At 37.0% G+C, this 60692-nt stretch overlaps 5 protein-coding genes across 5 annotated transcripts; 3 read left to right on the top strand and 2 right to left on the bottom strand.

The window, feature by feature from the left end:
* Nucleotides 1–2987: 2987 nt before the first annotated feature.
* Nucleotides 2988–9867, bottom strand: LOC111616140. The gene is made up of 6 exons (XM_023357568.1): nt 9553–9867; nt 9312–9473; nt 6770–6935; nt 5398–5885; nt 5266–5320; nt 2988–4468 (listed from the first exon to the last, which is right to left on the bottom strand). Exons 2-6 carry the CDS (start codon nt 9468–9470, stop codon nt 4410–4412), a joined length of 927 nt encoding a protein of 308 aa, XP_023213336.1. The 5' UTR covers nt 9471–9473; nt 9553–9867; the 3' UTR covers nt 2988–4409.
* A 2435-nt stretch (nt 9868–12302) lies between these two features.
* LOC111616129 lies at nt 12303–16971 on the bottom strand. Its single transcript, XM_023357557.1, has 6 exons — nt 16538–16971; nt 16297–16458; nt 14707–14872; nt 13333–13820; nt 13201–13255; nt 12303–12403 (listed from the first exon to the last, which is right to left on the bottom strand). Exons 2-6 carry the CDS (start codon nt 16453–16455, stop codon nt 12345–12347), a joined length of 927 nt encoding a protein of 308 aa, XP_023213325.1. The 5' UTR covers nt 16456–16458; nt 16538–16971; the 3' UTR covers nt 12303–12344.
* Nucleotides 16972–28758: 11787 nt separating this feature from the next.
* Nucleotides 28759–35034, top strand: LOC111616118. Its single transcript, XM_023357548.1, has 6 exons — nt 28759–29026; nt 29106–29267; nt 31643–31808; nt 32693–33171; nt 33249–33303; nt 33443–35034. Exons 2-6 carry the CDS (start codon nt 29109–29111, stop codon nt 33499–33501), a joined length of 918 nt encoding a protein of 305 aa, XP_023213316.1. The 5' UTR covers nt 28759–29026; nt 29106–29108; the 3' UTR covers nt 33502–35034.
* Nucleotides 35035–40264: 5230 nt separating this feature from the next.
* On the top strand, nt 40265–47063 carry LOC111616108. Its single transcript, XM_023357536.1, has 6 exons — nt 40265–40518; nt 40598–40759; nt 43136–43301; nt 44186–44673; nt 44751–44805; nt 45603–47063. The coding sequence occupies exons 2-6, from the start codon at nt 40601–40603 to the stop codon at nt 45659–45661; spliced, it is 927 nt and encodes a 308-aa protein (XP_023213304.1). The 5' UTR covers nt 40265–40518; nt 40598–40600; the 3' UTR covers nt 45662–47063.
* Nucleotides 47064–53088: 6025 nt separating this feature from the next.
* LOC111616099 lies at nt 53089–56861 on the top strand. Its single transcript, XM_023357533.1, has 4 exons — nt 53089–53266; nt 54517–55004; nt 55082–55136; nt 55276–56861. Coding segments are annotated over exons 1-4 (603 nt in total). The 5' UTR covers nt 53089–53265; the 3' UTR covers nt 55335–56861.
* The last annotated feature ends 3831 nt before the right edge of the window (nt 56862–60692 follow it).

Below are 60692 nucleotides of genomic sequence, written 5' to 3'. Positions count from 1 at the left end.
TTATTAGTTCTTTTGTTCCTTTCTTACGATTAAATATCTATTCCAGATGCACAATGCTTTTCAAGACATCCGACAATTCGTTCAAAGTAATTTAGAGTTACCACAGAAGCTGAAAGTGAGTCTTGATCTCAGTTAAAATTCTAGAAATATAAAACTATAATAATGAATACGTTTTCTTTCTAGATTCTTAATTTCATGAAAAGATTTGGTAAAGTCCCATTGGGTCTGACTATAGGAGGTTTCTTTCCAGTCGATAAAAAAATTCCCTTAAAGGTACTGTTTTCTTGAATAAGAGCCAATAGGGAGGGTTATACAGTAAATTTTAGTTCTTTGGAAAATTATTAACTTTAGAGGATATTAATGACCCGCCAGTGGTCAAGTGGATAAAACTACTGAACTATGGTGGTCCAGCCACACCAACAGGAGCAACGTAGAGTTTTCTAGGTGTAATGTCTAAACGAGAGCCATTTTCCTATAGAAAGTCCTGTCGGGGAGCATCCCTCTTAGCAGTTCGCCCACATGTTGTGTTGTCACATCCCATCGATCCGAAGCAAACCAGAAATTTTAATCAATGATTCCATAAAAAGCGAAATGAAATTATTCTTGAAGAGTGGATTGTATTGATGAGATTAGGCATAGAAACTTCACCAAAAAAGGCCTCCCGGGAGGTCTTTCTACGGAAAAAGGTCCCTCTTTAGGTGTTAGACGCGTGAAGAAAACCAGAAAATTCCACGACGCCGAACCCAATCCACGACCCAATATCAGTGTTTAGTGGTTTTATCCACTCGGTCACTGGTGCGAACCGTTTAAGAATGAGTTTTCTTTATTTTTCTCCTTCGTTTTAATTATTATACCTTTAAATTTCTTCAAATAATCAATAAATATTGAAGAAAATTTTTTAAATTTCAGATGGCGAGTACTTTGCATACGATGTTTTCTACCCTTTTGAAATTAAAAAACGTTTTGTAAAATGTGAAGCCATTTTTTAGTTGTTATTAAAGACTTTTGTTGATTTTGATGAACCGACCAATTGTTTATAAGCTGCATAGAAAATTAAAACTGAAATACAGTAGTTGATTGTTGGTCAGATGCACAAACTCGGCCCAAATCTCATATTCTATGGTGGACAAAAGGAATGGGTACATCGTTCCCCTTTGTTTAATCCGTGTAGTGATCCCAAGTCAGGCCTGATCTGTAACGGGGTAAACCCAGAAAACCTTAAAAGTACTGCAGAGAAGAGCCTTAAAGACGAGGCATTGGAAGGTATTACTTAACTATATTAATCAGCAAAGATCAAGTAATATTGGAATTGTTCATTAGCTTCGAACTATGACGTGTGAAAGCTATGGCACGGTGAAAGTATGGATTCCAGTTGTAACAAGTGTAAAATTTCTACCACTCGACCATCACGTGTACTAAAAATTATGGCATCCAACAGGCACGCGGTACTTTATAAACTTTATACAGTAAAGTCGTCCGCACACTGTCTGTTACTCGAGTCCGATACTCCACACACTTTGTAACATCATTAATAATAGTTAACGAATTATACAATTCACAGAAAGCGAGTACAACAAAAGGAAACTTAACAACTTAACAAACCAAATGTGCACACTAGACAGTAGATTGTACCGTACAACTCTGGGGTCATGTAAGTAACGTATCGCCATCTGTTGTTTGAAATATATACTAGGTTGGCTGGATGTTTTCTCATCTTCTCTCTTGTAATATCTTCAGTGGTGGGTAGTGCGAAGCACATCTGCCTAAATGACTTATTTTGATACAAAATACGCACCTTTTACTCCGAATTTATTTCGATTTTAAATTAATAATTGCCCGTTAAATGTGTGGCAACAAGCTTCTGGGGTGTGGCGACACCGCTAGAAGCTTCTTGCGCCATTCTGGGATCTTCCGAAAGCCTTTGATATGTTTACAACAAAACTAAAACTGTGAATATTTACTATACACCTTTATCCCGGGCGAAAACCTTCCATTAATAAATAATGAACGGAACTTAAATTATCACAAAATGTCAAGGTCGTGTGACGCAAGTACAGTACCTCCACTCGCCGTAAATTGTAATTGATACTCACGAATAATACGCCATACACTTTTATTTGGGTTTCACCTCTCTAAGTCTGTGAAATTCCACCTCGAAACCTCGGTTTTTAGGGGTAGGGATCACTCGTCTGGCCACAAAGAGTTTCCAAGACGGGAGAAGAGGTCAAATTTCCAAAATATTAAGCTACTTGGTTCATTAAGTTTCCTTTTGTTGTACTTGGTTTCTACCAATTGTATAATTTATTAACTATTATTAATGGTGTTACAAAGTGTGTGGAGTATTGGTAAGACGTTGCGATGCCTTTCCAACCGCGGGTGACAAGCGAGATGTAAATTGTGTTTGTTGACGGGGGCTTGAATTAGAACGTGCAAAACCTACAATAATTAACATCCGTACATTCAAAAAAACGTAAACTTTTTTTTGCATTTACCAAAGTATAGACGTTTCAAGGTCTCCGGAGTCCAAAAAATGTAAAATTTTCTTGACCGATCTCCATACTTTCCCTCCGTTATAGGAACTTTCACCGCAACACTTTTACTTTCTCTGGAAAGTAGAAGTGCAGCAGTGAAAGTTTCCGCAATCACTAAATCGGCAATACAAGTAAATAATCATAGAAAATAGACGAATAACAAGCGTATATGATGACTGGAACCAAAAAAAATATAGGGGAAATAATTACTACTTTCAGTAATTTCTAATAATTTTCCCATCTTCTGTACACGAGACTGGGAAATAATTACTAGATTCAATGTAAAATTACCCGAAATAATGGAAATACAGTGTAAGATTAAGAAAATGTAAAATAAATATGTATACAAAGAGTAAACACACTGACAAGATCCGTTAGTTTCCGTAGAAAATTTCTACACGCAATCTATTAGGCCGATATGTTTGTCTTTTTATGTCATACTCTTATACAAAAAACCAAATTTCAGTAACATTTTATTGGCTTTTTATAAGCATACAAAACAGAATCGTTGGTAAAATTATTAATTGATTAAAACTTCCATTGCAATTTTAATCATTTAGTAATTTTATAGCAATTTACGTACCATTTTCACACGTTTAACAATTAACATCATTTACATATTTAACATTTATTCGCTCAATTAATTAACATTTCGCACGAACATAATTATGGAACATTTTTCATATATTTTGAATATATATCATAATTTAAAAATACACAAATTTTAGATTAGAATTTCACGAAATTTTGTCAGTGAACTCCGTCGGAATGCGAGGATGAATCATTTGAGTGGAGATATTTATCACTTACTTTTCAGAACGAGTAACATAAAGCACAAAACACGATAACAGGCTTGTTGAATACTACATTATATCATTAAGGCATTTATCTACTGAAGAGCAACGGATAAAATCCCACTCAAATATCATCTTTGCATTCCGAAACAATTCATTAACAACGGTTTCGGGAAATTCTAACTATAAAGTAAAATTACACCAATTTTTGCCTTATTCGGCCACGAAACCGCCGACATTCCTTATTACTTTTGAACAAACTCGGCTCTAAACGATCCACGCAACGGTTACCGAGGATCTGCGGACGTTGCTCCGCAAAGGGGAATATCGGCGATTACGTGCGCCGAGAAAGAAGAAATTGGTGTTATTATACTTTATAATTCAATTACATTTCATAATTAAAATAATTTGTAAACACCGAGTGAGCGGTCGAAAACAGAACCGCACTCGTCTAAACGCCCCATGCCACATCCGAGGCGTTTAGGCCATTCCGTGTAGCCGAGCGTTGCTGGCTCTTAAGAGTCCACTAACTCTTGTGTTATAGGCACTTAGCACTCTCGTCAATTCTGTTTTCATTTGATCACTCTGTATACCAGCAAAGTGGAATAAAATTATAAACGTTTCGCACACTTAAATCTTGTAAAGTTGAGAAGTAATGGCGTAACCTGTGCCAGGATTTGGAAAATAAGGCAAATTTCTTTATACAGTTTGTAAAGATTGATAAAGGAATTTCTTATTTTCCAAACGTCATTCGTCCAATTTTTAGTTTTGTTTCTCTGAATCTGTATTTGATAAAGATGAATTTTGGGATTTGTCACTATCAAATACAGATTCGGAATTCAAAATAACATATATAATTTTTTAAAAATATTCCAAACTTAAAAGACTTTCTAACGAAATTATTGCCAAATCTTAAAAGAATTTAACTCATTTTTAACAGGTAACGAGTCGTAATAACCTACCATTCAATAATTATAGTTCTATACCCAAATTGAAACGGCATAAATTGTCTTTTGAATAATTAATTTTCTTTTAACTGTTCTGTGAAGTTCTCAACTGTTTCTCTCGGGTGGGAATGTCTCCTTCATTCTCTCGCATCCCGTGTTAGTTCTTCAAATAATTGCAATGTACTGAGGTCGGGACCTATTTAAAATAAAATAAAATTAATTCCATTTAATATAAAAGTAAACTATAACTAATTATTAAGAAATCTTAAATAATTTTAATTATATTGATTCCACTATTCGGCGCATCGCGTAAACACCATCGATACACCTTAGAAGAATTTCTGCCAACTTTATCGAGGAGACTAAAATGAAATTTTAACCCACGACCCAAAATATATTTACACTTTTAGGCTTGGAAAAACCTTGAAATGTGGAGAAGTTCAAAATAAATTCCTGGTTTTCTCTATGTATGAAAGTTAATGCGTGTGGATGGGTGAATTTAAACCTTAATAACTTCTGTTCCTCTTATCAAAAATATTTCAAAACTTACATAAAGATAAAAACCTTTCTGTAAGTTTTGAAATATTTTTTAAGTATTAAAGGAATTCATGCTATTAAGTTTTGGTGGTTAAAGGTCGGAGCGGTGGTCGGATAGATGAAGTCACGTATGGTATTTCGAGTGTGGTTTTACCATTATTACCATTATAATAGCTTTTATTAAAAAAAAACCCTTGTCTCTATTTTCGGAATTAACCTTCTTGTCATTTTATAATAATTAACAATATAAGAAGGTTTTAAAACAAAATCTCGTAACAGATGGCGACACACGCAATTTTTACTTTCTTGCCGGAAAAGTTACACAACTCGTTGCTACATTTTTGACATAAAATGTAACTTATATTTTATATTATTTTATAAATATAACATCTACGCGTTGTTAGAAGAAAATTAGCACGGGAAATTATTAAATTTTGCTAATGAAATGTAACTTACTGTCAAATTCCAGAAAGATGTTTACTTCATTTTCCCCTGACTGATTTTCCGGTCTCTGTATTAAGAAATAAACAATGAAATACACTGCGACAAACTCAAAGTTTATGGTAAAACTTAAATATTACCACTTACATTATCAGAGGTGATGCCATTTTCATAAAATGAACCAATATTGCCTGGATTATTCTCAGAAAGAAGAGGATCGTGCAATAATATATTATCATCTGTCAAGAGATCCGTCCGAAGATTATCTAAATCTTGCTCGCTTCCCGAACTCGTATCTGTTGAAAAATTCAACTGCTCTTCAATAAACTGCATTAAATCTAAATACATTTCCGAGTCTGAAGGCAGAGGAGATAAGCCATATTGCGTGTCGTTTGACGATGGCGAATTCAACAAATCTTCATTTTCGGACAATACAGACGAGCTTTCTGAACTACTAACTGAATTTACTGAATGGTCTGACCATTCATTTAGCTCATGAAATAAACTTCTTTCGTCCGGTTCGGGAAGTTGCTCGTATTCTCCCGTCGGAACGATTGATATTTCTTCTCCAGTCTGCAAGGAACTTTGTTGGTTTACACTTCTCTGCAGTTCTGCCAGTTCTTCCGTTTCAGTCACTAAAGTAAATAAATAATAATACGTAAACATTTGATCGTAATACATAAAATCAATTATAAAATTTTAAAAGTTAAACGTAAGAAATGATCTTGGACAAAATATCATCGATAAGTCTGATTTATTTGGAGATACCTGGACGATCCGCCGAAGGCAGATTCCTCCCGGGAGGACTTTTATGGGAAACTGTCTCCTAATTATTATAAATACGAAAATACTCAGAAAACTCCGCGTAGTCGGACCGTCGGACGGGCGCAAACCCGCGACCAACTACCAAGTGTTGGGTGGTTTTATCCACTGGGTCGGTGGTGGTCGTGTCATCCATACATTCAAGAAGTTCCTTTCAGTAAACTCTATTATATCGGCCTAAGCGTGGTCAGGTTTTACGAGATGGTAACGCAACCGGACTCTCTACATAAACTGCCCCTATTTAGATGTTAATTGTAATTTATATTATTATTTATTTTAAGTATTAACGTCAGTAATAATAATTATTTAATGTTTAATTTTAGATTAATATTATTATTTTATAATTCAATACGTCCGTCGCGGGTTGCAACGGACGTATTAAATACGACCATCCGGCCGACGATCTTACCCGCGGCTTATTTTAGGGATGGACCTTATATTACGAGAATCCCGAAAAATCGTGCTAGGGTTGAGTTCATAGATTAATTAATCGTACGGTAACACTCGTCCTATCGTTTCTAATCTAATTGTTATTCGACACTTTCAAAAAGCCCAAACGAAGAAATGCAATGGCATGAAAAGAAGACGTGACCGTGACACGATAACCAGCGCAGTTTTTGTTTTTATAAAATTACGGCCGAAACTATTCTTTTGCAGACATAAAATGATGTTAATAAACAGCCGATGAACAACTTACTTTCGTAATTTATCAGTTGATAAAGTCTATACTTCTTTTTCAACGGAGAGGGGATCTGTTTCACTTTTTCTTTTAATCTGTTCAACGCATTAATGAATCTTCCTCTGGAATTTGTATAGAAATTTCTCTCCGTTTTATCTTCCCGTTTGTTTAGTCTATCCCATTCCTGCAATTAAAGAAAAATGCATAAATATAATCCTTTTAAAATCGATGAATAAATATTCCTCTTTCTGGAAATTATAACCGAATGTCTTACGCGGCTCGCACTATCCATTTGAAGCGGAGGAATAGCCGAGCCTCTTCTATGAGGCTTATAGAATTGCGTTGTTCTCAAAATCAGTTCGATCGATTTTGATCGAACGTTGCCATTTTCCATTAATTACGACGAGAAATCCAAAAATGTACCGAGAGTCGACTTAAATGTAAAAAATAGGGATTGGTGGGTTTTCGAAAGACACGGGAGTTAAATTGACAATGTCCTTGCTTTCTGATGCCACTGAGCGAGCCTAATGGAATTTGGGCCTAGGGATCGGAATTAAACATAGTATCGCGTGCGCCTAAACGAAGGTAGGCGCAAAAAACGTCCAAAACACGAGAAGGAAACAATTAACGAGGATTACTTTGTTCTTCCGCGCTCAACGAGTGCGGGGATAGCTTCTTTCTTTCCGGCTTCACCTCAATTCTATCGCCACGTCCTAGTTGTTACGATTAATCATATATTAATTTAACCAGGTCCAAAGTAACGAATTTCATTTTGTAGAGGGTGGCTGGTACGTCAAATCTTTGTGTTTTAAACATTTTTATACTGTACTAATTATCATTATTCCTAAAATTACGTAGCTTAAATAAATAACCTTTATATCCTCGTTATATGTTTTGTTTTCGATTTTTATCAGTTTCCATGACATTTCTGTTTTTTCGTACGATTGTCAACAAAGTGGGCGACGTCGCGTGTCTTTTGTAAGTACGGTTTATGCATATTATTGATGCGTGTATACTAAATTACTCAGTTATGTATCGCGCGACCTTAAGAGTTCCTTCCGATTAAAAACGTTTCCCCTCCTCTACACTGTATAAAAAAATAATGGCAAGACCTACAATATTCGCTACATCCAATCCGCTGCAATAATCGATAAAACGTTTGTTTACGACTTTCGTAGAACTTTCGGCACGGGTTTTTTTTTCTTAGTGCAGGTTATTGAAATCTTCTTTAAAATTGTGTGACAATTATTCGGACCGAAATAAAATGTGTCATTGAAATTTACACCTCTGCTCCCACAGTTTCGTCCTTAAGGGGTCAAATTGATACATCTCTTAGAAGAGAAGTCGACACCGTCACACGTTGGCCACGTTGATAAAATACGCCGAGGAAGTAAATCTGTTGTGCCATCTACCGTTATAAAGTCGCATACTTTAAAAGCGAAATAATTACCAGGTATTACTGTAAATTACACGTGCGAGAATACGGGCGAAGGGAATGAGCCCTTTTTGTCTTTGGGATGGTTTTTTTTCTAGTGGCGAAAGGGTTGGGAAAGTCGACGGGTGTCCGTGTTTTGGAGTGACGGGAGACAAGTTTTTAACAGACAATAAGACTTTATTATATAACTAAACCTAAGATTAGATGCGGTTTAAATGAGGTTACATATACACTCCTACGGACTGGATTGACAAAAGTTTCTAATCAGCCGGTACACTGACCTAATGACCTTGCTCCGTCGCTACTTCCGCTCAGAGTTTACAATAATCTATAGATAACTCAATATTCGTTGGTCAAATTATTCGATAGATGACGTTCGTTCCATGGGGGAGAGAAGAATTCGAAGAGGACTGGCGATTGTATGGCGGGTCTTCTTATAGTTGACTCGCACGGGACAGTCCGTTGGCGGAGGTCCGCCGAACTTGGCACCTAGTCGTCGATTACTCCGGGCACTAATTAATCTATTCGTCTTCCTTCGAACTTCGTACGGGACGACCTTCCGGAACTTCGGTGTCTTCACCTTTTACGCTCGATGCTTGGGAAAATGATCGCGCGATCGACTATTGACAGGTCGAAGGTTCATTCCCAGGTGCGGGCATAGGTTTCTTCCGATGACGTTTAATAGCAGCAGTCCCTCTTTCACAATAATGTTTTCCTTTTGCCACCTTGTTGTCAAAATTCCTCTCCGTTTGTTTAGAGAGAACGTCATCCGATCCCTTCTATAGCGATGTTGCTTTTCCTAACAATCGCGTTAAGAAATTAAATTACATAGTCGTAATTTTGCGCGAAATTCGCTCATTCCTACGCTCGGGCCCGTTGATAGGCCCGCGGGCTCACACACGTATGTATAAGTCCATATGAAAACATATAAATAACCAAAAAACGTGCAGTATTTTATAGAAACTTATCATGGCTTTTAGCGCTGGATCGAATGTCCAATTGGGTGCCAAAAGCGCACGAGATGGATATATCGCTTTTCATTTCTACACTGTTTAGTTGCGCGGAAACGGATAAACAACGGTTAAATAACCCGTTAGTTTTAAAGTAAACACCAGAAACACTTACCACAAACACCCGACAGTCTTCCTCCGACCATTCGCCGCTACGTTTATGACAGACGGAAACTTTAAATATTCTGTTTTTTTCGTCGTCCCACTTGAGAAGTTTCCCAAATCTTCCACTTTGTAGCGACGGTATAATAAAATCTTCTATTAGATACACCATCTCCTACCAATGCATTAAATTTCTGTTACACATCTCCGGGTAAAAAAATTAATTATTTTCGAAGAAATGAGCAAAAACTTACGTTTTTCTTCGCTTAAATCGAGCAAAATCGCCTCCGAATAGCGTTATAAATGCCGTTACAAACACGGGGCCGACGACGGTTCTACTTTTTATACCTCTACCGGGAAAATCCCGTCGCGCTTGCGTATAGACGTCTTCCTCTCTGTGACATCATAATATATCGTCCCGCGCTTGCGCTTCGATGGTATTTTTAATCCGGGGAGTCCCCCGATAGAAATGTTAGAAAGCGTATATATTTTTTTAAAGAAAATAAACCGATATTAAACGCTTAACAATGCACCTTCCCTATTAAATGCGTATAAATTATTGTGGAAATAATCAATTTATTGTTTGTTTTAATATAATAATTTATTACAGACGAATTAATTCCTAAGTATATAGAAGCTTACGCGGTGTTTAATGTAATTTCTAACGAGTATACTATGATTAGTGTTGTTTAACGCGGGTCGCACTGCCGAGTTAAACGCTTTGCAATAGAGATAATAGGCAAAAGGCTATGTTACAAAATGTGTGAAGATCAATAAACGTGTGAAGATCATTTGGCAGGCAACATGAGTTTTTCTAATTTTTTTTTTAAATTTTAACTACGAAAGTAATCGTAAGAAAGAGGCGTTAGTGGGGTGTTTTTAATCGTACCCATCACGAATTACGCCAGGCCTGGCAATAAAGCCTGGTACTCACATACCGTCGTCCGTTTCCCTCGTCTTTCCGTGTCGTGTGTACTCAGATGCGAAAGTTACCCTATAATTGAAACTCGCCATCTGCCAGCAGTAAATATAAACAAACTACAACAGTAGGTAGGCCACGTGCCAGTAGTCGAAAACGATGTCTACCCAGATTGCTTCGTTATTGTTATATTGTTAGAGGGCCGGGTGGTGAGGGAGGGGTTCTGTAAATTCGGGACTAGACTCGCCGGACATTCTTTATTTTAGCATTTATTGAAACGAGAAAGGACGCACTTTGTCTTTCGTATTCGCTTCTCGGGTCTGCCCTTTATGGTGGCTGCAGTAAACTTTCGCACGGGCCTATCCTTATTTATAAATATAGGCTATATCCTCACCCTGCCGATCCTATTGCGGATGGTCGAACCTACGATGGGCACGAGTAAATATATACACAGTATAGATCTTTATTACTTTCTGAAAGCACAAATTTCCTACATATTAGATAATGTATTTATTATATTCGAAAGTGTAGAAATGTCTTATATTATATTAAATTAGACAATTTATGAAATAAGTTAGTGTAATACGGAAGCGAAGGTCGTACTGTACAATACAGGGAATCTAGAAACAACGGACATTAGTAAAAAAACAAAAACAACAAAAAAATGACCGTTGGATTGGACCGATGGAACAAGTGATGCCACCCGAGAAAACTTTTTTTTTTGGCAAACTGACCCCTATTAAGGTGTCGTAGACCCGACGAAGAGCGAATCCGTGACCAAACTGTTGCGTGGTTTTATTCAGTCGGTCACTGACGAGACAGAATGGCCGTTGTTTGCAGCTTTATTGTAGATTTTTTTTAAAATTCTTATAATAAATAATTTTCTATCCTGTATATTCTTTTTACGGAATAAAACCCGAGTTACACGAAACAATAGAAATTTATTACACCCGTTAAAAATAAAAGCGTGAGAAAAAAGAAAAAATCATTTACTTTACTGGACATTTAACCCCCGTTCTGCAAAATCTGACGTAATATAATACGAATTAAACTTTTTACTNTTCAGAACGAGTAACATAAAGCACAAAACACGATAACAGGCTTGTTGAATACTACATTATATCATTAAGGCATTTATCTACTGAAGAGCAACGGATAAAATCCCACTCAAATATCATCTTTGCATTCCGAAACAATTCATTAACAACGGTTTCGGGAAATTCTAACTATAAAGTAAAATTACACCAATTTTTGCCTTATTCGACCACGAAACCGCCGACATTCCTAATTACTTTTGAACAAACTCGGCTCTAAACGATCCACGCAACGGTTACCGAGGATCTGCGGACGTTGCTCCGCAAAGGGGAATATCGGCGATTACGTGCGCCGAGAAAGAAGAAATTGGTGTTATTATACTTTATAATTCAATTACATTTCATAATTAAAATAATTTGTAAACACCGAGTGAGCGGTCGAAAACAGAACCGCACTCGTCTAAACGCCCCATGCCACATCCGAGGCGTTTAGGCCATTCCGTGTAGCCGAGCGTTGCTGGCTCTTAAGAGTCCACTAACTCTTGTGTTATAGGCACTTAGCACTCTCGTCAATTCTGTTTTCATTTGATCACTCTGTATACCAGCAAAGTGGAATAAAATTATAAACGTTTCGCACACTTAAATCTTGTAAAGTTGAGAAGTAATGGCGTAACCTGTGCCAGGATTTGGAAAATAAGGCAAATTTCTTTATACAGTTTGTAAAGATTGATAAAGGAATTTCTTATTTTCCAAACGTCATTCGTCCAATTTTTAGTTTTGTTTCTCTGAATCTGTATTTGATAAAGATGAATTTTGGGATTTGTCACTATCAAATACAGATTCGGAATTCAAAATAACATATATAATTTTTTAAAAATATTCCAAACTTAAAAGACTTTCTAACGAAATTATTGCCAAATCTTAAAAGAATTTAACTCATTTTTAACAGGTAACGAGTCGTAATAACCTACCATTCAATAATTATAGTTCTATACCCAAATTGAAACGGCATAAATTGTCTTTTGAATAATTAATTTTCTTTTAACTGTTCTGTGAAGTTCTCAACTGTTTCTCTCGGGTGGGAATGTCTCCTTCATTCTCTCGCATCCCGTGTTAGTTCTTCAAATAATTGCAATGTACTGAGGTCGGGACCTATTTAAAATAAAATAAAATTAATTCCATTTAATATAAAAGTAAACTATAACTAATTATTAAGAAATCTTAAATAATTTTAATTATATTGATTCCACTATTCGGCGCATCGCGTAAACACCATCGATACACCTTAGAAGAATTTCTGCCAACTTTATCGAGGAGACTAAAATGAAATTTTAACCCACGACCCAAAATATATTTACACTTTTAGGCTTGGAAAAACCTTGAAATGTGGAGAAGTTCAAAATAAATTCCTGGTTTTCTCTATGTATGAAAGTTAATGCGTGTGGATGGGTGAATTTAAACCTTAATAACTTCTGTTCCTCTTATCAAAAATATTTCAAAACTTACATAAAGATAAAAACCTTTCTGTAAGTTTTGAAATATTTTTTAAGTATTAAAGGAATTCATGCTATTAAGTTTTGGTGGTTAAAGGTCGGAGCGGTGGTCGGATAGATGAAGTCACGTATGGTATTTCGAGTGTGGTTTTACCATTATTACCATTATAATAGCTTTTATTAAAAAAAAACCCTTGTCTCTATTTTCGGAATTAACCTTCTTGTCATTTTATAATAATTAACAATATAAGAAGGTTTTAAAACAAAATCTCGTAACAGATGGCGACACACGCAATTTTTACTTTCTTGCCGGAAAAGTTACACAACTCGTTGCTACATTTTTGACATAAAATGTAACTTATATTTTATATTATTTTATAAATATAACATCTACGCGTTGTTAGAAGAAAATTAGCACGGGAAATTATTAAATTTTGCTAATGAAATGTAACTTACTGTCAAATTCCAGAAAGATGTTTACTTCATTTTCCCCTGACTGATTTTCCGGTCTCTGTATTAAGAAATAAACAATGAAATACACTGCGACAAACTCAAAGTTTATGGTAAAACTTAAATATTACCACTTACATTATCAGAGGTGATGCCATTTTCATAAAATGAACCAATATTGCCTGGATTATTCTCAGAAAGAAGAGGATCGTGCAATAATATATTATCATCTGTCAAGAGATCCGTCCGAAGATTATCTAAATCTTGCTCGCTTCCCGAACTCGTATCTGTTGAAAAATTCAACTGCTCTTCAATAAACTGCATTAAATCTAAATACATTTCCGAGTCTGAAGGCAGAGGAGATAAGCCATATTGCGTGTCGTTTGACGATGGCGAATTCAACAAATCTTCATTTTCGGACAATACAGACGAGCTTTCTGAACTACTAACTGAATTTACTGAATGGTCTGACCATTCATTTAGCTCATGAAATAAACTTCTTTCGTCCGGTTCGGGAAGTTGCTCGTATTCTCCCGTCGGAACGATTGATATTTCTTCTCCAGTCTGCAAGGAACTTTGTTGGTTTACACTTCTCTGCAGTTCTGCCAGTTCTTCCGTTTCAGTCACTAAAGTAAATAAATAATAATACGTAAACATTTGATCGTAATACATAAAATCAATTATAAAATTTTAAAAGTTAAACGTAAGAAATGATCTTGGACAAAATATCATCGATAAGTCTGATTTATTTGGAGATACCTGGACGATCCGCCGAAGGCAGATTCCTCCCGGGAGGACTTTTATGGGAAACTGTCTCCTAATTATTATAAATACGAAAATACTCAGAAAACTCCGCGTAGTCGGACCGTCGGACGGGCGCAAACCCGCGACCAACTACCAAGTGTTGGGTGGTTTTATCCACTGGGTCGGTGGTGGTCGTGTCATCCATACATTCAAGAAGTTCCTTTCAGTAAACTCTATTATATCGGCCTAAGCGTGGTCAGGTTTTACGAGATGGTAACGCAACCGGACTCTCTACATAAAGTGCCCCTATTTAGATGTTAATTGTAATTTATATTATTATTTATTTTAAGTATTAATGTCAGTAATAATAATTATTTAATGTTTAATTATATATTAATATTATTACTTTATAATTGAATACGTCCGTCGTGAGTCGCAACGGACGTATTAAATACGACCATCCGGCCGACGATCTTACCCGCGGCTTATTTTAGGGGTGGACCTTATATTACGAGAATCCCGAAAAATCACTCTAGGGTTGAGTTCATAGGTTAATTAATCGTACGGTAACACTCGTCATGTCGTTTCTAATCTAATGGATATTCGACACTTTCAAAAAGCCCAAAAGAAGAAATGCAATGACATCGAAGAAAGAGTTAACCGTGACACGATAACCAGCGCAGTTTTTCAGTTTTTACAAAATTACGGCCGAAACTATTCTTTTGCAGACATAAAAGAACGTTAATAAATAGCCGATGAACAACTTACTTTCGTAATTTATCAGTTGATAAAGTCTGTACTTCTTCTTCAATGGAGACGGCATCTGTTTCACTTTTTCCTTTAATCTGTTCAATGCATTGATGAATCTTCCTCTGGAATTTGTATAAAAATTTTTTTCCGTTTTGTCTTCCCTTTTGTTTAGTCTATCCCACTCCTGCAATTAAAGAAAAATACATAAATATAATCCTCTATATCCTTATAATCCATAAATAACCTTTATATCCTCGTTGTATCTTTTCGATTTTTATCAGTTTCCGTGACATTTCTGTTTTCCCGTCCGATTGTCAACAAATGGCGACGTCGCGTGTCTTTTGTAAGTACGGTTTATGCATATTATCGATGCGTGTACACTAAATTACTCACTTATGTATCGCGCGACCTTGAGATTTCCTTCCGATTAAAAATGTTTCCCTTCCTCTACACTGTATAAAAAAATAATGGCAAGAACTACAATATTCACTACATCGAATCCGCTGCATTAATCGATAAAACGTTTGTTTACGACTTTCGTAGAAAATCAAACTTGGCGCGGGTTTTTCTTACTACAGGTTATTGAGATCTTTAAAAATATACTGACAATTACCCGGACCAGAATAAAATATGTCATTGAAATTTACATCTCTGCTCCCACAGTTTCAATTTGATTTAAATAAATTATCCATATCTATATCTATGTCTATATCTATACTACTATATAAAGATACAACGTATTTTTCGTTTGTGACCACTAATGGTGCAAACTACCGTACCGATCGTTACTAAATTTTAACCGTAGCATCTTAACCATCCCCGGAATGTTTACCACTAATCAAACCTACGGATTTTTTATTAATTAAATAAAACTGCAACGGATTTTTGTCTGTCTATTTATCTCCCCCTTCGCTAGATGGCGACACGCGAATTAGTATTTTCTTCTATAAAGGTACGCGTACCCCCGGTCGAGAACCGCCGGTCTATAAGAAAAGTCTATTATCGAAGTTTACTATTACGTTTGAAGAACCGACATTAAATTATAATTAGTTAATTAGCAAAATCTTCGAGGAATTAAAAAAGTGACGTCGTCAGGCTAGATGCCAGTACGCGTACTTACGGAGGATTTCGAACGGTAATAATGCCGAGAGCCGCGAGAGAACGAATAGGAAGAAAAAGTTCTAGAGCCGTTATCGTTCATAATCGTAGACGATATAAAGTAGTATTTAATACATTAATCTCCTAGAAGCGGACACCGTCACACGTTAGCCACGTTGATAAACTACGCCAAATAAATACTTCCGTTGTGCCATCTACCGTTATAAAATCGCATACTTTGGAAGCGAAATAATTACCAGATTACGCATCTGTACTAACTTACGCGTATCTATAAGTCTATACGAAAATATATAAATAACCACGAAGCGTGCAGTATTTTATAGAAACTTATCATGGCTTTTAAGCGCTGGATCGAATGTCCAATTGGGTGGCAAAAGCGCACGAGATGGATATATCGCTTTTCATTTCTGCACTGTTTAGTTGAGCGGAAACGGATAAATAACGGTTAAATAACCCGTTAGTTTTAAAGTAAACACCAGAAACACTTACCACAAACACCCGACAGTCCTCCTCCGACCATTCGCCGCTACGTTTATGACAGACGGAAACTTTAAATATTCTGTTTTTTTCGTCGTCCCACTTGAGAAGTTTCCCAAATCTTCCACTTTGTAGCGACGGTATAATAAAATCTTCTATTAGATACACCATCTCCTACCAATGCATTAAATTTCTGTTACGCATCTCCGGGAAAGAAAATTAATTAATTTCGAAGAAGTGAGCAAAAACTTACGTTTTTCTTTGCTTAAATCGAGTAAAATCACCTCCGAATAGTGTTATAAAACACCGTACCGACGACGGTTCTGCTTTTTATACCTCTACTGGGAAAATCCCGACGCGCTTGCGTATAGACGTCTTCCTCTCTGTGACATCATAATATATCGTCCCGCGCTTGCGCTTCGATGGTATTTTTAATCCGGGGAGTCCCCCGATAGAAATGTTAGAAAGCGTATATATTTTTTTAAAGAAAATAAACCGATATTAAACGCTTAACAATGCACCTTCCCTATTAAATGTGTATAGATTATTGTGGAAATAATCAATTTATTGTTTGTTTTAATTTAATAATTTATTACAGATGAATTAATTCCTAAGTATATAGAAGCTTACGCGGTGTTTAATGTAATTTCTAACGAGTATACTATGATTAGTGTTGTTTAACGCGGGTCGCACTGCCGAGTTAAACGCTTTGCAATAGAGATAATAGGCAAAAGGCTATGTTACAAAATGTGTGAAGATCAATAAACGTGTGAAGATCATTTGGCAGGCAACATGAGTTTTTCTAATTTTTTTTTTAAATTTTAACTACGAAAGTAATCGTAAGAAAGAGGCGTTAGTGGGGTGTTTTTAATCGTACCCATCACGAATTACGCCAGGCCTGGCAATAAAGCCTGGTACTCACATACCGTCGTCCGTTTCCCTCGTCTTTCCGTGTCGTGTGTACTCAGATGCGAAAGTTACCCTATAATTGAAACTCGCCATCTGCCAGCAGTAAATATAAACAAACTACAACAGTAGGTAGGCCACGTGCCAGTAGTCGAAAACGATGTCTACCCAGATTGCTTCGTTATTGTTATATTGTTAGAGGGCCGGGTGGTGAGGGAGGGGTTCTGTAAATTCGGGACTAGACTCGCCGGACATTCTTTATTTTAGCATTTATTGAAACGAGAAAGGACGCACTTTGTCTTTCGTATTCGCTTCTCGGGTCTGCCCTTTATGGTGGCTGCAGTAAACTTTCGCACGGGCCTATCCTTATTTATAAATATAGGCTATATCCTCACCCTGCCGATCCTATTGCGGATGGTCGAACCTACGATGGGCACGAGTAAATATATACACAGTATAGATCTTTATTACTTTCTGAAAGCACAAATTTCCTACATATTAGATAATGTATTTATTATATTCGAAAGTGTAGAAATGTCTTATATTATATTAAATTAGACAATTTATGAAATAAGTTAGTGTAATACGGAAGCGAAGGTCGTACTGTACAATACAGGGAATCTAGAAACAACGGGCATTAGTAAAAAAACAAAAACAACAAAAAAATGACCGTTGGATTGGACCGATGGAACAAGTGATGCCACCCGAGAAAACTTTTTTTTTTGGCAAACTGACCCCTATTAAGGTGTCGTAGACCCGACGAAGAGCGAATCCGTGACCAAACTGTTGCGTGGTTTTATTCAGTCGGTCACTGACGAGACAGAATGGCCGTTGTTTGCAGCTTTATTGTAGATTTTTTTTAAAATTCTTATAATAAATAATTTTCTATCCTGTATATTCTTTTTACGGAATAAAACCCGAGTTACACGAAACAATAGAAATTTATTACACCCGTTAAAAATAAAAGGGTGAGAAAAAAGAAAAATTCATTTACTTTACTGGACATTTAACCCCCGTTCTGCAAAATCTGACGTAATATAATACGAATTAAACTTTTTACTGGTATAAAAACTCTATCCGATTATAGACGTTTATTAATTCCTAGAAAATATTGCGACAGATCGCCTAATAACAGTTTTATCCATCCCTATCAACCCAACTCTTTGTTACATATTGATAACGGGCAAATGATATCTTTGATTCTTATTACACTTAAAGTGTCGATGTACATATTACGTATATTTTTTATTTCTGCTGCATTGTAGACAGTAAGAGGGCTTTTCTTCACCAAGATGTGTGAAACGTATTAATTAATACGTTGGAAACTCGCATTTGTTGAAATTTTGAAGGTGTTCTAGTCAACGTATATCTAGTAAACAGTAGCCCACGATTGACTAAACACCACCAAACGCTGATAATTGATCGGATTCGGATTGATCGTTCGACGATTTAGTTTTCTTTGCGTGTCTAATACCAAAATATGGGCCGATTTCCCGTAGAAAAGTCCTCCCGCCAGGCACTTCACCTTGACGGATTGCTCGTGTGGCGCCTTGCTGCGTCAAACCGACCCAATTTGGGTTTTGTAGTAAGCAAACGCTGAAATAGCGTTTTCTGGGGCAATCCCTAATCACCACGCTGCAGGGCTGTCGGAATCCGACCTGGGGGTCGTCGGATGGATACGAAAGCTTTTTCGAGTGGGGAGCGCTAGGGCGAGTCGTCCTTTTGACTTAATAAGACGGGTTAACGGATTAACAAATACACAAAGCATTTATTTAACCGCTAAATCTTAAAGTACAGGAATATAAACAATGCTAAATATGGTTAAATGCGGTTAAACGCGGATAAAATATAGACTCTTAACAAAAGGACAGCGACCTATCTATTCTCTATGTGGCGTGTCTAAGTTCTATATCGCGGAGAGAGTTTACAGAGTTTTCTAGCCCCAAAATACTTCTCAGTCGTAATGGAGAGGTGTATGCCACGATCGTTCGAGTATGGAAGCTGTGAAAGTCCTAGATGTCTTCTACCGTTGTCTTCGCGGTACCGGGACACCAAAATGGACACGACAACCGAAACAACTTCCTTTTTCGATCGCCCCGAGCTTCCGGTGGCTGTCTCTTTTATACGATTGTCGTGAGAAATGAGTCACTCGATCGTCCGTTGTTTAGATGACTTTCATTCTTTGCAGAGTCGTTGCGTAAAGGACTGCCTTCGTTCGCAACTGTGTCAACTTTCCCACCTGATTGTTGACTTTACAGGCGACATCCGATCCGATTCCCCGCGAGGAAAGTTTAGTCCAGAAAGAGAAGAAATGGAAAGTATGCTTAGGAAAATGAAGATGGGGAAAGCAGTAGGCACTGACCAGATTCCGGTTGAGGCTTGGAGAGGTTTGGATAAGGAGGGAATTGATACCTTATAAAGAAACTCTGGCATACACACACGGTGTTCATAGATCTAGAAAAAGCGTATGATAGGGTACCGAGGCAAGAGATATGGAGATATTTGAGGGAAAAGAGTGTTCCGGAGAAATATGTTAGGCTCGTCAAGAAAATGTACGAGGGAGCAATGTGGGCACTACAGAAGGGTTCTTCGTTAATGTTGGTTTACATCGGGAATCGGCCCTTAACCCTTATTTGTTTGACCCGATAATAGACGTGTTGATGTGCGAGGTGAAGTGTGAGGCTCCGTGGAGTACGCCGTTGGCGGACGATATTGTGTCGTGCGAACTTTCCCAAACCAAGGCTGAGAAGAAACTGGAAGATTGGAGGAAAGTTTTGGAAGAAAGGGGCACGAAGACTAGCAGAACTAAAACAGCTTATATGACTCCGAATGGTAAAGAGGAGTGTAATATTGAAAACAAAAATGTGCGTTCCCTTTTGTTCTGAGTTTTAAATATCTCGGGACATTTGTCGAGATGGGAGGAGGATTGAACTCGGAGATGCAGCATAGAATTCAATGTGGATAGACGAACTGGAGGAAACTGAGCGGTGTGTTATGCGCAGGGCTGTGTAGTCGCGTAAAAATCTACCGACTCCGACTCCGGCCAGGGGCAGACTTGTTGCCGAAAGAGACCCGGAAATTCTGACGTCATCACGTGATCTCAGAATAAAAGATACAATAAATAGAGTTTTAATAAAGATACACCATACAAACATTTTATTCCAAAGTTAAAAGACTTCTCTAAGTACTATATAAATATGTATTCGATAATTTTTACTTTTCGGCTGTTATAGGCTATATAACAGAAGAAAAGTGTAGCGCTGGGTCAAAAAATGATCCCTCCCAAACTTTTACATTTTTGGACTCAAGACATCTCGAAATTTCGAGATATGCAAAATATTCCAGGTTTATTTTCTATACGTGTGGATGTTAGACTTTGTGTGTGTGGCACGATTTTGTTCACCCTGTTTGAAGCCTAATAATTCTGTGGTCAGAGTGGTGAGAATCAGAGTCAGATCGTTTAACACAGGAGTTAGTTATTTAAGTCAAAGTGGTTGAACTAAATCGTGTCCCCATACACATTCTAATATCTTCTTAATGGGTTTTACTGTACTATTGTAAGGTTGCCGACTTTAAGGGGAGTACAGTTTATCCCGCGTCAGAATGAGCCTAAGGAAAACCGCGTATGGAAAACCCGTTTATTTGTTCGAATTCACGCTTACATCGATATTGGACAATTCCAAAATCTCGGTGATCCTACGAAACAGTGAGAGTTCGGGTGATCGGTCGTAGCCCGGGCGGACGAGAAAGATCGCTGGACGAGGCAGATGTTCGGTGTTAAGCTGCGGCGTCCTAGGTGATTGGCGGTAGCGCAACACAATAGCCAAAGCACAACTGTAGGCTTAATCCAGAGGAGACTCCCCTTCGACCTCGAAGTTACGATTTTTATAGTTTTTCCCCACTATACGCATTTCGGATTGGTCCCTCGTCCCATTCCTCGCTTCCCGATTGGTCTCTCCTTTGTCTCCAGGTGCGAGACGAAACCTTTTCGGGTGGCGGGAAAGGTCCGATTCGAGGCGTCCATCCGATACCTCTTTGTCGACTCTGCTCGATGACCGTTTATAAAACAATAACTCCCGCACTCATAACTCAATCCGTTGTTTACCATTTTTTTGACGTCCAAGAATTTAACGATCATTTTCATTTTTCATCTATAAAAAATTCTCTCTTTTTTTGTTCGAAAAGGTTATCTCGACCAACATTTTATAGACTCGCGAGTCGATGTCAGCTCGTGTCAGAGTTTGTCTTCCGCTAAGACCTTGACAGATAGTTTGACACATACTCGAACCGTCCCGAGTCTCGTTGTTTACATCTTGTGTCGCGCAAGAATTTCACGGTTTACTCGAGTTCGAACCTCGTCTGGAAACTCAGCCAGAGGTCGAGGTGGTTTAGCCACGTAGAGCGAAGAAGCGACGATTATGCTGGACAGAAGATCGGAAAACTGGTTATAAAAGGAAAAGAGAAAGACCAAAGATGCGTTGGAAAGAGAAGGTGAAGAAGACTCGAACCGGACTTAAGAGAGAAGAAGCCCTTGATAAGAAGAAATGGAAGAAACGTATTAGAGAAGGAACCCCATATAAACACGGGAAAAGGCGAGGATGAAGAAAGAAAGAAGAATAAAGTGTCGGCCGTACAATAATTAGGATTTCATCGATAATATCTGCTATAAATGAAAAATGTTGTAGTTCTTGAAAATTGAATATTGACTACATCGAGTAACTCAAGTTTTAAACTGTAAACAAACCTGGAAAATAGAATGAACTGAAATCAGTAACAAAAGAATCAAGCTTATTTTTCTCTAGTGTATTTTTTATACGATGGCGACTCGTTACCGATTTAATCTTAATTGACGGGTGTGTTATAATTACAAAGTAGAGCGATTAAGATTGGTTCATTTTTTGCTCGTTTATCGTACGATTTTTAACCGATTGTTTTTTATTTTTCACCCTTTTTGTGTTTTTACCTTGCCCATAATGGGTTCGACTAGGTCTACAACAGAACATGTTGGTGTCGAGAATGGAGCTCGACGTATCTGGAGTAGATCACCTCGAAACTTTCCTATGTTAAATACATAATAGTGAAATACATATAATAATTACGGCCGTATCGGAGAAAACAAGGGAAGAACAATTGCCAGTCGTCGGTTTCCTTCGGGAAATTGGATTCCCGCATCATCTTGCACGCAATATTGAGGAGAAAATATACAAACTCCCCTTCCTCATTAATCATCATTAAGGTAAAGAATTGTCCTCTCAACTCCTTGGAGGGATTTGTTGTCACGGGGTTAACCTAGCAATCACGTGTCGGGACTTTGTAGTGAATGTCGTGACAGCCTCGTATATGTCTTCGCTTTCTCTTATGGCGAAGAAACCTCTTATGATATTGGATTCGGAATCGAGTTTACATGAACCCACAATTTAGGATACGACATTCGACTTTTAAATATACGTCCGGATCGTCTAGAAATTCTTTAGCGATCGATTTCTTCCTTTCATAAAATTAAAAGGTTCCACAATTTTACTATCAGAATACCTTAAATTGAGAGGAGTCCTGTTGGGTTCTTAGCCACTGTTAAGTTCTTAAGGGAGAATGCACTCTAGTAGTAGAACGTCGTATTTTTATGTAGCAAAGAAACGGTTATCACGGTCGGACTGAACACCGGTCACGTCCTACTAGTGCTGTGCGATGCATCGATGTTTTTGTTCGTCGATGCATCGACCTTCCGATGTTTTTCAAACATCGATTCTGAATCGATGTTAGCAATATGTGAATTTCGATTCATCGATGCATGCAGTTCATTCTTTGTTCCTAGTGTTACCACCTGTTCGGTTTTCACCGGACAGTTCGGGAATTTCGTAGAAATTGTAAAATTGCAATAAAACAAAGTTCTCGCAAATATGTTTACAAATTTACGCTATTTTAACAGTGAATGAACTCACACTCATTGAAACTCATCCGCAACTCTGCCATGTTAGTCTGTTTACGCCGACTTGTGGCGCGCAACCCGTCGACTTTGAGGCCCGATGGCCAACGGTCAAGGTGGCAGCCTACCGCTCTGGGGGACCCGGGATCGAATCCGGACGGGTCAAGGAATCCCCAGGAATTTTTCGGGGGTGGTCCGTTCGGATATGTCGGGCCCCGTCCCTCACCACCCGGTCGCCCCATTGTGGGCCTGGCCGAACCCATAATGAGCCTGCTATAAAAGGCCCTCTTAGTGCCTACAAAGCGGAAATAGTAAAAAAAACCCCTGTCGACTTTTTTTGCATGTACGATCGTACACGTATCAAACAGAGCTAAGTTATCTGTACCTGTTCTTTCTTAATTTAGGTTACTTACGTTACTCCTACGCAAGTCCCTAGTCCCTAACTGTAACTGATTTAGAACCGGCATGCACGTTGTAAAATAACATTGCGCATTCTATAATAACATTGCGCATGCGTCAGGAACTTCTGTTTGAACAAACCTGGTTTTTTTTTTAAATTGTTTGAGTTTATCTTGATTGAACATCGATGTTCCAATGGGCATCGATCAAACATCGATGTGAAATCCGACATCGAAATTTAGCATCGATGCTTAGGCAAACATCGATGTTAAAATTATAGACATCGCACAGCACTGCGTCCTACTCATCTGGCTGACCCGAACAAAAAGACAACCCCGAATGTCGCACTCACACGTAAATGTCACTTTATGGGTTCCAGATTGAAACCCGGTCGTTAGGTGTTCACATGTGGTAAACACCTGATCCAACAAGTCCTTATGATTGACCGATCATCAAAATTTATATAAAAATGGACTAAACGACCCCAATCATTGTACATCGGTAACACTGGCGAATGGGAGTCGCTTTCACGTTAGTGTCATTCAGTTAATTATTTCCGAAACATATATATAATACGCCCAAAAGCGCCGACTATCAACACTAATGTGAGAGTAGCCGGGGATACTAATCCGCTAGGATTGTTCGTACCACTTATTCGGCCCAGATTATCCGAAATCTGTCTCTAAAGTTTCAGGTGACTGGATCTGATCTTAAAACTTTCATAGGAAGGCGGTAGGATTAAAGACTATGAAGTCTCTATCCAAATTGTCAGGTTCCAGACACCAGTTTGTCAATTAATCGATCCGCGGACAAACACGCGTGTGGTTATTTTATAGATCTGATTCAAGGGTTGAATGAGAGACATTTCTTTATAAAATAAACAAGAATAAATTTAATTAAACATAAACCAATAACAATAGTACAAATATATGGTAGTAAGAGACAATGACTACAAATTACAACCTATAAGTCGAGAGATATATGGACTTATATTTAACCGGTACGCGATCGAGAGAGCTCACAAAATCGTTAGTAAACATACAACCTGGTTCAGTTGTCTTTTGTCTTCTTCATCGGTTGGCAAAGGCACTTGGTTCTCAAACTTCATTCCATGGGAGATCGATATGTGCACAAATTAAAGTATAACTTCTAAGTGCAGACTCTGGAATTATTCTATGTGACTCGTCTAAGGGCGTTGGTCCTCAGGAGCAATTTGTGTGGAGTCCAGACTCTTCCAGGTCTGTCGATGAACTCCTCGAATTCTGATAAATTTCCTCTATATCTGACGATCGGCGACCAATCATCATACAAAGATCCTTCCGTGGGAACGGACGGAAAGGGGAATATGTGAGGGGTAAACATTTCCCATTGAAGCGAGATTTCTAGCAGATAATGGAAAAACAGAGGATGTTCTAACTTCCCTAGAAGGAAGTAGCATCTGTTATCTATTTCTCCCACTCTAAAACGTTATTTTTCTCACCCAAACGAAAGAATATTTTATAACAAAATATTAACATTATTAATAAAATTACTATTTTAGACCCGGGGGCATTTCAGATCTCACACTAACAAGTACGTCGTCCACTTAAATAGTAGATTTACACCTCCTGGTGGTAAGCATCTGGAAAAAAAAGTCTCTTAATCTTAACAAATAAATAATCTTCCATTTAACTTAGTTACAAAACTATAAATACAATGGTATTTTACCATTGTACCATACAAATACAATGGTATAAATACAAAACTATAAATACAATGGTTATTACAGTCCTGCAACAACATCATCTCGATAGCCGGACTTGTGCAACAAAGACACAATTCGATCTCCCCACGCTACTCTTTGAGAAATTAAAAATAATTTAGCTGACTCTGTAAGTTTACTAACAGACTGTTTACGTAACCATCTTAAATTATTTTTTATTATATTAAAATAAAGGGGGACTCTTTGAAAATATATAATATACGATGGAATCAATCTCTTTAGAGAGTATAAACGCTTAATAAAATTATCATCTCTATCTCTCCAATCAAAGCCCCAAATTTCGGATCCATATAACACTACTGGTTGAATAAATGACTCAAATAATTTTAATTTATCTTTCCAACGTACCGATCTACCAGATACACAAGCCTTAATAATCCTATTAATTCCGAAAGTCGCTTTACTGTCAATATACTTTAAATGTTTTAAAAAACGCCCATTAGACTGGAAAACTACACCCAGATACTTATACTCGTCAACTACTTCTATTTTGCGATTTTCTAAAAACCAATTCTCGTTATTAGAATGTTTTCCTCCATTTCGAAATACCATTACAGTCGACCCCCCCATAACACTGTTGATTATTCCGTTTTATATGAATTTCATGTGTACAACATGAAATTCATATAAAACGGAATAATCAACAGTGTTATAGGGGAGTCGACGTATTTTAGATTTGTCAATGTTAACAGAAAGTTTTAGCTCCCGTAGTGTGTATCTTAAAAGGTCAATCGTTCTGTGTAGACCTATAGGCGAATTTGCTATAACCACCAAATCATCTGCATATGTCGAGATTTTCACATCCGTTCCCAAAAGATCAATACCCACCAAATTATTCCGATATTGATGTATACTATTAATGATTTATCGCACGCCTGTGCTTAAGTGCTTTCGGTACCCTTTGATTTCGGTTTATGGTGCAAATGCATTGTTGGAGAGCGGCAGTCAAAAGGCTTTTGACGGTAGTAACGAAATTGCTCTATAATTATCGGGTAAATCTCTACGTCCTTTTTTAAATATAGGAATAATCTTACATATCCGCCAGTCTAAAGGAATCATTCCTGATTGATACACATTATTAAACAAACCTACCATACATCCTCCACCACAAGTTTGGAAAAATGTGTGATCACCAGCGACACTAAGATACTGGCGAAACACGGACCGATGGAGCACAATACGGGATTTGCCCGCTCCTCGTTACTCGTTACGCGAAATATCGCTCGTTAAACGAGTCAAATTTTTACAATTTGTTTTCCTCGTTACGCGAGGTTCTCCTGTACTACGTATGTAGAAGCTTTTAGTGTGATAAGTATCAAAGATGTAGTTTGTCCGTTATCAATAGGTAACAAAGGGCTCGGTTGATAAGCGTCGATAAAACTATTATTATGTGATCTGTTGCAATATTTTCTAGGAATTAATAAACGTCTATAATCGGATAAAGGTTTTATACAGTAAAAAATTTAATTCGTATTATATTATGTCAGACTTTCCAGAACGGGGGTAAATGTCCAGTAAAGTAAATGATTTTTTCTTTTTTCTCACGCTTTTATTTTTAACGGGTGTAATAAATTTCTATTGTTTCGTGTAACTCGTGTTTTATTCCGTATAAAAAATATACTGTATAGTACAGCCTTCGCTCACGTATTACACTAACTTATTTCATAAATTGTTTAATATAATATAATACATTTCTATGCTTTCTAATATAATAAATACATTATCTAACACATAGGAAATTTGTGATCTCGGAAAGTAATGAAGATATATACTGTATATATATTTCCTCGCGCCCATCGTAGGTTCGACCATCTACAATAGGATCGGCAGGGTGAGGATATGGATTTATAAATAAGGATAGGCTCGTGCGAAAATTTACCGTAGCCACTATAAAGCGCAGACCCGAAAAGTGAATACGAAAGACAAACTGCGCCCTTTCTCGTTTCAATAAATGCTAAAATAAAGAATGTCCGGCGAGTCTAGTCCCGAATTTACAGAGCCCCTCCCTCATCATCCCGCTACTCTTATTGCCAGGCCTGGCGTAATTAGTGATGGGTACGATTAAAAACACCCCGCTAACGCCTCTTTCTTACGATTACTTTCATAGTTAAAATTTAAAAAAATAATTAGAAAAACTCATTTTGCCTGCCAAATGATCTTCACACGTTTATTCGACGATCTGTAAAAGTACAATACTTTTTATACGTATTCCTACGGCAGACCGAAGATGTTTTAATACGTACGCTAAGTAAAACACCGACGTAATCCTATTTTAATTCTTTTTCTAATAATGTATTATTTAATTAATCGGGCCTTTAGGTTCGTCGTTTCCCCCTTTTTCGACGATGTTACACGACCGATGGTACGCGGTCCGTGTCACACGGACACGCATCATTCTTCATTGACAAGAGAGGAGGAGAACCAATAGATGATTAATCGTGCATTTTACAAATTACCTCACCTTCCTCCGGAACTAAAGCATGATTGGTCAAAAACAAAAAAACACAGAAATTAACGCAGAAAAAGATAGAATGAGAGAGTGAGAAAGATTTGAAGGAGTGAGACTGAATTGAGAAGGTGAAAAAGAATATTGGAATAGTGAGAGAGAATTGAGACTGACTGGACTGGCTGGACAGGAGATTGACCAGAAAAGGGACAATCGACCTAGAGAAGGACCAAAGAAAGGAACGAGACGAAAAGAAAGGGGAGAAGACAACTCTTTTCCTGGTATGTTGTGAGTGGCGCAGTTCAGATATCCCCCGTTTTATAGATAGGGATAGGCCAATTTCCTAAATCAACGTTGTTTTTTTTAATAATCAACTTCTTTTTCATTTGTATTTGACTTCGCATTCATCCTCCCGAGAGGCTCATTCCTGGACTTCGGAGTGACTCTTACCCTCGCGCCTTAACTATTTGTTTTTTGTCTAAATCGGAGGTGTGTCCGACAAAACACACTCGGTGGCAGGACCCTACTCTAAACTCGCGAAATCAAAATTTTGACGACCCCCGACGCCCACAATCCAAGAAACAATTTGTTTTCATACAGAGAGCGAGTGCCTCGCATTAAATTATAAATAATTTTTTCAATATTCTGAGCTATAAAATTCCATACCTGCAAAAATGTGAGGTATGGAGTCTTCCATACCTTCCATAGTGGAAACGACACCTCCGTCCACGCGTATTAAAGCCATCTTACTAGGCAACGCACCCATTAACCCATTAACAAAGCGTTTACCTTCGCCCATTGATTTTGTAACAGCCTTTTGCCTATTATGTCTATAGCAAAGCGTTTAACTCGGCATCGCGACCCGCGTTAAACAACACTAATTATAGGATACTCGTTAGTAATCACATAAAACACCGCGTAAGCTTCTATATACTTAAGAATTAATTAGACCGTAATAAATTACTATATTAAAACAAACAATAAACACATAATTTCCACAATAATTTATACGCATTTAATAGGGAAGGTGCATTGTTAAACGTTTAATATCGGTTTATTTTCTTTAAAAAAATATATACGCTTTCTAACATTTCTATCGGGGGACTCCCCGGATTAAAAATACCATCGAAGCGCAAGCGCGGGACGATATATTATGATGTCACAGAGAGGAAGACGTCTATACGCAAGCGCGACGGGATTTTCCCGGTAGAGGTATAAAAAGTAGAACCGTCGTCGGCCCCGTGTTTGTAACGGCATTTATAACGCTATTCGGAGGCGATTTTGCTCGATTTAAGCGAAGAAAAACGTAAGTTTTTGCTCATTTCTTCGAAAATAATTAATTTTTTTACCCGGAGATGTGTAACAGAAATTTAATGCATTGGTAGGAGATGGTGTATCTAATAGAAGATTTTATTATACCGTCGCTACAAAGTGGAAGATTTGGGAAACTTCTCAAGTGGGACGACGAAAAAAACAGAATATTTAAAGTTTCCGTCTGTCATAAACGTAGCGGCGAATGGTCGGAGGAAGACTGTCGGGTGTTTGTGGTAAGTGTTTCTGGTGTTTACTTTAAAACTAACGGGTTATTTAACCGTTGTTTATCCGTTTCCGCGCAACTAAACAGTGTAGAAATGAAAAGCGATATATCCATCTCGTGCGCTTTTGGCACCCAATTGGACATTCGATCCAGCGCTAAAAGCCATGATAAGTTTCTATAAAATACTGCACGTTTTTTGGTTATTTATATGTTTTCATATGGACTTATACATACGTGTGTGAGCCCGCGGGCCTATCAACGGGCCCGAGCGTAGGAATGAGCGAATTTCGCGCAAAATTACGACTATGTAATTTAATTTCTTAACGCGATTGTTAGGAAAAGCAACATCGCTATAGAAGGGATCGGATGACGTTCTCTCTAAACAAACGGAGAGGAATTTTGACAACAAGGTGGCAAAAGGAAAACATTATTGTGAAAGAGGGACTGCTGCTATTAAACGTCATCGGAAGAAACCTATGCCCGCACCTGGGAATGAACCTTCGACCTGTCAATAGTCGATCGCGCGATCATTTTCCCAAGCATCGAGCGTAAAAGGTGAAGACACCGAAGTTCCGGAAGGTCGTCCCGTACGAAGTTCGAAGGAAGACGAATAGATTAATTAGTGCCCGGAGTAATCGACGACTAGGTGCCAAGTTCGGCGGACCTCCGCCAACGGACTGTCCCGTGCGAGTCAACTATAAGAAGACCCGCCATACAATCGCCAGTCCTCTTCGAATTCTTCTCTCCCCCATGGAACGAACGTCATCTATCGAATAATTTGACCAACGAATATTGAGTTATCTATAGATTATTGTAAACTCTGAGCGGAAGTAGCGACGGAGCAAGGTCATTAGGTCAGTGTACCGGCTGATTAGAAACTTTTGTCAATCCAGTCCGTAGGAGTGTATATGTAACCTCATTTAAACCGCATCTAATCTTAGGTTTAGTTATATAATAAAGTCTTATTGTCTGTTAAAAACTTGTCTCCCGTCACTCCAAAACACGGACACCCGTCGACTTTCCCAACCCTTTCGCCACTAGAAAAAAAACCATCCCAAAGACAAAAAGGGCTCATTCCCTTCGCCCGTATTCTCGCACGTGTAATTTACAGTAATACCTGGTAATTATTTCGCTTTTAAAGTATGCGACTTTATAACGGTAGATGGCACAACAGATTTACTTCCTCGGCGTATTTTATCAACGTGGCCAACGTGTGACGGTGTCGACTTCTCTTCTAAGAGATGTATCAATTTGACCCCTTAAGGACGAAACTGTGGGAGCAGAGGTGTAAATTTCAATGACACATTTTATTTCGGTCCGAATAATTGTCACACAATTTTAAAGAAGATTTCAATAACCTGCACTAAGAAAAAAAAGCCGTGCCGAAACTTCTACGAAAGTCGTAAACAAACGTTTTATCGATTATTGCAGCGGATTGGATGTAGCGAATATTGTAGGTCTTGCCATTATTTTTTTATACAGTGTAGAGGAGGGGAAACGTTTTTAATCGGAAGGAACTCTTAAGGTCGCGCGATACATAACTGAGTAATTTAGTATACACGCATCAATAATATGCATAAACCGTACTTACAAAAGACACGCGACGTCGCCCACTTTGTTGACAATCGTACGAAAAAACAGAAATGTCATGGAAACTGATAAAAATCGAAAACAAAACATATAACGAGGATATAAAGGTTATTTATTTAAGCTACGTAATTTTAGGAATAATGATAATTAGTACAGTATAAAAATGTTTAAAACACAAAGATTTGACGTACCAGCCACCCTCTACAAAATGAAATTCGTTACTTTGGACCTGGTTAAATTAATATATGATTAATCGTAACAACTAGGACGTGGCGATAGAATTGAGGTGAAGCCGGAAAGAAAGAAGCTATCCCCGCACTCGTTGAGCGCGGAAGAACAAAGTAATCCTCGTTAATTGTTTCCTTCTCGTGTTTTGGACGTTTTTTGCGCCTACCTTCGTTTAGGCGCACGCGATACTATGTTTAATTCCGATCCCTAGGCCCAAATTCCATTAGGCTCGCTCAGTGGCATCAGAAAGCAAGGACATTGTCAATTTAACTCCCGTGTCTTTCGAAAACCCACCAATCCCTATTTTTTACATTTAAGTCGACTCTCGGTACATTTTTGGATTTCTCGTCGTAATTAATGGAAAATGGCAACGTTCGATCAAAATCGATCGAACTGATTTTGAGAACAACGCAATTCTATAAGCCTCATAGAAGAGGCTCGGCTATTCCTCCGCTTCAAATGGATAGTGCGAGCCGCGTAAGACATTCGGTTATAATTTCCAGAAAGAGGAATATTTATTCATCGATTTTAAAAGGATTATATTTATGCATTTTTCTTTAATTGCAGGAATGGGATAGACTAAACAAACGGGAAGATAAAACGGAGAGAAATTTCTATACAAATTCCAGAGGAAGATTCATTAATGCGTTGAACAGATTAAAAGAAAAAGTGAAACAGATCCCCTCTCCGTTGAAAAAGAAGTATAGACTTTATCAACTGATAAATTACGAAAGTAAGTTGTTCATCGGCTGTTTATTAACATCATTTTATGTCTGCAAAAGAATAGTTTCGGCCGTAATTTTATAAAAACAAAAACTGCGCTGGTTATCGTGTCACGGTCACGTCTTCTTTTCATGCCATTGCATTTCTTCGTTTGGGCTTTTTGAAAGTGTCGAATAACAATTAGATTAGAAACGATAGGACGAGTGTTACCGTACGATTAATTAATCTATGAACTCAACCCTAGCACGATTTTTCGGGATTCTCGTAATATAAGGTCCACCCCTAAAATAAGCCGCGGGTAAGATCGTCGGCCGGATGGTCGTATTTAATACGTCCGTTGCAACCCGCGACGGACGTATTGAATTATAAAATAATAATATTAATCTAAAATTAAACATTAAATAATTATTATTACTGACGTTAATACTTAAAATAAATAATAATATAAATTACAATTAACATCTAAATAGGGGCAGTTTATGTAGAGAGTCCGGTTGCGTTACCATCTCGTAAAACCTGACCACGCTTAGGCCGATATAATAGAGTTTACTGAAAGGAACTTCTTGAATGTATGGATGACACGACCACCACCGACCCAGTGGATAAAACCACCCAACACTTGGTAGTTGGTCGCGGGTTTGCGCCCGTCCGACGGTCCGACTACGCGGAGTTTTCTGAGTATTTTCGTATTTATAATAATTAGGAGACAGTTTCCCATAAAAGTCCTCCCGGGAGGAATCTGCCTTCGGCGGATCGTCCAGGTATCTCCAAATAAATCAGACTTATCGATGATATTTTGTCCAAGATCATTTCTTACGTTTAACTTTTAAAATTTTATAATTGATTTTATGTATTACGATCAAATGTTTACGTATTATTATTTATTTACTTTAGTGACTGAAACGGAAGAACTGGCAGAACTGCAGAGAAGTGTAAACCAACAAAGTTCCTTGCAGACTGGAGAAGAAATATCAATCGTTTCGACGGAAGAATACGAGCAACTTCCCGAACTAGACGAAAGAAGTTTATTTCATGAGCTAAATGAATGGTCAGACCATTCGGGTAGTAGTTCAGAATGCTCTTCTGTGCTGTCCGAAAATGAAGATTTGTTGAATTCGCCAGCGTCAAACGACACGCAATATGGCTTATCTCCTCTGCCTTCAGAGTCGGAAATGTATTTAGATTTAATGCAGTTTATTGAAGAGCAGTTGAATTTTTCAACAGATACGAGTTCGGGAAGCGAGCAAGATTTAGATAATCTTCGGACGGATCTCTTGACAGATGATAATATATTATTGCACGATCCTCTTCTTTCTGAGAATAATCCAGGCAATATTGGTTTATTTTATGAAAATGGCATCATCTCTGATAATGTAAGTGGTAATATTTAAATTTTACCATAAATTTTGAGTTTGTCGCAGCGTATTTCATTGTTTATTTCTTAATACAGAGACCGGAAAATCAGTCAGGGAAAAATGAAGTAAACATCTTTGCGGAATTTGAGAGTGAGTTACATTTCATTAGCAGAATTTAATTAATTCCTATACTAATCCTATTTTACCAACGTGCAGATGTTATATTTATAAAATAATATATAGTTTATTTTTATATTAAAGGGAATTAATTATATTCTATTTTAAATAGGTCCCGACTTTAGTACGTTGCAGTTATTTGAAGAACTAACACCGAATGCGAGAGAATGAAGGAGACATTCCCACTGGAGAGAAACAGTTGAGAAGTTCACAAAACAGTTAAAAGAAAATTAATTATTTAAAAGACAATTTATGCCGTTTTAATATGGGTATAGAACTTTATAATTAGTGAGTCAAGCTTATGTTCTGGTAGTTTATCTTTGAATGATAGCTTATTATGACTCGTTACCTGTTGAAAATGAGTTAAATTCTTTTAAAATTTGGCAATAATTTTATTAGAAAGTCATTTAAGTTTAGAATAGTTAAAAAAAAATTATATATGTTATTTTGAATTCCGAATCTGTATTTGATAATGACAAATCCCAAAATTCATTTTTATCAAGTACAGATTCAGAGAAACAAAACTAAAAATTGTACGAATGACGTTTGGAAAATAAGAAATTCCTTTATAAATCTTTACAAAGTGTATAAAGAAATTTGCCTTATTTTGCAAACCCTGGCACAGGTTACGCCATTAATTCTCAACTTTACAAGATTTAAGTGTGCGAAACATTTATAATTTTATTCCACTTTGCTGGTATACAGAGTGATCAAATGAAAACAAATTCACGAGAGTGCTAAGTACCTATAACACGAAGAGTTAGTTAACTCTAAGAACCAGCAACGCTCGGCTACACAGAATGGCCTAAACGCCTCGCCCCACCTCTCGGATGTGGCACGGGGCGTTTAGACGAGTGCGGTTCTGTTTTCGACCGCTCACTCGGTGTTTACGAATTATTTTAATTATGAAATGTAATTGAATTATAAAGTATAATAACACCAATTTCTTCTTTTTCGGCGCACGTAATCGCCGATATTCCCTATTGCGGAGCCACGTCGGCAGATCCTCGATAACCGTTGCGTGGATCGTTTAGAGCCGAGTTCGTTCAAAAGTAATAAGGAATGTCGGCGGTTTCGTGGTCGAATAAAGCAAAAATTGGTGTAATTTTACTTTATAGTTAGAATTTCCCGAAACCGTTGTTAATGAATTGTTTCGGAATGCAAAGATGATATTTGAGTGGGATTTTATCCGTTGCTCTTCAGTAGATAAATGCCTTAGTATTCGACAAGCCTGTTATCGTATTTTCTGCTTTATGTTACTCGTTCTGAAAAGTAAGTGATAAATATCTCCACTCAAATGATTCATCCTCGCATTCCGATGGAGTTCACTGACAAAATTTCGTGAAATTCTAATCTAAAATTTGCGTATTTTTAAATTATGATATATATTCAAAATATATGAAAAATGTTCCATAATTATGTTCGTGCGAAATGTTAATTAATTGTGATTAATCTAATTTTAATTATAAAAATTGTGCATTTATTTTATAATTTATGCACTCAGTCAATTGGTATGTATTAAATACGATAAAGTAAAATTTAGTCAATAATCAGCGTGTATGTTATGGAAGATACAGACCATTTCGAGTAGGTCTTCATTAAAAAGTATTTTGATTTTCTGCTTGTAATTACAAAATTTATACAATAGAACAGTGTTTCTCAACCTCTAACGAATCGTCGCCCCCTTCAACGTAGTATCGCCCCTTCACTACAAAATTCCGATGCCCAGGGCCAAGGCTAACGCCAAATTCGTGCCGCATCGAATAGACTAGTGACTAGTGTAATGTTATTTGTTTAATTATTGTACGATATAACGAATAAAATATCTAATTATTCTTAATATAATGTTTTACTATATCGCCCAGAAAATAGTTTTCCGCTCTCCAAAATATAAATTGTTACTAATCGCCCCCTCAACATGGAAAAACGCCCCCGTTGAGAAACACTGCTTTAGAATTATATTGTCGTTCTGGTTTGACACTATTGTATTACCTTACCTTACTGCGTTAGTAATCTATGAACACGGATAAAATATCGTACTAGATAACCACAAATTACTTCCATTTAATTCCGTCTAGAGGTGAATCGTAACATCAAACTTATATAACAGTTCTGTAGGAAGTGTATATTAAGATCAGCCTATATAATTGATGTAACTCTAGCGATATTTAAGATAATTTCGATATTAAAAGGTACGGAACCAACCGTACAAAGCCAGAATAGGTAAATTGAGCGAATAAATGTTAAATATGTAAATGATGTTAATTGTTAAACGTGTGAAAAGGGTACGCAAATTGCTATAAAATTACTAAATGATTAAAATTGTAATGGAAGTTTTAATCAATTAATAATTTTACCAACGATTCTGTTTTGTATGCTTATAAAAAGCAAATAAAATGTTACTGAAATTTTGAATTTTTTGTATAAGAGTATGACGTAAAAAGACAAACATATAATTTTTAATAAGAAAAGTGGGTTAGTTACTTCTGTTTATCGAATAAAATTCAGCCTAATTCATTCGCTTCTTCAATTAATATTTTTCATGTAATCAGGGAATTAATTATATTCTATTTTAAATAGGTCCCGACTTTAGTACGTTGCAGTTATTTGAAGAACTAACACCGAATGCGAGAGAATGAAGGAGACATTCCCACTGGAGAGAAACAGTTGAGAAGTTCACAAAACAGTTAAAAGAAAATTAATTATTTAAAAGACAATTTATGCCGTTTTAATATGGGTATAGAACTTTATAATTAGTGAGTCAAGCTTATGTTCTGGTAGTTTATCTTTGAATGATAGCTTATTATGACTCGTTACCTGTTGAAAATGAGTTAAATTCTTTTAAAATTTGGCAATAATTTTATTAGAAAGTCATTTAAGTTTAGAATAGTTAAAAAAAAATTATATATGTTATTTTGAATTCCGAATCTGTATTTGATAATGACAAATCCCAAAATTCATTTTTATCAAGTACAGATTCAGAGAAACAAAACTAAAAATTGTACGAATGACGTTTGGAAAATAAGAAATTCCTTTATAAATCTTTACAAAGTGTATAAAGAAATTTGCCTTATTTTGCAAACCCTGGCACAGGTTACGCCATTAATTCTCAACTTTACAAGATTTAAGTGTGCGAAACATTTATAATTTTATTCCACTTTGCTGGTATACAGAGTGATCAAATGAAAACAAATTCACGAGAGTGCTAAGTACCTATAACACGAAGAGTTAGTTAACTCTAAGAACCAGCAACGCTCGGCTACACAGAATGGCCTAAACGCCTCGCCCCACCTCTCGGATGTGGCACGGGGCGTTTAGACGAGTGCGGTTCTGTTTTCGATCGCTCACTCGGTGTTTACGAATTATTTTAATTATGAAATGTAATTGAATTATAAAGTATAATAACACCAATTTCTTCTTTTTCGGCGCACGTAATCGCCGATATTCCCTATTGCGGAGCCACGTCGGCAGATCCTCGATAACCGTTGCGTGGATCGTTTAGAGCCGAGTTCGTTCAAAAGTAATAAGGAATGTCGGCGGTTTCGTGGTCGAATAAAGCAAAAATTGGTGTAATTTTACTTTATAGTTAGAATTTCCCGAAACCGTTGTTAATGAATTGTTTCGGAATGCAAAGATGATATTTGAGTGGGATTTTATCCGTTGCTCTTCAGTAGATAAATGCCTTAGTATTCGACAAGCCTGTTATCGTATTTTCTGCTTTATGTTACTCGTTCTGAAAAGTAAGCGATAAATATCTCCACTCAAATGATTAATCCTCGCATTCCGATGGAGTTCACTGACAAAATTTCGTGAAATTCTAATCTAAAATTTGCGTATTTTTAAATTATGATATATATTCAAAATATATGAAAAATGTTCCATAATTATGTTCGTGCGAAATGTTAATTAATTGTGATTAATCTAATTTTAATTATAAAAATTGTGCATTTATTTTATAATTTATGCACTCAGTCAATTGGTATGTATTAAATACGATAAAGTAAAATTTAGTCAATAATCAGCGTGTATGTTATGGAAAATACAGACCATTTCGAGTAGGTCTTCATTAAAAAGTATTTTGATTTTCTGCTTGTAATTACAAAATTTATACAATAGAACAGTGTTTCTCAACCTCTAACGAATCGTCGCCCCCTTCAACGTAGTATCGCCCCTTCACTACAAAATTCCGATGCCCAGGGCCAAGGCTAACGCCAAATTCGTGCCGCATCGAATAGACTAGTGACTAGTGTAATGTTATTTGTTTAATTATTGTACGATATAACGAATAAAATATCTAATTATTCTTAATATAATGTTTTACTATATCGCCCAGAAAATAGTTTTCCGCTCTCCAAAATATAAATTGTTACTAATCGCCCCCTCAACATGGAAAAACGCCCCCGTTGAGAAACACTGCTTTAGAATTATATTGTCGTTCTGGTTTGACACTATTGTATTACCTTACCTTACTGCGTTAGTAATCTATGAACACGGATAAAATATCGTACTAGATAACCACAAATTACTTCCATTTAATTCCGTCTAGAGGTGAATCGTAACATCAAACTTATATAACAGTTCTGTAGGAAGTGTATATTAAGATCAGCCTATATAATTGATGTAACTCTAGCGATATTTAAGATAATTTCGATATTAAAAGGTACGGAACCAACCGTACAAAGCCAGAATAGGTAAATTGAGCGAATAAATGTTAAATATGTAAATGATGTTAATTGTTAAACGTGTGAAAAGGGTACGCAAATTGCTATAAAATTACTAAATGATTAAAATTGTAATGGAAGTTTTAATCAATTAATAATTTTACCAACGATTCTGTTTTGTATGCTTATAAAAAGCCAATAAAATGTTACTGAAATTTTGAATTTTTTGTATAAGAGTATGACGTAAAAAGACAAACATATAATTTTTAATAAGAAAAGTGGGTTAGTTACTTCTGTTTATCGAATAAAATTCAGCCTAATTCATTCGCTTCTTCAATTAATATTTTTCATGTAATCTGTCAAATTTTAGATATAGACTAATATAATATTTAAGACACGTGTACAGGTATATGGCAGAATTTTTTATGTNACTTATTTCATAAATTGTTTAATATAATATAATACATTTCTATGCTTTCTAATATAATAAATACATTATCTAACACATAGGAAATTTGTGATCTCGGAAAGTAATGAAGATATATACTGTATATATATTTCCTCGCGCCCATCGTAGGTTCGACCATCTACAATAGGATCGGCAGGGTGAGGATATGGATTTATAAATAAGGATAGGCTCGTGCGAAAATTTACCGTAGCCACTATAAAGCGCAGACCCGAAAAGTGAATACGAAAGACAAACTGCGCCTTTTCTCGTTTCAATAAATGCTAAAATAAAGAATGTCCGGCGAGTCTAGTCCCGAATTTACAGAGCCCCTCCCTCATCATCCCGCTACTCTTATTGCCAGGCCTGGCGTAATTAGTGATGGGTACGATTAAAAACACCCCGCTAACGCCTCTTTCTTACGATTACTTTCATAGTTAAAATTTAAAAAAATAATTAGAAAAACTCATTTTGCCTGCCAAATGATCTTCACACGTTTATTCGACGATCTGTAAAAGTACAATACTTTTTATACGTATTCCTACGGCAGACCGAAGATGTTTTAATACGTACGCTAAGTAAAACACCGACGTAATCCTATTTTAATTCTTTTTCTAATAATGTATTATTTAATTAATCGGGCCTTTAGGTTCGTCGTTTCCCCCTTTTTCGACGATGTTACACGACCGATGGTACGCGGTCCGTGTCACACGGACACGCATCATTCTTCATTGACAAGAGAGGAGGAGAACCAATAGATGATTAATCGTGCATTTTACAAATTACCTCACCTTCCTCCGGAACTAAAGCATGATTGGTCAAAAACAAAAAAACACAGAAATTAACGCAGAAAAAGATAGAATGAGAGAGTGAGAAAGATTTGAAGGAGTGAGACTGAATTGAGAAGGTGAAAAAGAATATTGGAATAGTGAGAGAGAATTGAGACTGACTGGACTGGCTGGACAGGAGATTGACCAGAAAAGGGACAATCGACCTAGAGAAGGACCAAAGAAAGGAACGAGACGAAAAGAAAGGGGAGAAGACAACTCTTTTCCTGGTATGTTGTGAGTGGCGCAGTTCAGATATCCCCCGTTTTATAGATAGGGATAGGCCATTTTCCTAAATCAGACCTTGTTTTTTTAATAATCAACTTCTTTTTCATTTGTATTTGACTTCGCATTCATCCTCCCGAGAGGCTCATTTCTGGACTTCGGAGTGACTCTTACCCTCGCGCCTTAACTATTTGTTTTTTGTCTAAATCGGAGGTGTGTCCGACAAAACACACTCGGTGGCAGGACCCTACCCTAAACTCGCGAAATCAAAATTTTGACGACCCCCGACGCCCACAATCCAAGAAACAATTTGTTTTCATACAGAGAGCGAGTGCCTCGCATTAAATTATAAATAATTTTTTCAATATTCTGAGCTATAAAATTCCATACCTGCAAAAATGTGAGGTATGGAGTCTTCCATACCTTCCATAGTGGAAACGACACCTCCGTCCACGCGTATTAAAGCCATCTTACTAGGCAACGCACCCATTAACCCATTAACAAAGCGTTTACCTTCGCCCATTGATTTTGTAACAGCCTTTTGCCTATTATGTCTATAGCAAAGCGTTTAACTCGGCAGCGCGACCCGCGTTAAACAACACTAATTATAGGATACTCGTTAGTAATCACATAAAACACCGCGTAAGCTTCTATATACTTAAGAATTAATTAGACCGTAATAAATTACTATATTAAAACAAACAATAAACACATAATTTCCACAATAATTTATACGCATTTAATAGGGAAGGTGCATTGTTAAACGTTTAATATCGGTTTATTTTCTTTAAAAAAATATATACGCTTTCTAACATTTCTATCGGGGGACTCCCCGGATTAAAAATACCATCGAAGCGCAAGCGCGGGACGATATATTATGATGTCACAGAGAGGAAGACGTCTATACGCAAGCGCGACGGGATTTTCCCGGTAGAGGTATAAAAAGTAGAACCGTCGTCGGCCCCGTGTTTGTAACGGCATTTATAACGCTATTCGGAGGCGATTTTGCTCGATTTAAGCGAAGAAAAACGTAAGTTTTTGCTCATTTCTTCGAAAATAATTAATTTTTTTACCCGGAGATGTGTAACAGAAATTTAATGCATTGGTAGGAGATGGTGTATCTAATAGAAGATTTTATTATACCGTCGCTACAAAGTGGAAGATTTGGGAAACTTCTCAAGTGGGACGACGAAAAAAACAGAATATTTAAAGTTTCCGTCTGTCATAAACGTAGCGGCGAATGGTCGGAGGAAGACTGTCGGGTGTTTGTGGTAAGTGTTTCTGGTGTTTACTTTAAAACTAACGGGTTATTTAACCGTTGTTTATCCGTTTCCGCGCAACTAAACAGTGTAGAAATGAAAAGCGATATATCCATCTCGTGCGCTTTTGGCACCCAATTGGACATTCGATCCAGCGCTAAAAGCCATGATAAGTTTCTATAAAATACTGCACGTTTTTTGGTTATTTATATGTTTTCATATGGACTTATACATACGTGTGTGAGCCCGCGGGCCTATCAACGGGCCCGAGCGTAGGAATGAGCGAATTTCGCGCAAAATTACGACTATGTAATTTAATTTCTTAACGCGATTGTTAGGAAAAGCAACATCGCTATAGAAGGGATCGGATGACGTTCTCTCTAAACAAACGGAGAGGAATTTTGACAACAAGGTGGCAAAAGGAAAACATTATTGTGAAAGAGGGACTGCTGCTATTAAACGTCATCGGAAGAAACCTATGCCCGCACCTGGGAATGAACCTTCGACCTGTCAATAGTCGATCGCGCGATCATTTTCCCAAGCATCGAGCGTAAAAGGTGAAGACACCGAAGTTCCGGAAGGTCGTCCCGTACGAAGTTCGAAGGAAGACGAATAGATTAATTAGTGCCCGGAGTAATCGACGACTAGGTGCCAAGTTCGGCGGACCTCCGCCAACGGACTGTCCCGTGCGAGTCAACTATAAGAAGACCCGCCATACAATCGCCAGTCCTCTTCGAATTCTTCTCTCCCCCATGGAACGAACGTCATCTATCGAATAATTTGACCAACGAATATTGAGTTATCTATAGATTATTGTAAACTCTGAGCGGAAGTAGCGACGGAGCAAGGTCATTAGGTCAGTGTACCGGCTGATTAGAAACTTTTGTCAATCCAGTCCGTAGGAGTGTATATGTAACCTCATTTAAACCGCATCTAATCTTAGGTTTAGTTATATAATAAAGTCTTATTGTCTGTTAAAAACTTGTCTCCCGTCACTCCAAAACACGGACACCCGTCGACTTTCCCAACCCTTTCGCCACTAGAAAAAAAACCATCCCAAAGACAAAAAGGGCTCATTCCCTTCGCCCGTATTCTCGCACGTGTAATTTACAGTAATACCTGGTAATTATTTCGCTTTTAAAGTATGCGACTTTATAACGGTAGATGGCACAACAGATTTACTTCCTCGGCGTATTTTATCAACGTGGCCAACGTGTGACGGTGTCGACTTCTCTTCTAAGAGATGTATCAATTTGACCCCTTAAGGACGAAACTGTGGGAGCAGAGGTGTAAATTTCAATGACACATTTTATTTCGGTCCGAATAATTGTCACACAATTTTAAAGAAGATTTCAATAACCTGCACTAAGAAAAAAAAACCCGTGCCGAAAGTTCTACGAAAGTCGTAAACAAACGTTTTATCGATTATTGCAGCGGATTGGATGTAGCGAATATTGTAGGTCTTGCCATTATTTTTTTATACAGTGTAGAGGAGGGGAAACGTTTTTAATCGGAAGGAACTCTTAAGGTCGCGCGATACATAACTGAGTAATTTAGTATACACGCATCAATAATATGCATAAACCGTACTTACAAAAGACACGCGACGTCGCCCACTTTGTTGACAATCGTACGAAAAAACAGAAATGTCATGGAAACTGATAAAAATCGAAAACAAAACATATAACGAGGATATAAAGGTTATTTATTTAAGCTACGTAATTTTAGGAATAATGATAATTAGTACAGTATAAAAATGTTTAAAACACAAAGATTTGACGTACCAGCCACCCTCTACAAAATGAAATTCGTTACTTTGGACCTGGTTAAATTAATATATGATTAATCGTAACAACTAGGACGTGGCGATAGAATTGAGGTGAAGCCGGAAAGAAAGAAGCTATCCCCGCACTCGTTGAGCGCGGAAGAACAAAGTAATCCTCGTTAATTGTTTCCTTCTCGTGTTTTGGACGTTTTTTGCGCCTACCTTCGTTTAGGCGCACGCGATACTATGTTTAATTCCGATCCCTAGGCCCAAATTCCATTAGGCTCGCTCAGTGGCATCAGAAAGCAAGGACATTGTCAATTTAACTCCCGTGTCTTTCGAAAACCCACCAATCCCTATTTTTTACATTTAAGTCGACTCTCGGTACATTTTTGGATTTCTCGTCGTAATTAATGGAAAATGGCAACGTTCGATCAAAATCGATCGAACTGATTTTGAGAACAACGCAATTCTATAAGCCTCATAGAAGAGGCTCGGCTATTCCTCCGCTTCAAATGGATAGTGCGAGCCGCGTAAGACATTCGGTTATAATTTCCAGAAAGAGGAATATTTATTCATCGATTTTAAAAGGATTATATTTATGCATTTTTCTTTAATTGCAGGAATGGGATAGACTAAACAAACGGGAAGATAAAACGGAGAGAAATTTCTATACAAATTCCAGAGGAAGATTCATTAATGCGTTGAACAGATTAAAAGAAAAAGTGAAACAGATCCCCTCTCCGTTGAAAAAGAAGTATAGACTTTATCAACTGATAAATTACGAAAGTAAGTTGTTCATCGGCTGTTTATTAACATCATTTTATGTCTGCAAAAGAATAGTTTCGGCCGTAATTTTATAAAAACAAAAACTGCGCTGGTTATCGTGTCACGGTCACGTCTTCTTTTCATGCCATTGCATTTCTTCGTTTGGGCTTTTTGAAAGTGTCGAATAACAATTAGATTAGAAACGATAGGACGAGTGTTACCGTACGATTAATTAATCTATGAACTCAACCCTAGCACGATTTTTCGGGATTCTCGTAATATAAGGTCCATCCCTAAAATAAGCCGCGGGTAAGATCGTCGGCCGGATGGTCGTATTTAATACGTCCGTTGCAACCCGCGACGGACGTATTGAATTATAAAATAATAATATTAATCTAAAATTAAACATTAAATAATTATTATTACTGACGTTAATACTTAAAATAAATAATAATATAAATTACAATTAACATCTAAATAGGGGCAGTTTATGTAGAGAGTCCGGTTGCGTTACCATCTCGTAAAACCTGACCACGCTTAGGCCGATATAATAGAGTTTACTGAAAGGAACTTCTTGAATGTATGGATGACACGACCACCACCGACCCAGTGGATAAAACCACCCAACACTTGGTAGTTGGTCGCGGGTTTGCGCCCGTCCGACGGTCCGACTACGCGGAGTTTTCTGAGTATTTTCGTATTTATAATAATTAGGAGACAGTTTCCCATAAAAGTCCTCCCGGGAGGAATCTGCCTTCGGCGGATCGTCCAGGTATCTCCAAATAAATCAGACTTATCGATGATATTTTGTCCAAGATCATTTCTTACGTTTAACTTTTAAAATTTTATAATTGATTTTATGTATTACGATCAAATGTTTACGTATTATTATTTATTTACTTTAGTGACTGAAACGGAAGAACTGGCAGAACTGCAGAGAAGTGTAAACCAACAAAGTTCCTTGCAGACTGGAGAAGAAATATCAATCGTTCCGACGGGAGAATACGAGCAACTTCCCGAACCGGACGAAAGAAGTTTATTTCATGAGCTAAATGAATGGTCAGACCATTCAGTAAATTCAGTTAGTAGTTCAGAAAGCTCGTCTGTATTGTCCGAAAATGAAGATTTGTTGAATTCGCCATCGTCAAACGACACGCAATATGGCTTATCTCCTCTGCCTTCAGACTCGGAAATGTATTTAGATTTAATGCAGTTTATTGAAGAGCAGTTGAATTTTTCAACAGATACGAGTTCGGGAAGCGAGCAAGATTTAGATAATCTTCGGACGGATCTCTTGACAGATGATAATATATTATTGCACGATCCTCTTCTTTCTGAGAATAATCCAGGCAATATTGGTTCATTTTATGAAAATGGCATCACCTCTGATAATGTAAGTGGTAATATTTAAGTTTTACCATAAACTTTGAGTTTGTCGCAGTGTATTTCATTGTTTATTTCTTAATACAGAGACCGGAAAATCAGTCAGGGGAAAATGAAGTAAACATCTTTCTGGAATTTGACAGTAAGTTACATTTCATTAGCAAAATTTAATAATTTCCCGTGCTAATTTTCTTCTAACAACGCGTAGATGTTATATTTATAAAATAATATAAAATATAAGTTACATTTTATGTCAAAAATGTAGCAACGAGTTGTGTAACTTTTCCGGCAAGAAAGTAAAAATTGCGTGTGTCGCCATCTGTTACGAGATTTTGTTTTAAAACCTTCTTATATTGTTAATTATTATAAAATGACAAGAAGGTTAATTCCGAAAATAGAGACAAGGGTTTTTTTTTAATAAAAGCTATTATAATGGTAATAATGGTAAAACCACACTCGAAATACCATACGTGACTTCATCTATCCGACCACCGCTCCGACCTTTAACCACCAAAACTTAATAGCATGAATTCCTTTAATACTTAAAAAATATTTCAAAACTTACAGAAAGGTTTTTATCTTTATGTAAGTTTTGAAATATTTTTGATAAGAGGAACAGAAGTTATTAAGGTTTAAATTCACCCATCCACACGCATTAACTTTCATACATAGAGAAAACCAGGAATTTATTTTGAACTTCTCCACATTTCAAGGTTTTTCCAAGCCTAAAAGTGTAAATATATTTTGGGTCGTGGGTTAAAATTTCATTTTAGTCTCCTCGATAAAGTTGGCAGAAATTCTTCTAAGGTGTATCGATGGTGTTTACGCGATGCGCCGAATAGTGGAATCAATATAATTAAAATTATTTAAGATTTCTTAATAATTAGTTATAGTTTACTTTTATATTAAATGGAATTAATTTTATTTTATTTTAAATAGGTCCCGACCTCAGTACATTGCAATTATTTGAAGAACTAACACGGGATGCGAGAGAATGAAGGAGACATTCCCACCCGAGAGAAACAGTTGAGAACTTCACAGAACAGTTAAAAGAAAATTAATTATTCAAAAGACAATTTATGCCGTTTCAATTTGGGTATAGAACTATAATTATTGAATGGTAGGTTATTACGACTCGTTACCTGTTAAAAATGAGTTAAATTCTTTTAAGATTTGGCAATAATTTCGTTAGAAAGTCTTTTAAGTTTGGAATATTTTTAAAAAATTATATATGTTATTTTGAATTCCGAATCTGTATTTGATAGTGACAAATCCCAAAATTCATCTTTATCAAATACAGATTCAGAGAAACAAAACTAAAAATTGGACGAATGACGTTTGGAAAATAAGAAATTCCTTTATCAATCTTTACAAACTGTATAAAGAAATTTGCCTTATTTTCCAAATCCTGGCACAGGTTACGCCATTACTTCTCAACTTTACAAGATTTAAGTGTGCGAAACGTTTATAATTTTATTCCACTTTGCTGGTATACAGAGTGATCAAATGAAAACAGAATTGACGAGAGTGCTAAGTGCCTATAACACAAGAGTTAGTGGACTCTTAAGAGCCAGCAACGCTCGGCTACACGGAATGGCCTAAACGCCTCGGATGTGGCATGGGGCGTTTAGACGAGTGCGGTTCTGTTTTCGACCGCTCACTCGGTGTTTACAAATTATTTTAATTATGAAATGTAATTGAATTATAAAGTATAATAACACCAATTTCTTCTTTCTCGGCGCACGTAATCGCCGATATTCCCCTTTGCGGAGCAACGTCCGCAGATCCTCGGTAACCGTTGCGTGGATCGTTTAGAGCCGAGTTTGTTCAAAAGTAATAAGGAATGTCGGCGGTTTCGTGGCCGAATAAGGCAAAAATTGGTGTAATTTTACTTTATAGTTAGAATTTCCCGAAACCGTTGTTAATGAATTGTTTCGGAATGCAAAGATGATATTTGAGTGGGATTTTATCCGTTGCTCTTCAGTAGATAAATGCCTTAATGATATAATGTAGTATTCAACAAGCCTGTTATCGTGTTTTGTGCTTTATGTTACTCGTTCTGAAAAGTAAGTGATAAATATCTCCACTCAAATGATTCATCCTCGCATTCCGACGGAGTTCACTGACAAAATTTCGTGAAATTCTAATCTAAAATTTGTGTATTTTTAAATTATGATATATATTCAAAATATATGAAAAATGTTCCATAATTATGTTCGTGCGAAATGTTAATTAATTGAGCGAATAAATGTTAAATATGTAAATGATGTTAATTGTTAAACGTGTGAAAATGGTACGTAAATTGCTATAAAATTACTAAATGATTAAAATTGTAATGGTAGTTTTAATCAATTAATAATTTTACCAACGATTCTGTTTTGTATGCTTATAAAAAGCCAATAAAATGTTACTGAAATTTTGAATTTTTTGTATAAGAGTATGACGTAAAAAGACAAACATATAATTTTTAATAAGAAAAGTGGGTTAGTTACTTCTGTTTATCGAATAAAATTCAGCCTAATTCATTCGCTTCTTCAATTAATATTTTTCATGTAATCTGTCAAATTTTAGATATAGACTAATATAATATTTAAGACACGTGTACAGGTATATGGCAGAATTTTTTATGTTATGTATCTGTGCACGTGATTTTCATTGTGTGACGTTACTGGCAGTTAACACGCGAACTGGTTAAACGACACGGCGACCACTTCATTTTAATATTGCTACAAAAAAAAAAAATAATAATAATTGATTCCGATAACGTTTTATAAACGATAAGCAGGGGATTTTTCGGGAATTGAACAAAATAATTATTTAAGACTGTGTTTTTTAATTAATAAAGAAACATTCTATGTACTTGTTCAAAAACAAGGGAAGAGGGGCCCGCTAAGGAGCTAAAGGGGCCTCGCTCTACTCCCGAGCCCCATTATAAGCTCTGGAAAGTCTGGTGTTTTAATTGCTACATTGTACGTACATTTGCGTCCTTATCTAGCCTCGTACAAGGAAAATTTCAGCGTGGTTGTTTGTATTAGATCAGACCTGTATTATACGTGTATGATAGTTTTGCTTTATTTATATACGGAAACGGAAGAGGTCGTTAATGGGAAACTGGCCCCCGTTTAGGTGTTACCAACGCGAAGGAAACCCCGAAAACGCCAAGCGATCAGTTCGTTGGCCAGGCACGAACCTACGACCAGTGTTCAGTGGTTTTATCCATTTTTAATAAATTTATATACCTTCAGAAGTGTTCAATCTATTGAACACTTCTAAAGTTATAGAAGAGGAGAGAAAGTATACACGGAAGATATGGACAATTTGCATGTTTCTTCTATTAAATGTACAGTTTTTATTGTCTGCGGGTGATTATGTATATGTTAATGGAATTGCGGCTTCGTGTTCTTTGACACGAATATTTAAACTTCTGCCCGTTTCCCCTACATAATGTTTTGGGGAATCACACTTGCATTCCAATTTATATACTATTCCTTTTTCACCTAAGTCACTCAAAGGTGGTTGAGTTTTTGTTATTTTTTATCATCAAATGTCGCATTTTAATATTTAAAATTGGAGCTTATTTACTTTCATTCAACTGTTTTACTTTAAATCTATTTCTTATATATTTGTGAAACCATAAACGAGTGACATATCTTGTAAACAGAACCGGAGAAATAGGGTGCTATAGAATTTAATTGTCACATTCCCGGTCGTAGATCGCGAGGGAGAGTAAAGAAGTGACAGAAGGGGAGTTTTGCGGTCACCCTACACCGAGCGTGACCCTACCATCGGGGAGAGCGGAGCGTGTGGGGTGTTCGACAACTCCCGCGATCCTAGGAACAGATCGGGGATCGATAAAGATGGGAGAGACCACTAGTTCGGACCAACCAGAAAGCGGGATTTTGGAGGGAAATTGTATAAAAGTCCAGGTCAAGATCATCCGGCCGAGGAAAAATCGATCTTCGAAGTTCCGAGCGACCGACGAAGAGGACTCAACTTCCAACCGTCGCCGGATAGGACATTTCAGCCGCGGGCCCTCCAACCTCCAAGATTTACTTCACGGCGAATCAAAACGAACTCTTCGTCTTCCTTTTAGTGTGACATCTTTCGACAGGGTCTTCGCTGTACCCTTGTTCACTGTACCGCTGTACTATGTTTATTATCTTATTAAACGAGAAACTTGTCAATCCGTGTGAATCTGTGTCCTGCACCACTAATCCCATACGTTTTTAAATTCTCGCGTCATTCTGACCGATCGCGGATAAAGCGAGTATTCCCGTCTTTCACTCACAAGTAAGATAGACCATCGTCGGGCAGTGTCCTTACAGCAGCATCCTCCCAAAACGGAAAGGAAAACACATCTTTCCCTCTAATTACAGGCTACCATCCCGAGGAAGTCGTAATTAAACTCTTCGAGCAGAGTCGGGCCCGGCATCGGATGGAGGAGGTGTATATCTCCCCGAGACTCGAATTCGGTTCCAACCGGGAGAAAAAAGAGGGAAGATCGTAACCAATAAGAATATGATTTGTATAAAAACTCGTGTCCCCAAAGTCACGGGTTCTTTTCCCCACCCAGAGATCCATACAGTTTTTCTTCAGAGAGATCCCTAGAAAGGGTCTTTCTGAAGAAAAAACGGGACCTCTGAACAAGCTCTTTCGAATGGAAAAAGGTGTAGTTGGATCAGAAGAATCCATCAACGTCTTTTTCTTCCCAATAGATTGATCACTGGGCCACAGATCTTCCAAAAGACCCAACGGTGTTGCATTCACCATAAGTGCTACCGTCTTAGAGAAGGGCCGACGAAGCAACTCGACTTTCTCAATCCTTTATTCACCCTTCCTTCAGCATTGCCAGAGAAGATACTGTACAGTACAAACATCCTTTCTGCCAGATTTCCTTATCCGAAGATCCGACGTCTTCTAACACTTTCCCTTCCAACCGATTTGGAGTTGAAGTTTTTCTCCCCAATCCTCCTCAAATAACCTTCATAATAATTTACGATTGTGCAAATTTACAATCGTGAGTTAGGCCTATTTGAGATTTTTTTTACCATTGTTTACGTCCTTTGCTGGAATTTAATGGCGCGATAAACGTCATCGTAATGCAAAAACAGAGTCGCCAATCAGAGTCCATATTTGCATGTTTAAGTGTTTACTGTCTCTACTTGTAATCGTTCGACGTCGCGAACGAAGGCGTAACCGAGGAGGTGGTCCGAGCACGGTTAGGACCGCCTAAAACGTATCGCAATGGCCTCGTGTACACGAAGACTCCTCCCAAGACTGTAGCAGTTGTTTCACTTCAACATTCGGTGATTTAGTGTGTTTCCTGTTAGTGATGCGCGAAGTAAGTATAGAAGGTGGATCTTACTAATTAACCGCTTCCTAACGAATTATTTTAACGAATAAAATCTACACAAACTGAAAAATGTTCTAAATGTAGGCCTATCTGGAACACACGCACAAAACACACAAAGAAACAAAGCACACAAGAACACGGTTAACTGACTTTCGAAGCATCCGTAACTCGACTCGGGTCGTATGCTTAAAAAATAACATCGCTGCGGAAGTGAATAAAAGATCGCTTATCCGCTCGTCACTTATTTGTTAGGCGCACCTAATCAGTGTTTCTCCACTTCGAGGGAACTGCGCCGCCATCCAATTGCGGGCGAAGAGCAATTGCCAGGGGCTATTCCCTCGTAGCTGATAGGTGAGTGCACCCAACTCGGAGGTGATTTGCAATTTCGTTTCGTGGTGGAGTATTAGCTTATTTAGAAAATAAAAATAAAGTTAATTTAAACTTTCATTGTAAGTTATCGATTTCGTCTATTTTAATTCCGCGATTCTCTAGTGTTATGATTATCAATATACGTCTGTTGTCCAGGCAACCGTGTCTCGTTCCTCTATACACTAATCAACACGAGCGCCGACTGTAAGGGGTCGGAGTCCATTCGGCCCCCAAAGTTGAAAGATAAGTATTATTATTATTATAATTTTCTTTATCCTCTAACTTTGAGCGACTCGGTACCGCTTAAATTGTTATTGGGAGCCGAACGGGTCTGGTCCTTTAAACTTGGCGCTTATACTTGAACGTAATCCTATAATTTAAATACAGACTTAAAATTTGTAAATTGACTCCATTCTTTTTGTATTCGGAACTGTCAAGAGGGGGAAGAAGCTGGGGACTTTTCTTCTGGTTCTGAGAAAATTTAGCTGTAGTGGTTTCATATTTAATACAAATATACTTTATTACACATACGTAGGACATTATTACTATGAAATGGTTATCACACACCTGAAACTATTAAAACCTTACGTATCCCTAAAATGCGTGTTAGCCCCTGGTGTTAATGGCCTTCTTACGTTAGATGAAAAACATTTATAAAATATAAGGCAAAATTATCCTAAAGAATTTATTACAAGACGTTAAAATTATAAACTATTAACAATTAAAATGTTTAAAACCGTACACTTAGCTGTCGATAGCTTTACACGTGCTCTGTGAACGTCTCGACAACATATTACGCAACACGGCGGATGTCTAAAAGGGGTGTAGTTTCACAGATGTTGCTACGATTTATGTTAGTTCGCCACTCGATCGCTTTGCTAGAAGCCATCGAGTGTGGCCTTGGTTATACAATCTACAAGGTGTCCCATGAACGAGGAACCGTAGGAGTTGTTTTCTGGTAAAACAGGATATCGAGTAAGGAGGAAAGAATTCAACTTTTTAAACATTATTTGCCTACTCGAGCCTTAATTTATTCAGGACTTATTACACTTGTAGACAAAGAATATTTTGAAACGAATTAAGGACAAGAAGCTAACTTTATAAAAAAAAATCAAGTGATCTTGACGGTGTGAACCCACAGTCAGCGAGAATTTGCCAAAGAGTTAAATAGGCTGCTTTCGGATCGCTGTATGCCATTGGTGGAAAATCTGTGGGTCTGGCCACGAAAATAAATTGAATTTCTCCTTTCTTTACTCGGCATCGTACCTGTACTCAACATTACCTGTAAAAGTGTAAACGTAGATCGGCATAACTCCTACAATATTATATTAAATAAAGCTTCTAGCCCGACTTTAATTTAGGTTGAATTAGTTAGACTAATAAATAGGGTTGTAATAAACTAGAAGTAATCCTTAGTCAAATTAATAGACTAAATATAGACATATGGTACTATACCCCATTAACAGTTGTAGAGATCAAAAATCCCTCGTAGTATTAGTAATTGTATCCAAAGACACGATGTTAATATTATATAAAAGATTGTATTAAAATCCATAATTAATTTTAAAAAAATAGGGGGCAATTTGAATAACATTGGAAAATTGGATAAGGATTGTGAAGAATATTTAAATAGAAAAATTAAAAAATTAGAAAGTAAGTTAAGTTACCGATTATTTTTAAATAAAGAACAATGGAAAAACAAATTATTACTTAATTATAATGATGTAGAGATCCCACCTGATATCAAAGATACTCTGATTTTAGGATAAAGTTCAAATCTAATATACCTTTATATATAAAAAAAGAACACTTTTCAGATGTATATTAACAAAATTAAAGAGAGTGAAGCTACAGGAGGGGTGGAATGACATCATATCACAAAACCTTGAAACAGATATTGGAGTGAAAGTCACATGGCATTGTAAAAGGAAATTGTAACAAAGGCGTGGCTCTATATTGTTTTATGGTTTTGTTTGGTTTAAAAGTCTTATTTATTATTATAATAACAGCGAGTGAAAAGATCGAATTGACACATTAATAAAATAAACGTTTTATATTATTTTTCTGCACGTCTTCGGGGGCAAACAATCGTTCGCATTCTGTAAGAGGTATTCGGCATATACAATAATAAAGTGTTGTAAGATGATTAAAACGCATCGATTTACTTAAACTAGGCCCACATTTCGTATTAAAATCCTACGGACCGAAATAAAAAATATTTAAAAGCACCTTAAATATTATTACTATATCTTGTAAGAGTAAAAACGTATTAAAGAAAATACAGAAAATAAATTGATTCGTTTACCTCTCGGTTAATTCGAATATAATAAAACTAAAATATAATTAAGCTAGAAGTTTTGTATTATTTAAATGTATAAACGGTATCTAAATGTGACACTGTATGAATTTTTGTAGTGACGTAATAATATATTCTGACGCCACAAAATAACACCAACGTCTGTGTTATTCGCCAGATCTTATCGATGCTTCCCGTCGAGTGTCCGAGAAGATAAAAAAAAAAAAAACCGTTAAACATTAGATAATTGGTCCCCGATAAACGTGTTAGTCTCGTGACATTTTCCGTATTATTATNTTCCTCCGCTTCAAATGGATAGTGCGAGCCGCGTAAGACATTCGGTTATAATTTCCAGAAAGAGGAATATTTATTCATCGATTTTAAAAGGATTATATTTATGCATTTTTCTTTAATTGCAGGAATGGGATAGACTAAACAAACGGGAAGATAAAACGGAGAGAAATTTCTATACAAATTCCAGAGGAAGATTCATTAATGCGTTGAACAGATTAAAAGAAAAAGTGAAACAGATCCCCTCTCCGTTGAAAAAGAAGTATAGACTTTATCAACTGATAAATTACGAAAGTAAGTTGTTCATCGGCTGTTTATTAACATCATTTTATGTCTGCAAAAGAATAGTTTCGGCCGTAATTTTGTAAAAACAAAAACTGCGCTGGTTATCGTGTCACGGTCACGTCTTCTTTTCATGCCATTGCATTTCTTCGTTTGGGCTTTTTGAAAGTGTCGAATAACAATTAGATTAGAAACGATAGGACGAGTGTTACCGTACGATTAATTAATCTATGAAAACTAACGGGTTATTTAACCGTTGTTTATCCGTTTCCGCGCAACTAAACAGTGTAGAAATGAAAAGCGATATATCCATCTCGTGCGCTTTTGGCACCCAATTGGACATTCGATCCAGCGCTAAAAGCCATGATAAGTTTCTATAAAATACTGCACGTTTTTTGGTTATTTATATGTTTTCATATGGACTTATACATACGTGTGTGAGCCCGCGGGCCTATCAACGGGCCCGAGCGTAGGAATGAGCGAATTTCGCGCAAAATTACGACTATGTAATTTAATTTCTTAACGCGATTGTTAGGAAAAGCAACATCGCTATAGAAGGGATCGGATGACGTTCTCTCTAAACAAACGGAGAGGAATTTTGACAACAAGGTGGCAAAAGGAAAACATTATTGTGAAAGAGGGACTGCTGCTATTAAACGTCATCGGAAGAAACCTATGCCCGCACCTGGGAATGAACCTTCGACCTGTCAATAGTCGATCGCGCGATCATTTTCCCAAGCATCGAGCGTAAAAGGTGAAGACACCGAAGTTCCGGAAGGTCGTCCCGTACGAAGTTCGAAGGAAGACGAATAGATTAATTAGTGCCCGGAGTAATCGACGACTAGGTGCCAAGTTCGGCGGACCTCCGCCAACGGACTGTCCCGTGCGAGTCAACTATAAGAAGACCCGCCATACAATCGCCAGTCCTCTTCGAATTCTTCTCTCCCCCATGGAACGAACGTCATCTATCGAATAATTTGACCAACGAATATTGAGTTATCTATAGATTATTGTAAACTCTGAGCGGAAGTAGCGACGGAGCAAGGTCATTAGGTCAGTGTACCGGCTGATTAGAAACTTTTGTCAATCCAGTCCGTAGGAGTGTATATGTAACCTCATTTAAACCGCATCTAATCTTNATAAATCAGACTTCTCGATGATATTTTGTCCAAGATCATTTCTTACGTTTAACTTTTAAAATTTTATAATTGATTTTATGTATTACGATCAAATGTTTACGTATTATTATTTATTTACTTTAGTGACTGAAACGGAAGAACTGGCAGAACTGCAGAGAAGTGTAAACCAACAAAGTTCCTTGCAGACTGGAGAAGAAATATCAATCGTTCCGACGGGAGAATACGAGCAACTTCCCGAACCAGACGAAAGAAGTTTATTTCATGAGCTAAATGAATGGTCAGACCATTCAGTAAATTCAGTTAGTAGTTCAGAAAGCTCGTCTGTATTGTCCGAAAATGAAGATTTGTTGAATTCGCCAGCGTCAAACGACACGCAATATGGCTTATCTCCTCTGCCTTCAGACTCGGAAATGTATTTAGATTTAATGCAGTTTATTGAAGAGCAGTTGAATTTTTCAACAGATACGAGTTCGGGAAGCGAGCAAGATTTAGATAATCTTCGGACGGATCTCTTGACAGATGATAATATATTATTGCACGATCCTCTTCTTTCTGAGAATAATCCAGGCAATATTGGTTCATTTTATGAAAATGGCATCACCTCTGATAATGTAAGTGGTAATATTTAAGTTTTACCATAAATTTTGAGTTTGTCGCAGCGTATTTCATTGCTTATTTCTTAATACAGAGACCGGAAAATCAGTCAGGGAAAAATGAAGTAAACATCTTTGCGGAATTTGAGAGTGAGTTACATTTCATTAGCAGAATTTAATTAATTCCTATACTAATCCTATTTTACCAACGTGCAGATGTTATATTTATAAAATAATATATAGTTTATTTTTATATTAAAGGGAATTAATTATATTCTATTTTAAATAGGTCCCGACTTTAGTACGTTGCAGTTATTTGAAGAACTAACACCGAATGCGAGAGAATGAAGGAGACATTCCCACTGGAGAGAAACAGTTGAGAAGTTCACAAAACAGTTAAAAGAAAATTAATTATTTAAAAGACAATTTATGCCGTTTTAATATGGGTATAGAACTTTATAATTAGTGAGTCAAGCTTATGTTCTGGTAGTTTATCTTTGAATGATAGCTTATTATGACTCGTTACCTGTTGAAAATGAGTTAAATTCTTTTAAAATTTGGCAATAATTTTATTAGAAAGTCATTTAAGTTTAGAATAGTTAAAAAAAAATTATATATGTTATTTTGAATTCCGAATCTGTATTTGATAATGACAAATCCCAAAATTCATTTTTATCAAGTACAGATTCAGAGAAACAAAACTAAAAATTGTACGAATGACGTTTGGAAAATAAGAAATTCCTTTATAAATCTTTACAAAGTGTATAAAGAAATTTGCCTTATTTTGCAAACCCTGGCACAGGTTACGCCATTAATTCTCAACTTTACAAGATTTAAGTGTGCGAAACATTTATAATTTTATTCCACTTTGCTGTGCAAATGAAAACAGAATTCACGAGAGTGCTAAGTGCCTATAACACGAACAGTTACTGGACTCTAAGAGCCAGCAACACTGGCTACCGGCTGACGGAATGGCCTAAACGCCTGGCCCCACCTCTCGGATGTGGCACGGGGCGTTTAGACGAGTGCGGTTCTGTTTTCGATCGCTCACTCGGTGTTTACGAATTATTTTAATTATGAAATGTAATTGAATTATAAAGTATAATAACACCAATTTCTTCTTTTTCGGCGCACGTAATCGCCGATATTCCCTATTGCGGAGCCACGTCGGCAGATCCTCGATAACCGTTGCGTGGATCGTTTAGAGCCGAGTTCGTTCAAAAGTAATAAGGAATGTCGGCGGTTTCGTGGTCGAATAAAGCAAAAATTGGTGTAATTTTACTTTATAGTTAGAATTTCCCGAAACCGTTGTTAATGAATTGTTTCGGAATGCAAAGATGATATTTGAGTGGGATTTTATCCGTTGCTCTTCAGTAGATAAATGCCTTAGTATTCGACAAGCCTGTTATCGTATTTTCTGCTTTATGTTACTCGTTCTGAAAAGTAAGCGATAAATATCTCCACTCAAATGATTAATCCTCGCATTCCGATGGAGTTCACTGACAAAATTTCGTGAAATTCTAATCTAAAATTTGCGTATTTTTAAATTATGATATATATTCAAAATATATGAAAAATGTTCCATAATTATGTTCGTGCGAAATGTTAATTAATTGTGATTAATCTAATTTTAATTATAAAAATTGTGCATTTATTTTATAATTTATGCACTCAGTCAATTGGTATGTATTAAATACGATAAAGTAAAATTTAGTCAATAATCAGCGTGTATGTTATGGAAGATACAGACCATTTCGAGTAGGTCTTCATTAAAAAGTATTTTGATTTTCTGCTTGTAATTACAAAATTTATACAATAGAACAGTGTTTCTCAACCTCTAACGAATCGTCGCCCCCTTCAACGTAGTATCGCCCCTTCACTACAAAATTCCGATGCCCAGGGCCAAGGCTAACGCCAAATTCGTGCCGCATCGAATAGACTAGTGACTAGTGTAATGTTATTTGTTTAATTATTGTACGATATAACGAATAAAATATCTAATTATTCTTAATATAATGTTTTACTATATCGCCCAGAAAATAGTTTTCCGCTCTCCAAAATATAAATTGTTACTAATCGCCCCCTCAACATGGAAAAACGCCCCCGTTGAGAAACACTGCTTTAGAATTATATTGTCGTTCTGGTTTGACACTATTGTATTACCTTACCTTACTGCGTTAGTAATCTATGAACACGGATAAAATATCGTACTAGATAACCACAAATTACTTCCATTTAATTCCGTCTAGAGGTGAATCGTAACATCAAACTTATATAACAGTTCTGTAGGAAGTGTATATTAAGATCAGCCTATATAATTGATGTAACTCTAGCGATATTTAAGATAATTTCGATATTAAAAGGTACGGAACCAACCGTACAAAGCCAGAATAGGTAAATTGAGCGAATAAATGTTAAATATGTAAATGATGTTAATTGTTAAACGTGTGAAAAGGGTACGCAAATTGCTATAAAATTACTAAATGATTAAAATTGTAATGGAAGTTTTAATCAATTAATAATTTTACCAACGATTCTGTTTTGTATGCTTATAAAAAGCCAATAAAATGTTACTGAAATTTTGAATTTTTTGTATAAGAGTATGACGTAAAAAGACAAACATATAATTTTTAATAAGAAAAGTGGGTTAGTTACTTCTGTTTATCGAATAAAATTCAGCCTAATTCATTCGCTTCTTCAATTAATATTTTTCATGTAATCTGTCAAATTTTAGATATAGACTAATATAATATTTAAGACACGTGTACAGGTATATGGCAGAATTTTTTATGTTATGTATCTGTGCACGTGATTTTCATTGTGTGACGTTACTGGCAGTTAACACGCGAACTGGTTAAACGACACGGCGACCACTTCATTTTAATATTGCTACAAAAAAAAAAATAATAATAATAATTGATTCCGATAACGTTTTATAAACGATAAGCAGGGGATTTTTCGGGAATTGAACAAAATAATTATTTAAGACTGTGTTTTTTAATTAATAAAGAAACATTCTATGTACTTGTTCAAAAACAAGGGAAGAGGGGCCCGCTAAGGAGCTAAAGGGGCCTCGCTCTACTCCCGAGCCCCATTATAAGCTCTGGAAAGTCTGGTGTTTTAATTGCTACATTGTACGTACATTTGCGTCCTTATCTAGCCTCGTACAAGGAAAATTTCAGCGTGGTTGTTTGTATTAGATCAGACCTGTATTATACGTGTATGATAGTTTTGCTTTATTTATATACGGAAACGGAAGAGGTCGTTAATGGGAAACTGGCCCCCGTTTAGGTGTTACCAACGCGAAGGAAACCCCGAAAACGCCAAGCGATCAGTTCGTTGGCCAGGCACGAACCTACGACCAGTGTTCAGTGGTTTTATCCATTTTTAATAAATTTATATACCTTCAGAAGTGTTCAATCTATTGAACACTTCTAAAGTTATAGAAGAGGAGAGAAAGTATACACGGAAGATATGGACAATTTGCATGTTTCTTCTATTAAATGTACAGTTTTTATTGTCTGCGGGTGATTATGTATATGTTAATGGAATTGCGGCTTCGTGTTCTTTGACACGAATATTTAAACTTCTGCCCGTTTCCCCTACATAATGTTTTGGGGAATCACACTTGCATTCCAATTTATATACTATTCCTTTTTCACCTAAGTCACTCAAAGGTGGTTGAGTTTTTGTTATTTTTTATCATCAAATGTCGCATTTTAATATTTAAAATTGGAGCTTATTTACTTTCATTCAACTGTTTTACTTTAAATCTATTTCTTATATATTTGTGAAACCATAAACGAGTGACATATCTTGTAAACAGAACCGGAGAAATAGGGTGCTATAGAATTTAATTGTCACATTCCCGGTCGTAGATCGCGAGGGAGAGTAAAGAAGTGACAGAAGGGGAGTTTTGCGGTCACCCTACACCGAGCGTGACCCTACCATCGGGGAGAGCGGAGCGTGTGGGGTGTTCGACAACTCCCGCGATCCTAGGAACAGATCGGGGATCGATAAAGATGGGAGAGACCACTAGTTCGGACCAACCAGAAAGCGGGATTTTGGAGGGAAATTGTATAAAAGTCCAGGTCAAGATCATCCGGCCGAGGAAAAATCGATCTTCGAAGTTCCGAGCGACCGACGAAGAGGACTCAACTTCCAACCGTCGCCGGATAGGACATTTCAGCCGCGGGCCCTCCAACCTCCAAGATTTACTTCACGGCGAATCAAAACGAACTCTTCGTCTTCCTTTTAGTGTGACATCTTTCGACAGGGTCTTCGCTGTACCCTTGTTCACTGTACCGCTGTACTATGTTTATTATCTTATTAAACGAGAAACTTGTCAATCCGTGTGAATCTGTGTCCTGCACCACTAATCCCATACGTTTTTAAATTCTCGCGTCATTCTGACCGATCGCGGATAAAGCGAGTATTCCCGTCTTTCACTCACAAGTAAGATAGACCATCGTCGGGCAGTGTCCTTACAGCAGCATCCTCCCAAAACGGAAAGGAAAACACATCTTTCCCTCTAATTACAGGCTACCATCCCGAGGAAGTCGTAATTAAACTCTTCGAGCAGAGTCGGGCCCGGCATCGGATGGAGGAGGTGTATATCTCCCCGAGACTCGAATTCGGTTCCAACCGGGAGAAAAAAGAGGGAAGATCGTAACCAATAAGAATATGATTTGTATAAAAACTCGTGTCCCCAAAGTCACGGGTTCTTTTCCCCACCCAGAGATCCATACAGTTTTTCTTCAGAGAGATCCCTAGAAAGGGTCTTTCTGAAGAAAAAACGGGACCTCTGAACAAGCTCTTTCGAATGGAAAAAGGTGTAGTTGGATCAGAAGAATCCATCAACGTCTTTTTCTTCCCAATAGATTGATCACTGGGCCACAGATCTTCCAAAAGACCCAACGGTGTTGCATTCACCATAAGTGCTACCGTCTTAGAGAAGGGCCGACGAAGCAACTCGACTTTCTCAATCCTTTATTCACCCTTCCTTCAGCATTGCCAGAGAAGATACTGTACAGTACAAACATCCTTTCTGCCAGATTTCCTTATCCGAAGATCCGACGTCTTCTAACACTTTCCCTTCCAACCGATTTGGAGTTGAAGTTTTTCTCCCCAATCCTCCTCAAATAACCTTCATAATAATTTACGATTGTGCAAATTTACAATCGTGAGTTAGGCCTATTTGAGATTTTTTTTACCATTGTTTACGTCCTTTGCTGGAATTTAATGGCGCGATAAACGTCATCGTAATGCAAAAACAGAGTCGCCAATCAGAGTCCATATTTGCATGTTTAAGTGTTTACTGTCTCTACTTGTAATCGTTCGACGTCGCGAACGAAGGCGTAACCGAGGGGGTGGTCCGAGCACGGTTAGGACCGCCTAAAACGTATCGCAATGGCCTCGTGTACACGAAGACTCCTCCCAAGACTGTAGCAGTTGTTTCACTTCAACATTCGGTGATTTAGTGTGTTTCCTGTTAGTGATGCGCGAAGTAAGTATAGAAGGTGGATCTTACTAATTAACCGCTTCCTAACGAATTATTTTAACGAATAAAATCTACACAAACTGAAAAATGTTCTAAATGTAGGCCTATCTGGAACACACGCACAAAACACACAAAGAAACAAAGCACACAAGAACACGGTTAACTGACTTTCGAAGCATCCGTAACTCGACTCGGGTCGTATGCTT

The sequence above is a fragment of the Centruroides sculpturatus genome, unplaced genomic scaffold (assembly GCF_000671375.1).
Source record: "Centruroides sculpturatus isolate CEXI.00-Female unplaced genomic scaffold, Cexi_2.0 scaffold55, whole genome shotgun sequence".
NCBI classification, from domain to species: Eukaryota; Metazoa; Arthropoda; class Arachnida; order Scorpiones; family Buthidae; genus Centruroides; species Centruroides sculpturatus.
Note: the sequence above shows the minus strand (reverse complement) of the source record. Positions and strands in the feature narration are given on the sequence as shown.

Excerpts from the sequence above, each read along its gene's own strand:
- LOC111616129 (XM_023357557.1), bottom strand. The coding sequence starts at position 16,455 with ATGGTGTATCTAATAGAAGATTTTATTATACCGTCGCTACAAAGTGGA. Across the intron at positions 14,873-16,296 it reads AGGACTGTCGGGTGTTTGTG|GAGTGGGATAGACTAAACAA; the intron begins GTAAGTGTTTCT and ends CTTTAATTGCAG. Across the intron at positions 13,256-13,332 it reads ATGGCATCACCTCTGATAAT|AGACCGGAAAATCAGTCAGG; the intron begins GTAAGTGGTAAT and ends TTCTTAATACAG.
- LOC111616108 (XM_023357536.1), top strand. The coding sequence starts at position 40,601 with ATGGTGTATCTAATAGAAGATTTTATTATACCGTCGCTACAAAGTGGA. Across the intron at positions 40,760-43,135 it reads AAGACTGTCGGGTGTTTGTG|GAATGGGATAGACTAAACAA; the intron begins GTAAGTGTTTCT and ends CTTTAATTGCAG. Across the intron at positions 43,302-44,185 it reads TCAACTGATAAATTACGAAA|TGACTGAAACGGAAGAACTG; the intron begins GTAAGTTGTTCA and ends TATTTACTTTAG.
- LOC111616140 (XM_023357568.1), bottom strand. The coding sequence starts at position 9,470 with ATGGTGTATCTAATAGAAGATTTTATTATACCGTCGCTACAAAGTGGA. Across the intron at positions 5,886-6,769 it reads TCAACTGATAAATTACGAAA|TGACTGAAACGGAAGAACTG; the intron begins GTAAGTTGTTCA and ends TATTTACTTTAG. Across the intron at positions 5,321-5,397 it reads ATGGCATCACCTCTGATAAT|AGACCGGAAAATCAGTCAGG; the intron begins GTAAGTGGTAAT and ends TTCTTAATACAG.
- LOC111616118 (XM_023357548.1), top strand. The coding sequence starts at position 29,109 with ATGGTGTATCTAATAGAAGATTTTATTATACCGTCGCTACAAAGTGGA. Across the intron at positions 33,172-33,248 it reads ATGGCATCATCTCTGATAAT|AGACCGGAAAATCAGTCAGG; the intron begins GTAAGTGGTAAT and ends TTCTTAATACAG. Across the intron at positions 33,304-33,442 it reads CATCTTTGCGGAATTTGAGA|GTCCCGACTTTAGTACGTTG; the intron begins GTGAGTTACATT and ends TATTTTAAATAG.
- LOC111616099 (XM_023357533.1), top strand. Across the intron at positions 55,005-55,081 it reads ATGGCATCACCTCTGATAAT|AGACCGGAAAATCAGTCAGG; the intron begins GTAAGTGGTAAT and ends TTCTTAATACAG. Across the intron at positions 55,137-55,275 it reads CATCTTTGCGGAATTTGAGA|GTCCCGACTTTAGTACGTTG; the intron begins GTGAGTTACATT and ends TATTTTAAATAG.